Below are 60,948 nucleotides of genomic sequence, written 5' to 3' on the forward strand. Positions count from 1 at the left end.
AGGAAGTTGGAGAAAGTGTTGGCGCTAACTCTCTCTATTGCAGTTTGTTACTGTGGCTACAGCTGAAGCAATGCATCGGGGGAAATAGTGAAGCGTGGCAATAAAGTTACCTCAAGTTAAAGAGTAACTTCACATGAGCTGAACATCTTTTCACTGCAGTGATGTGGAAGTGTGCTTACAGGTGTGTTAGCAGCTTAATACGTTGGTCTATTCTGTACACACAACATCTGTTACAAGTGTTTCAGTCCAGGGAGAGGGATCCCTGCTCTGGGCTCTTCCTGAGGTTACTTCCATGTTTTTTCTACATTAAAGGGAGAGGGAGTGTGCGGTACAGACTCTAAATGTTATTTGTGATATTAGACTATATAAATATAATTGATTTGACTTCCAGACAGAGCAGTGCTTTTAAAGCTGTATTAAGAGGAGGACTCAACCTTGCCTAATCTAATCTATCCCAAGCTGAAAAACACAGTGTTTTATGTAAAATTCAACTGTTAACAGTGTCAGTGAACAACAACAAATACATTTTATGTGCAACCCCAAATCCTGTGTAAAACACAAGGTGATAATTTGCTAATCCTTTCTGGCACATACTCAACAGAAAACAGCACAAAGACAATACATTTAATATCTCTAATCGACTTCATTCATTTTTGCAAATATCTGCTGATTCTGAATTTGATGCATTAACACGTTTCAAACTAGTTGGGACAACGAAAGACTGGGAAAGATGTGGAACACTCCAAAAACACCTGTTTGGATCATTCCACAGGTAAACAGGTTGATTGGTAGCAGGTGATAGTATCATGATTGGGTATGAAAGGAGCAACCTGGAAAGGCTCAGTGGTTCACAAGCAAAGATGGAGCGAGGTTCACCACTTTGTGAACAAGTGATTGTAAAAAGGATGTTAATACATGGACTCTTAAATATTAAATGTACTATGAAACTGTTGTTGTAAACACAGTTCACTTTTTGGAATTGGGGTTGTGCATCAGTAATCATTTTCTGATCATTTAATATGTCATGACATTATACAGTACTGAACATATGATGGTTTAGTGCTAATAAGCCACAAACATTTAAAATCCCTTTGGTTCCACAGTTAATTGTTGAGCCATAACGTGTTTAAACTCTGAAGACATAAAAAACAAAGGAGCGATATGATGCCTTATGAGGACTCACGACTGCAGACTACACACAGAAACGTACGCATCACTGTGAGGTTGGCGGAGGCCGTGGGCGGGGTCAGCAGGCCGTTGGTCGGCATGCAGGTGTAGCTCCCAGAATCCTCTGGGATGACGCTGGGGATGAGCAGAGTTCCATCCACCATGATCTTCACTCGCGACTTCAGAGACCTTGAGAAACAACACACGGCAGAACTTCAGTATCTTAAGAAGGAAGCAGTCACTTCAGAATAACAGTGAGAGGTAATTCAGCTCTTCCAGTCAAACAGGCTCATGGAGCATCAACAGTGTAGGAGGGACTTTTTTTTCTCTCTCTGAGTTCTTCACCACTGTGTGCAGATGGAGGTTAAGGAAATTTCATTTCATTTCAGCTAGAGTGGGAAGAGGAGTGCCCACTCATTTTATACATTCATCCATTTACAGAGACACCAGAGAGAAAACCGGAGGACTCTACAAGGCCGCAACACCCTGCAGTCCGCTCACATACGCACGCTGACGATATGTGCTCGTGGGACGGCTCTCAGTCACACATTTATGCTAATGACAGTACGGGCCAGATGACTCACGTACTGTAACCGACCTGGGCATTGCTCACCACTACTGTTTTTCTCTTTGTAATGATATCAACGTCGACCTGCTTTACTGAATGCCGCTTTTATTTAAGCTCCACTTGTCAATATTTTTAGATTGACAATGACTCAAATGGCGAATGTGAAGGGGGTCTCTTCCAGTGGCAAACCCACAAAGAAGCATGCAGCTCGACAGAGCTTTTTATTTGGCATTACGACACACCCACTGTCGTTCAGTCTGAGCGTTTCCAGCAGCTTTATTCTTTGCACGACCTGCCCAGCGCAAGTAGAACATGTAGCGTCAAGAGAGTTAAACATTTCAACACTTGCTAGCTCACAGTATGAGCAAATAGCTGCAAAACCGATGACGTTCACTTGAGCCTCAGCTGTAGTCTGTGTTTACCGCTAATTAGCACATGTTAGCATGCTAACTGACTGGCGATCATGATGCATCAGCATGCTGTTGTTAGCATTTAGCTCAAAGCACTAAAGTAACTAAGTGCAGCCTCACAGCGCTGCTCACCTTTTCTGGTTTTATAACCGCATTTGCACGTTTCGTGTCAAAATAAAAGCCCGGCACAGCAGCTTTTCAAACCATTTCCTGTTTTACATGATAAATATTCACCCTCTTCCAGCAGCTAGCATGGGAGTGGGCTCTTAGTTTTGATACTTATTAAATGACTTAAATGCAAATGAAGAAAAACTACACCGAAAGTTTTGACATTCTCAAAGAGGCCCTCACTATTTTTTAACAAAGCAATTACGAAAGAGCTTATTTCCCAGAATTAGTAACAGATAATCAGAATAATCCTCGTGCGCTCTACTCAGCTGTTAACAGCATTATATATCAGGTCCAAAAAGCCTCTCTGAAACTTTTTTCCTCATCAAAATCAGGTTGAGTATTAACCTGAGTGTAACTGCACTGAACAATGATACGTGCAATAGAGAAATGCTCAGGAGAAGTAATGCAAATTAAACCCTCCACCTGCTCCGCTGACCCCGTCCCAGCCACCGTTTTTTGAGAGAGCGTTCAATTCTCTGCTGGATGATGTGCTGGCAATCATGAACCATTCCCCGCTCACTCGGATCTCCTCCCTGCCACTGAACGCTGCTATTGTCAAACCTCTCCCACAGAAAAGCTCATTAAGTGCTTCACAGTTTCAGGCCAATGTCTTTTTTTTTTTTTTTCTTTTAAAGTAACATGCCTGAAGCTTTTTTTTCCCCTCTCTTTCTTTCTGTGTGTTTGTTGTATTGTATGTCTGTTTTTGGCAGAGACTAGCCTATTACATATTGTTTTCATTAAGTCTGCTTTAATTTATTTTTTGGCTGTTTAGGGGAATAAGAAGTCACAAGCAAGCTGACAGACACGCCTGGCATATTATTACCATGAAGTTATTCTGCCTAATGTGTCGGGCAACAATTGCCTCACACACCCAGAGCGACATTAGCATTCCTTTAGAGTCGTGTGTCTGTCCACCTGATGAATGTGCGGCCCGCATTTATTCTCCTTCTAGCTCTGCCATCGTCTGCGCTAACTCCTGAGAAAAACGTCTGGCTCGTCCGCTGTTCAACCTCCCTCATCGGCCAGTCGCTAGCTGAGAGCGCTGAGATTGAACTGTACCGTAATATACCACAAAAACCAAAACCAAGGGCTATAACAGGCTAAAAAGCTCTACATAGCAGCAGAGGGCCTTGTGTAACCCACCTCCAGTACAAACAGTCATTTGATTAACTGCTATCAAAAAAATTAATAAATGGACCACTCTGGTCTGGTTACTTTTTCCATAAATAGTAGACTTTACAGCAACTTTACAACTGTACTATATTTATTACTGTATATCGATATATCTCAATATACAGTGTGAAATGACATATAGCATTTTGCTGCATCTGCGCCATTCAGCCTTCGCATGTTGCCACTGGGACAACGATGCACAACATCAGCTTGTGGTCGTTACCGATTTCCTGCGACTGAACAGACGCAACACTGAAATGCAAAACATTGCAGCAAAGATCCAAAAAGAGAAGCTGTGCTCTGACTTAAAAGCCCTGGCACAAAATGTCAAGCCCTGAGCTAGTAACCTTGGTGTGTTTTTTTTTTTTTTTTGCCGATTAGAATTTCACATCAGAGGAAGCAAAAAAAAAAAAGAAAAATCCACCTTTTATCATCTCAGGAATATTGCCGACGTACAGCTCTCTCCTGGGCAGATACTGGAGGAATAAAGCATTCTTTCATCACTAGCAGGCTTGATTACAGCAAAGCTCTATTTTTCCTGGGCTGCCAAAGAAGCCTCTCAGTTCTGAGTTCTCCGACGTGTCCCTTAGATGTATGTTGGCATGTAAAGGCGTTTTCTGCAGCCAAACTTAACTCCAAATGAAAAGAAGACGTTGTATTATCAGTCACTTATTGTTCATTTCGATTAACGCTGCGCTTCTGTGCCTTTAAATCTTGACTGGCACTGACAGATATGGAGTGGTGTTCACTTCTACAGCCAGCCATCTTTGGCATGGCTATAGCATTATCACGATCTTACAGTTGCTAGCTAAGAGTTTCCTCAGTTTCCTGAGCTGACTTTTTCATAGCTGACTGGACTCTGGCTGTGCAATTAATAATTTAGTAACAATAGCATATCAATTTGGTGGTTTTTGACTGAAATTTCGGTAAATTTCATCAGTGCTTTTTGTGTTTTAATGTGGTCCTCCGTTTACTGTAGCGCAGGCTCTCCACATTGGCCCTCAGTCGCCACAACTTTGAAAAGCTTTATTCAGAATACAGCAACACATGTGCAAGACCTGAAGCAAAGCAGGTATTACACATCCACTTTCTGCGTCCCCGGCTTCGGAGAAAATTCTACATTTGTCATCAAACCATTCAGTGGACCGGCATGTGAGTGCATGTCAGACAGGCTTTTAAGAAATGTCACTTCTAGATTTGTCTGGTCCACCGGGACTGGCTTTCATGTACTGTAGATTCAGGGGTCAGAACAAGCCCCCGTGAGGAGGCAGACTGGAGCATATGTGGACATAGAGACGTCCATTTTGGTCTCTCTGGATCTCACCTCTGGTCCAGCCTGCCAGAGGACGTTAGCGGAGAGTGATTCAGGTCTATTTGATCTCTCTGATTGTCCTTTGTTTATATCACATTTCCACTTGTTGTGTTCCACCATCTCTTTTTGTTGATTTTTCTTGTCTTTTCCCTGTGAGACACTTTGTTTCACAATCTTCCATGAAAAGCGCAGTTTGAATTAGATGTAATGACCATACCTGTGCACCAAGACCACTGAGAATCAAAAAGGTCCACAAAGGTAAAATTTCACTCTTCCGGCTCGAACGCACTGCATAAAACATCAAAGGGTAGAAGGAGGTAGAAACGGGCTGCTCAGGAACAAAGAGCAATGATTTCACTCACTCGACGTGATAGACATTTTCTCCACCTTTCTGCCACACGTAGGTCATGTTGGGTGGGTCGGCCACCGCCTGGCACCGGAGAAGTGCATTCTGGGACATGTTGAGAGAGGTGCTCTTGGGAGGGACGACTATGACAGGTGGACCTAGTGGGAAGTAGGTTACAAAAGACACCATATTTATTCACAACAAGGGCTATAAGTAGTGATCATTTACAGAGTTATGGAAAATAGCTTCAAAGTATCCATCACAGCTCCATCATGGCTGAGTGCAGTGTATAATATTACAGTTTTTCCAAACTGCTTAAGCCCATTTTCTGAAACACTGTCACTGTCCCCAAAAGACGATATTTTTGCTGCAAAAGGCAGTCGCTCGCTCAAGGCATTTAACTCGTACCAAAAGTAAATGACTTCATCTTTGAGTGCATCGCTGCCTTCAAAATGACATGCGCCTTTGTCTTCGCTCAAGTCAAGACAATCAAATGTTTGAGGAACTGTGTCAGTACAGCAACACAGTTACCCAACAATAGATTCAAATATATTCAACACCCAACCACATAAACTTACACATATAAAGACTTAATGTCTTACAGTGTGCTCCCATTTTAAACTGCATCAACTCGACCATTCAGTATTTTCTACATGTCCGATGATGCACTAAAGATCATGCGTGTTCTTGATTGATGCAAACCCTAACATTTTGTCAGGGCATTTGATTTATTAATTACTGTCAGGATGTAAAGACAACTTCAATGCACACAACAAAAAGCGCTTCTAAAAATACACTGCCTACCCACGATGGATGCTCCATCCATCGTGGGTAGGGTGCATGAGAGTGCATGAGGGTGGCTTATGCAGGTTACAGGGAATGAAAATTAATAAACTGGCCAAAAAAGAATCAAACATCAACAGAATAAATGAATGCAGCTATTTAAATGAAATGGTTCCTAACACTCCTGTCTATCGAGTCACATCGCTTTTTTAAACGGTAAAATAGAGAAAAAACCTTTCGGCGTGATGCAGGTGTCCCTCACAACTCTACTGGACCACACACATCAAGCACTCTCTATTTTTTATATATGAGATTGAGGCCAGCTGTCCCTCTCTGATGTCTGTCTGGTCCACATTCAGTGACTGTGGCACCTACAGAAATCTCCATTTTGCCTTCCGTGGCCTAAATGTGATAAGCTGCACTGAAGATTGAGGATGAGCATGTCGCTACCTGAATCTGAAGACTCACGTGTTATCAGTTCTTGTGGCATTTAAAAAAATGTGAGATTGTTGATAATATATGGCTGGGTGCAAAATTTTGCATGTGAGGATTTATATTTTGAGCATGATGATGAATGGGCTTTAGAGTTATCCAAACCCAGGGAAAAGTCAATGCATGACTGGGTTAAGCATCAAGGAACATACATAGTGCTGTGAGAAAATGGGCTGTGGATTTGGGTGTTACCCACAGTCTGTTGAGAATCATGATTTTCATTTCATTAAGCCAAAGCAAATGAGGAAAGCTGTCAATATGCCCGAAACCCTGTGCTGTCAAACATACATAATAATCCCATTCAGTTACTGCAGCATGTTGCTATAATGTCACATTTATCTCCTCCTCAGCCGTGCCAGCTTTCAACACGTGTGCCATTTGCAAAGAGCTAACAGAGGAGGCTTGACGTGACGCATGTCCCATGTATAAATAACCACATGATCTCTACAGCATTCATTACTGATCAGGTGGATATATGCATGAGTGACAGTTTAGAGGTTACTTTGGGCTTTCAGACTGACTTCATCCAGATCAGCCATTAGTCAACTGTAATCCATCCATGTGGCAGCCCTGACGAAAAACACAGCCAAAGCTCAGATAATGTGGCTTAGACCGAACAGTATTAGGCTCATGATGATTATTATTCAAAATGTGGCCACTGCGACTGTGAGACTCCAAAATGAAGAGAAACCTCAGCGAGACATCATGCCAAAACAAAATATTCCCCCATGCAGCACGCTTCAGACGGGTCCCGGTTCTCCGGAGAAAATCAGCTGTAGGAGTAGGAGTAGGAGTACAGGAAGAAGTCAGAAATAAATTCCACAATGTATTATGCAGTGCTGTGTCGGTGTAATCCAATGATACACAGTGGCATATCTGCATATTCTACATGTGTTTGTCCTTAAAGTGGACTGTAAAAATCTGCAACCAGAAAACATCCATGAATCATGTGTAACATGACCTGGAAATATTGAAAACACAATCTCACCGCATAGCTTAAAAGATGATTTTTTTCACTCAACCAGGAACATTTTCGGAAAAAAATAGATATTAACAATGTGGAGTCGATGGCCAAATAGAGATATTCTCATTTGACTCAGCTACAGCAGCCTAACAAGTTCAGAAAAGAGTCACATCTCCTTTAAAATGAGCAAAAACATAAGTTTTATCACGATAAAGCAACGCCCCCAAAATCCCAGATGATATCTTGTCTCATATCATGATATCAACGTTATCTTCACAGGGACAGAATAGGAGTTGAATTCAGTTTGACTTTCTGTTACCACTCTGTCATATGATGCAAGAGGGAGAAACAGAAATGTAAATCACGGTGGCTCCCAGCCAGTCAGGCACACAGACTTCACAGAGACTGAAGGAACTGGCAGGCAGATAGACCGACAGACAGACGGACAGGCCGTCAGGAATCAACTGACCCTTGATCTTCACTTTCGTCACGCGAGTCACGTTTCCCTCAGAGTTGGAGGCGTGGCAGGTGTACTGTCCTGCTGACTGCATGCTCACTGCTCGCAGAGATAAGGCTCCCTCCTGGTAAATATGGTATGGCAGATAAACTGAGATATGGATGGATGCACGTAGAATACAGAGGTACATACAATAGATAGACAGACAGAACGACAAACAGACTTTAAGTGGATAGACAGATACAGTAGATGCAGACAGACACATACAAATGATATATGATCAATGGATAAATAGATGTGGACTGTAACTAAGAATATTTACTCATGAACTGTACTTAAGTACAGTTTTGAAGTATTGAGTACTTGGGTAAAGTATGCATTTAACTTTACTCCACTAAATTTATTTGACCTCTGCAGATGAAGGTTTTAAATGTTTAATGTTGTAGATTAAACCAGTGTTTCTCGATGCTTCTGGCTCGATTTCTCTAAGATGTTACTGTAGCACTTCACAGTTATTTCCAGGCTAAACTTTTCAAATGGCTTCATTTAAATAGCTGTTAAATTATTAGTTAATTAGAATTATTTAATTCTAAAAGGAAGATTCAAGCAAAAAATAAAACAAATAAATACAGATTCCTCCGACAGAATTTTGTTTCTTCCTTCTTTTCCACCCCATTAATCATCCCAAGACCCCTCCGCGGCCCTTTTGAGGTGGTCTGACCCTGAGGTTGGGAATCACTGGACTGCACTACTTATGTGCATACAAAATAGTTCAACTTAGCTCCACCTCGACCCGCTGCAACAGTAAAATGCTGCTTATGCACTGACTCCGTACATTAGTATTAACCATCTAATAATGTACTATATGATAATCATGCATAACAAGCATTAGGCCTTTTGAAACCTCAGTTTTTTTTTCTGCAAACTGCCTTTTGAAGTGCAGTTTGCAGCAAATAGTAAAAGTACCTGTACTACACACTAAAAAGCAGCTAGCTAGATAAATATTCTATTTCAGGCTTAATGAATTTTAATACATTAAACAGACTAGATAGATAGATAGATAGATAGATAGATAGATAGATAGATAGATAGATAGATAGATAGATAGATAGATAGATAGATAGATAGATGTACATTATACACTGTGTATATTGGATAAACATACCTGATCATTTATTCCTTGGATCACATTGCCATCTTTTAGCCAGGTGATGGTTGGAGTAGGGTTGCCATTAGCAACACACACCAGAGAGAGATGACCTCCAACCAGAGCCTCCACCACAGGAGGCGGGGCTTCTGTAAAGGTGGGTGGGGCTAGGGAACAAAACATTAGGGTGAACATTTAACTAAATGTATCAATTTATCTACATACACGGAAATGACCCACTGTTTAAGCTACACAATATTTCCTATAAAAATACACCTATAGTAGGAAATTAGGTAATTAGGGGCTCTATGGACACCTCGCTGTCTACAGCAAAAGAGGAATCTAAAGCAAGTTTCACACTGTCTTCCAAGCAGCAGCAACCAGGAAGAAAAAAACTGCAAAGAGAAAAGCTGGACCAGCAGACAGTAAATCTTTGGTCTCCCTTGTCCCTTTTTTATCAATTTATATACAGCATGACAGCAGCTCGGCCTTGTTTCTTAAACAGCGGCAGCCTGCATGCAGTTTACTGACATCAAGTTGCATTATTATTTCACAAACTGAAGTAAAAACGTCAGTTATGCTGCCTTTTAAATCTGCGACGTGAACGTTTTGCTGCCACTTTAACTCTCAGATCTCATCAGAGAACACAGGACAGAGCCTTTGCTTTTCTGCAAACAGTCTGCAAACATAAACAAACCACTTGCAACTTCAAGAGTTTATTACAATGCCTCAGCACTCATACTTATTGTACCTTTGTATAATAAATAAACAAACTTTATTTTATTGAGTTTGAAAGTGCCTTCAGTATTTTTCTTTTTATAAGAATATGAGAGATTTTTCTTTTCTTATCTGAGCTACAGGTTGAGATGTTTGTTTCAGTGTCTCTGCACAATAGAGACCTGGTGAAACTCTGATCTATAATACAAAAACCTGCTGCCAAATACTTACTCCTGGTCCCTAAGAAAAAAAGCTTTTAAATGTGAAGAGATTTAGCCACACACACAAACACCATGTTCTTTCTTTTGTGTATTTCCTGCCTGCAAAGGCCACTGACAATCTCAAACGTTGAGGCAGAGTGCAAACAATAAAATGTGAAGAACGTATCTGCAGGGCATGTCAGTGAAGTTACATCCACGGCCTCCAGTGCACAGTCGTAATCTATTATAATTCTCATCTTTAACCTGACGCTCACACCGACCAACTCGGTGAAACCGTCTCACCTCGCTTTGATCTGCAGCGCGCGCTGATGCTTTGTTCTGTATGTTTGTGTGTAGAGTCATAGCAAAGGTTTTCTCAAATACAGATAAACTTCAAAGCACAAAAATAATGATGCATATTTCATATTTAGATTTATTATTTAAACCCATCAATAAGTGTGATGACAACTCTAGTCAGAGAGGATTCCTTCCAAATCCTGCATGCGGAGAGTCAAAAGTTATCCAGATTACCTGAACTCTCTAGAAAGGTTTTAAAAGGAAGTCTTTTGAAAAAGTTGTTTTAAATGGAATATAAAACACGATGTGCATAAAATGGTATGGAAGATTTTTAGTTCAAAGTACATGTTCAAGGGAAGGAGTCTCTGTCTGTCTGTATGTCTGTCCTTCGATTTTCTCGACAACTGTTCGTCCGATGGACTTCACACTGGGCTGGTGTATTGCTGGAAGTGCAGTGCCGACTGCGAGCTCTTCAGATCACCATCACTGTATATGACGTGACAAACTGAAATATGCAAAATGTTCTTTCATGGAGGAGAGAGTGGCTCCTCCAGAGAAAGTTGGTCTCAAAAAAGAGAAAAATGACCTACTGGCAAGACAGTGGTCTCTTCCCTACAGTCAGACAAAATAAAGGACTAAGGATATAATGTGCGTTGCATCTGGATAAAGAAGACTTTTAAGGTCAACTATTGACCGGACACAAGTGCAAAAGTGCAAACCTGTAGCTTTAATATTAAACTGAAATTAAAATTTATTTTGCTAAAAAATAAGATATCAGAAAATACATTGAAGTTTTATTTATATTTCTGCAATAAAAATATAATAACAATAATAATAACCAGCAGTGGTGGTTGATGAAGCCTGTATAACGTCACATCCCAGCATCACATTCTCTCCACTGGAAGGGGAAGTGTTGAAATAACATCTTATTATCTTGTTTCTAACATGGGGGCTGCAATGAATATTTCATTTACATGTCATGCTTAGTGACAATAAAGAATCTTGAATCTTGAACATTGTAAGTGGAAATCTATGCTAATGCTAGCCGGCTAGGCTAATTAGGTGCCACTAGTGATATACAAACAAGCATAGCTGGTCCTCCCAAATGTTGAATGTTGTAAATATCCAAATGTCTTAAATCACTTTGTAGGCAGGGGCACAATGATGGAATTCAGTCAGTAGAGCATCATGGGAGCTGACAGGGCATCTCCTAGCAACATAAAATGTCATATACTGCCATGGGAAACACGCACCCAGAAGCTTGACACTGTGTCCACAATATGTACTGAAAAGATTATTATCCTCTTTTGAAAAATTGAAAATGAATAAAAATTAATAGCTGCAGCATCATTATCATTTATATTTGCTTCATTCAAAAGAGAAGAGAATTAATTTCCAATTTCATTTGGACTTTAAAGGGCCAGATTTTGTACCCTAAAATAACAAAACGTAGTGTATTTAATTGAAACTTGTGACTTTTTGAAAAATGAGCATTATTTTTCTTCTCTTTTTTAACAAAAGAGGCAAAATTCCCATTAAATGTTGTCGAAGCACAAGCAGCCAAACAAGAACTTTGTTGAAATAGAGCCCAATCATCATGATTTCAGTGAAAATGATCCATTCTGACCTCATGTGTTTTGACTGGCACACCAGGCGGAGACAATCTTATATACTGGGAACAAATGTTATTTGTTTACATTTTGCATTTGGATCGCTGATTTTGCCTTGTGAAGCTAAATATAACCCACTGTCAGCCATACAAGCATGTAACCAAAAAATAAAAAATAAAACACACACACAAAAGCATCCTTCCATAAACCTCACCGGTAACAGAAAGCAGAGTCCAGGTGCCGTTTTGCAGCTCATCTGTGGGCTCATCCAGTAAGAGGATTCGACACTCATATGAGCCCTGGTCATCCAGCTGCAAGCCATCCAGCCTCAGGGCAGTGATTCGTACCAGAGACACACGACCTGCAGAAACAGAGTGCAGTTAAAAAAGGTGAGAGGGCAGGCGTGAGGGGCATGAGAGAGGCCAAGTGCCCGTGATGCTGATTTTACCTGTCATTTCTCAGGTCTGAGCTGTGTGCAACTGTTGTAGTGTGAAGCTTTGGAGCGTGAAAAAGAACACTGTCCTCAAACGCAGCCCGAAACGCACACATGAACAAACACACACAAACAACAGCTACCACACGCGCAAGCCAACATGGAAATGTGATCTCCTGGTTGCCAGGTGACGGCTCCCTTGAGTCAGAGTCCATCTAGTTTTCACAATTTATCAGACACATAATTGTCCAGTGGCCCAACAGTAAGTAACAGCATGTCTGAAAAGAAACTGTCAGTGAAAGCGTTATAAGAACGCACTACTCTCTCCACCATCTCAGAAATAAAAACATGTTAACACCAAACACACTGCAGCATTAAAAAGCCTCAGTGCCACTGGGATGACTGTGTTGTGACGGTAATTATTAACAGAGGCTCTGATTTCTGGGGACTGTGGTAGGGAGGGACAGCCCTGACAGTCAGAAAGATTCAGGAAGTTGGAGTTAGGTATGTTGGCAGCGATAACACGCCTTATTTACTTTTCCAAGCTGCCAAAGGGGACTAAATCCACAGGGGAAAAGAGAGGAGGGAGGGTTAAAGTAGAGCAAAATACACATCAGCATGCACTCGGGGGATTAGTGCATTTCAAAATCCTACCCTTTGACCCCTGGCAGTTTTTTTTTTTTTTTCTCCCTCTCTCATGTTTACTGGCTCGGCGTGATATAGGTCACCATAGAACCTTAGAGGAAAGGATGTGCTGAGGCGGGGATGTGTCGGCTACGTGACTGGGAGCCATCAGATAAAAGGGGAGGGGAAGGGTGGAGGTGAAGTGAAAGCATGGCCTAACGCCGCTCCCGCTGCCAATTCAACAACGCATGATTGCAAGAGATTTGCAGTCAAAGTAAATTGAGTGTGAGGCCGGGTGAGAGGGAGAGCGGAGAGAGAAAGAAAGGAACAGGAGGGAAGTGAAGAGTCCTGGTCTCTTAACAACAAATCAAGAGTTTTCTTCTTTCAGTCCAAACTCGATCCTTCCCACCGAGGAAAACAGCCAAAGAAAGCAGCTATGTGTGAGGTGATCATCCACTGAAATAATTAGAATTCTTTATCATAGAAGCCACATAAAAATGACTTTTAACACTTTAAAAAGTAAGAAGTGCATTGTTGTATGTTGTTTCTGTAAGCAATTATTGATTGTAATGTTTCTGGCAGAATATGCTGCAGCACTGCTAACTGTATTACTAACTAACACTGTACTTTAATTATTCATGCAGCTATTCAATTTACCAATATATTATTTATTTTCAAATACAATGTGCACTGTGGTAAAGATTTGTTGAAGATTATACGACTAAATTGCTTTTGGCTGTTATCAGAAATCTTAATGCTACAGCATGCAATGTTTTAGACAGTGGTGCTTTTCCAACTTTGTGGCAGCTGTTTTGGAGGAGACACTGTCCTGCTGCAACATGACAATAATCCTGTGCACACAGCTAGGTGCATAAAAGGAATGATTTTCCCTGATTAATTGTGGTGGAGCCTAACTGTCAGGACGACCTTATCACCCAACATCATCACTAATTCTCTTGTCACTGAATAGGAGCAAATTTCTGCAACCCCTGGGATGACGTGTCCAACAATCACATATAGGAGAAAAAGTTCAGTGTCCACAAACTTTTGGCCATGCAGTGTACTTAATAAAAGTGTTTTGGGGACCCTGTTGAGACTCGTTGTTATTGCTGTGGGAGTTTAAGGGGATCCAAATAAATAAAAAAATAAACTGTCCCCGAGATAAGGGCATCTTTCCAGACGCGCTGGAAGCAGTTTGCTTCAAAATAATGTGAATGAGAAGTAATAAGTGCTGACACGGAGACTAAACAGATCATGATGCAGGTAACCAAATAAGAGCTACAGCAGAGAGAGAAAATGATACTCCCAACAGGTAGGCGCCCCTCCCCCACCGACAACACTCACTCACTCCTCATGTTCCCTGCTCAGCCCCCTCCCTGCTCGCTGCAGCCATTAAATGAGCCAAGGAGCAGCTTTTTGACTGGCCTGAGCTAAACTCGATCCTCTATCAGTTCATTTCATGCACACACACACACCGACACACCCACATCGATGCGCCACACTCACACACACCATTGCCTGACGCATTTATTTACCCGCTCTTCGCCAAACTGTTTCCAACTGAAGTCCCTGGAAAGGCTTCGTCCTTCGACACGCTCTCAGGTGACAGAGAAACACTAAACCATTCAGGGGCGTCGCGAAATGCAGCCCTTTACAAACGAAAAGGGAGAAGACTCTGCAGACTCTGCTGGTTTTAATGTAGAACAGATCATTGAATGTGACTGTCATTATCTTTCTTGGGACAACTGACGATCTGCATTCACCTTAAATACAAATTTAAAAGCTGAGGCGGATCAGGAAGTATTTTGAAGTGGCATCCTTTGCACCTTAAAACTCATTTTTAAACAAATGGCTTTAAAATAATTTCTGCAAAAATGTTATATGTGTTCCTTACTTTTGCTTTATAGTCTGTACAGCTTGGATTTTTATGTTACAACTGTTTTACCAGCGTTGTTTAGTTGCTTTAAGTTGTTTTTTTATTGTCCATTTTTATAAAGCACTGAGAATCGTGAGGCGGATGGTGCTTTGAACTACAGCAATAGTTAACTTCACAATGACACATTTCAAACTAAATCCTTGTGAAATGAGAATAAGCTTGAGGCTTTTATTAGGCTCACGACAAAACAGCCCCAGGAAAACTTTAAAGGCCACCGACTGTGTTTTTTTGTCTCTCTCTCTCCCTCTGTTTTATTCCGAGTGAAGGATGACACAGAGATATTGATTTTCTTTCTTCAAAATGGATATGTAACATTTTAGAAATGAAGTTTTTAAATGATAAAAAGAAAAGTCTTTTGGGGAATCATCTGGAAACCGTCTTGTTTGGTTGGACAGGGCTCTGTATGAAAAATTATTTAAATTCAATACCATTTTGCGCGACACGGACGTTTATGTCCCCGAGAATGTGATGTCCGCGGGCAGGAAGCCCACATCGTCTCCGAGAGATGTCGTCAGCTTTTGGCAGGCGGCACGGAGCCGTTCAGGTTTCGGTTGGAGAAAGAGGCAGATAAGGTTTCACTCCACGCTGGTCGTTGATCTATTAAGCTCCGCCGTGTGATCGTTTGAAATTTGAATTGAGAGCTTTCTCGCTATCAGGAGCAGAGCTACACGCTGCTGTAACGAACATGAGTAATCCCTGTGCAAACATGTCTTGTCCATGCAGGAAAAGGAGGCTTATTAGCTATGTTAGCTGTGTGCAAAGTGTCAGTCTGCTCCCTCTGATTGTGATGGGATTTAACATGGGAAGAGCTTGCGAATGGTGTATTTATACAGCTGTATTTTTATAGTCAGCAGCTGCATGGGTACTGAGGGACTTTCTGTCCTCTTCGCAGAGCAGCCGCTAATACTTTGATCTTTATTGCTCTATTATAACAAATACATTTAAACCCTTTTAGCTCTTAACGCTCTCGAGGGAGCAATCAGAAGGAAATCTAATGTATCTCACACTTTGTGAAGCCGCACACGGTCGAACACAAAGAATATTGCTGAACGAGGTGACCTGCAATCAGGAAAGTTCAAATTTGATCACTGGAAGGAGGTGAAGGGAGGAATGGTGTAAGAAATTGAGGGTCTGTACAGTGCATCGCTTGGGTTAACCAGAAGAATCACAACAGCTGAACAGCAGTTGGATTCCAGCTCCTGAAGCCAAACACTTGCGACACCGGAGAACATTCACGGCCTGAGGAGGTGAAATCCACACCGGTCTTCCACCTCTAAAGCGTTTCCCATGCAGCACCTGTTATTCCCACAACAGCCAGTACCTGTGAGAAAGCCTGAACTCAGCATCAGATTGGACAAAGCACCTTTTTCAAAGCTTTTGTATCCGTTAAGAACAGCAGCTTTTTGTTCGTCACTGGAGAGCCATGTGATTAGCATACCTGCCCTTTTAAAGCAGGTGCTTTTCAGTGCAGGATGCTTTATGGTAGAGTGTGCAAGACGTGCAATTCATGGGCCAAAGGGACGGCAAACTTAAGGGTTTTTACTATCAGTACATTGCCCTGCCTCTTCTGAAACTAGCATCCAGTGTAATGAAGTGTGACATCACTGTGCATTGAAGGATCATCCTCAGAGTCAGCGACAAAAGGCTACTGTCTTTTATGAGCCCGGGCCCGAATTAAAGTCTGCCCCGCTCCCACTTACGATAATTCATCAGCCAAGGTTCACCCTGACTTTATTGCTATGTAAATGTCTGTATCGTATTTCCTGCTTGGGTTGTGTGAGGGAGTGCCATTCAAGTCAAATGAGAAAGCCCTTGGCTCAGCTGAATGCAAGCTCTGATCCTTTGACAAACACGCACCTAAATGAAATGATTACTCTTTACTGTGTCAGTAAAACCGATGACTCTGTGATACCAAAGACTTTTCTTCATTGTACTAGCCTAGTGGCCTAAAGGATAAGGGTGGCAATAGTCAATACTTTTGTTATTGTCAACAACTCCCACACCAACAATAAATTGATTCTACGAACAAGTGCTTTCTGATACCCACTGTGCAAATACTCTTTGTTTCTTAAAAAGACAATTAAACATCAGTCAGTCCCACAAACATCATTCTGGTGCTGTAAATACTCAGTACAGCACCAAATGTGTATCAATCCACAGCTGAAAAGAATCCCCAACGAATGGACAGCTGACTTCTGTTTAAGTAACGTTTGCTAAAACCACACTGCCCAGATGCAGATTCAGGAAATGAAACTGCATGTTTGTGAGACGTTTTTCAAGATGTACATCTTCGGTCGGACCTGGAGGTCGAGTGCCACAATCAGGAGAGTAGAGAGAGAGAGAGAGAGAAGAAAGTGCTGTGATTTCTTTCCATACTTTAGGGGAAGCAGATGGGGCTTCCCCATTGCTAATAAAGACCATGCGATATGAAACTCTCCAGAAAAAGCTTCTACGTGGTAATTGTGATTGGACTGTTTCAGGATTATTTTCCATAGAACTTGCAGTCCTACAGTTCTACATACTCCTAGTGTCCCGTGGGCAGTGGAACAGTGGCTGGTGAGGCGATCAGTTCAGAATAATACGAGATTAAGAAAGGTTACAAACATCCACACTGGAGAGGCTCTCTGTAGAAATGTGCAGTATTTTTATTTCACAAGTTACCTAAAATTATTATCTAGTTATTTCAAATGTAGATTAATTTGTGTTTTTAGGTTAATTCCATTTCCCCCTTTATTTACCCTTATATATCCTTATTGGGGAAATCCACCCATTCCACATAAGATGAGAGTATCACATATTGTGTCACCTCGTTCCAGCCCTTTATTGCAGCTATATGATGTTTCCACTAAGTATCTGACACTCTATCCAACAGACTTTCTCCAGAATTCATCCTGACATATTTGGTATCTCTGGAACGATGTTCAGCTGCGCAGGATGAGTTTGTAACGACTGGTGCATTAGAGTAGCAGGGTTTAAGAGGTTGAATCTGTAATGGTCGACTATCTTCAGAATTCAAGTTGCTGAATATAAATGACCAGTGGTAGCTAGCAGTCTGCTGTCCGCGCCCACCTGAATGTGAAACAGTAAGAATTGGTCTCACTCTTTGAAGTGGTATCATCGGCTTTTCTCTCTAAAACTGCATTTTAGTGAAAACTGCACATGGTGCTTTGACAAAAATTTAAAATAGTCTTTGGAAAGGTCAGTAGGTTGAATTTCTCTTCAGGCAGCTCTCTGGAAAAGAAAATGACTCAAAAGGACAAAAGGAAGATCCGAGCCACCCAGACATGCTTTCCTTTTGTCCACACTAGTCCCATTGTTTGTGACTTTAAAGGATAACAGAGATACATGCAGGTATTCCTGGTCCATTGAGGATCTTTTTTCCCCACAGACTCTCTTTGTTCTCGGAGCTGTGGGCAGAAAGTGAACAATAGATGATGATGCAATGTGAGAGTTTCAGCGCCTTTAAAAGCAGCTCCCACTGAGGCTGGTTTGAAAGGCCATCAAGGTGACTGATACCGGGGGCCAGATACTGGTTACATTCGCCCAGAGGAAGAAACGGACTGAAGCACCTTATACCATCATCATTCTAATTCATTTCAACCTACGCCATGAGTTCCTCTTTTCTGTTAGAGACATGTATGCAGATACAAATATACTGTATCTATGATGGCCATGCTGATGTATCAGGTACAATTTACAAGTAAGTCTTTCACCATCACATGGACACTAACAGCAAGCTAAATAAATACGTTATCATCATTATCGACACATACAAAACAAAGCCCAGGTCAGAAACAACCAGATCTGCTTTACATGCAGAGCAGGCATATACAAAACCACAATTACGGTCATTTCACCAGATGCTCACCCTCGTATTGTGGATGGACGCGAGGTGCATAGGATCCAAATTTGATCAGCACTGGGATGTCGAGTCCTTGTCGCACCCACTCCACCACATGCAGGGACGCTGAGGACACAGCAGCCGGGTCTGACGCAGGAAAGCTACACTCCAGCTCCACCACACCTCCGACCTTCCCACGCACCTCCGGCCTCAGGCCCTCAGTGGTGCCTGTTGGGTGCAAAATGACAAATTACTGTAAGTTACTTTACTGTCATATGTTATGAATGAAATGAATGATTAATATGGATAATGGTGTGCATATGTCATGAAAGGATTAGCTGAAAGAGCAGGGGGATGCAGAAATATCTTTCTCATCAAATGGTGGAGATACTTACAAAATCCGCACAAAATGGCCACCACAGTGAAAGTCTGCAAATGTGATCTCGCTGACCCCATATCTGTCACTCATACAACCTGCAGCATGTTCAATCTGTTGGCAAAAGAGACACAATTGTCACAATCACATTACTTCCTTGGCCGCACGCAAGAAGACAGCCATCTGTGACAGATTTCCAACCTAAAAAGGCTACAGCAGAGCTGTCGCTTCTGTCATAATTTTACAGACAGCGAGAGAGAAGCGCTCAGATTTTTTACAGCTTTCCAATAACTGGAATTCATCCCATATCATTACACAAATGGGCAGAGCTGCCTCTGCTGCCAGAAAACTCCCTGGCCCTATATCCCTTTCTGAAAGTAAATGTCATAAATGTCACATAAATCTTTTGAGAGTCACGTGCGGAGCGACATCTAAGTGTTTTATTTAGAACACATCAATGAAGACGTTTGGCTGGAGCAGCCAGGAGACTCAGCACTCAAGGACGGAGATAAGCTGAGCCGATGGGAGCGTAGGTGCAGCAAGGCGTCAGTGAGTGCAAGTTAATGTCAAGACGCAGCGACTGATTCAATCTGCTCAAAACGACCCCGGCTTCCATTTGATCTGATGTGTAAACCAGAGTGAGGAAACCAACGTGATAGGTCAGATTTCAGAAACACACACTCCATAAGGCATGTATCATCTTTACCGTCACCTCCGATGGTAGAAGTTAGCAGGGGTTGTATGAAACGGCTCCCTAAATAAGTAAACGGCATACTGACGTGAGGTCATCTCCTCTGCATCTTCGTCCTGGTATCACACAGTGAGGTCAGATTTGACAGGAACTGGGCTGACATCAGCTCCGCATTCACACGCCAGCCCAGCCTCGCTCGCTTTAGCTCACATCTATAACAACAACTAATTAGGCTAAGTTAACACAGCGCAGAGCAACGGCTAATTTTTGGTGGCAACACCACGACCAAATGCGCTCGAGCGAACGTGTCCGCACACTCGCAAAGGCAAACATCAAGAAGTGTGCCAGAGCTGGAAACTGGCTCTCTGTGCCATGCACGCACAACACTGTAGCTGTGTTTTGAGTGTGCGGATCATGCACAGCGCCGCAGTGACAAAACAAGTATCCAGGAGAGATTTGGCTTGCGGACAATAATCAATAGCACATACAACAATTACAAAACTGAAGTCCATACAATACAACATACCTGCAAAAATATTAAACAGTAGCACAATGGAAAGTCATGAAGTCAGCAAACGGTCTCAGTAATGTCTGTTACACACCTATATTTACCTGAAGTTTACTGATATTAGCCACCATACGCTGCAGTCAAATACCAGACCGGGCGAGGCTGGAGCAGCGGCGTATTTCATTGTGTTTTATTGCTGATGAATTCTTTTTTTTTTTCCAGTGGAGCTCTCGCTTCTCTCAAAACTTACATCGTCTCACTTTAAGTGAAAACAGCAAAGTACAAATACACATTTACAACTTGATCATTTTAGAGCCGATCACAGCATTTCCCTCTGAAATGTGGCGGACAGGAAGTGTGAAGAACAGCGCTGAAGTGAATATACTATTACTGTCAGCGTAGCGCTGGAAAATAACTCATACCGACAGAGTCAGGTATACTGATTGCCATTTGTTTAAGTCTTCATTGTGGTGTCGAAGGACGCTTTTGTTCCGGGCACAACACAAGTAAGGAGCAGCTCAGCAGGAGAGACGTGAGAAATTGTCGGCAGAGGTGCACCAGCTCCAGTGACAGCACATAAAACGAGAACCAACTAAAGAAAAGGCACAAATTTCTGTGGTAAAAAATACCTCGCTATTGGCAAACAGTTCTCTTATTGAGATTGGAAGTCCCAGCTTGACTGACAGCATGTGGCTTGTATCATTTCTGGCTGTTGCAGCGGCTCTGGTAATGATCATTTATTTCTTGATTGCTACCTGCTTTAAAAGTGCGATGTCAACAAAGAGTCCAACATAACTTTATTGTCCACCATCACAGGAATCTGTCCTTGACATTGCAGTAACATTAAAACATCTACACATACAGCCAAACAAGTGCCTCACACTATCTACCTACAGCTCTGTATAGTGTTTTGAATTTGGGACACAGCGAGGGCTCTAGTTTCTGTCTATCTGTGGTTACATGTATGTAACCTTCCATATACTGCATACACATGATAAAAGGTCCATTATAAACTACATGGTTGACCTAAATAGATTTATGGTCAAATAAATGTTGTCATTGTCATCTTCTGTGTTGTCTGTACTTCCTGAGTATGAGCGATGAACACACCCTCATCCCAACAGCAGCACAGGCCATATCCATAAGGCTTTTATGGGCTTTTTCATTTCATGGCAGGGCCAAAGTCTGAACCGGTGAAAAACAATTACGCAGGCTGTCAACAGCTGCTGCGCTTGTTCCAACACACTCCCATGCTCCAGCAAACAGCACAGCATACACAGATTTTCCACGAAATCAAAGCGAAAGTCGAAAAGAAATCGTCAATCCGCGGCGCGTCTGGTGATCGCTGTCTACTGGAACGCCAGCGGACGCCTGTCCCCTGCCCTTCACTCACGAGGCTTCATGCAAAGCAGCGCAATGGAGAGTTTTAACTTATTACACTTGAATTAGGCACTGAGTGTTTACTGAGACTGAGCCAGACAGGCCAAGGTGAGCCTTCATCTTCACACAGTGGGCGCGCATGCAAGAGTAGCACACAGGCTCACACACATGCACAAATTAAGACTGCCTGTTGCCATGACTGAGCAGCAGCGGCACTTCACTGCTCGCCACATAATGAACAGATGCTCAGCTCTCCTCTTCATTCGGCAGCGACTGCCTCTTGTTAACGCACGAGAACAGAGATGATAAGGATTGAATTCTCCATAATGACGTTCATCATGTCAGTGATTAAAGAAACACAGGCAGACACTTCCGCCCTGCATTTGCTGTCCCAATACAGACAGCTACAGATGAATAAAAATGTTGGTTATAGTTTTATTGCTCTAACAAGGTAAGACTTATTTGTGTGTCTGGCAAAAACAGCGAGGCATTAAAGTGGAACAACACTGATGAAAAAAAACTGCTATGAGAGAAAAAGAGAAGGGAAAGTGTGGCAAACACAGCAAGAAGTAAGATATGAGGCAAAACAAAAAAAAATAAAATCTTGTTAAGCTGCAGGACATTTTCTGTCATTAAATCTGAACCAAAAACTCAGAGCTGCCAAACAAAGCGGCCTGCACAGGTGAAACGCTCAGCCATGGCAACACAGATGGTCTCTAGACATTTGCCTCAGACACATTCTGCCTTCCTCTGACATTGAGGACATGCATAAACATAAGCACAGTGACAGCGCGGCACTCTGGAAAATGTTTGAAGCGGTAATAAATGAGCCAGTAGCGCACAAAAGAAAGTGCCGTGTCTCACGCAGATTTATCAGCTGACAGAAATAGAAATGTCAGTGACAAGCATGCTGTTGAAATTCTGTGTTGTTGCCGTTTTAATCTACACATGGAGAGGAACGGGGACCAGCTGATTAATTGTGACCGAGCCACAGTAGCAGATTTATCAGCAGTTCTGCCTCCTCTTAATCCACCACTTGAAACTGGAAGATAAAGGGGCTCCTGTGCATTTGTTTTCCAATCAAATTCCATTTCTTTCACATAAGTACCCGCCGTGGTCCAGGCTTGTTTGTGTCTGTGTTCAAAGCATGTCCTTTATAATGTCACAGCTGCAGCGACTGTGCCCTGCACAGAATGTGAAACGCAGCGTGTTTGTTCGGTGTGCTGCGGTGGTTTCAAGGCTGTTTGTATCTGCCAGCGAGCTTAATTGGACATTAACCCCTGACCAGAGTTAAAGGGAAAAAAAGTCAAATTCTTAATGTGCTGTGACCTAAAGAGGATAGAGGAGATAATGTGAAAGAGAAAAATGGTGCTTTTAAGTTGAAACTAGCAAACTCGTGCTCTACGGATTAGCAATAACGTCGTCACAGTGGACAGTTTTGAAAAACAACAAAGGGATCACAATCAATGCATCAGAACCAGACGTGTCATCCCTTTTCTCCCTCGTATTTCTTTTCCTTGTCAAAACCTGTCGCCACATTACCCACAGTGCAACTCAACTGACGACAGGCCTGTCAGAGATCTGTGTCATGCTGGTAGCGGTTAATGCAGCCTCGAGCTGCTCGCCTCAGGCAGAGATGAGGAGCGGGCTACAGAGGTCTGGTGAACTCTCTTCTGTCTGACTCCAAACTCTAGATTTTTTCTTTCGTTTTCAAATGTGTAGTCTCCAGTTCCAACTGACGCTGACTCGAGTGACATCACTTAAGGCAAATAATCAGATCCTTGGACTCGCAAAGACCTGTAAACACTATGACATGTAATGTAACCAATGGAGTTCCCCTTTAGCTTCTTATGGAACTGCAGAGCTGTTAAGGAGTGATTGCGCTGTCCAAAGCGATGGTCCCAGATCGCACCATGAGATTTGCCCACCAGAGGTACGAATCAACCAATCAGAATATGGCATGAAATGACGCAGAATACACTGGCCAACACTACATCGTGAGTACACAAATACATGGACACATACATATCATGGTGGCATGAGTATGATATGAAGAGAGTTGATGACTTGTCTCTTCTTGCACATATTTTTCTCTATTTCCATCATAGCGCTATGGGTCACCAGGTGTACATTGTATAAAATGTCACACCTCAAAACACATTTTTTGCTGGATCAAACGAATCATTTGGTCCATAGAATATCAGAAAAATGTGAAAAATGTCCATCGTGTTTTTCTGCAGCCCAGGGGGAAGTCTTCAGATTGCTGGTTTTGCCCGACCAGCACTCCTGTACACAAAGATATTCAGTTTAGGTAAGGGATAATGCACTTTGAGGTGTCCATAATCAGGCAGCCACCCCATCGTCCATTAATTCCCGATATAGACACCTCAAGGGGCTTTATCCTGCTTATACCACGATCACTTGCCAAAGAAAAAAAAAATAAGACCTTTACTTCATATTTTTTCTGCGTTTTGCAATCGGCTCCTGTGGTGTTCAGAGGATGAGGCACTGAAGGACTACACCCAGTGTGGAAAATGAGATTTAATCCTCCCACTGTTAACTACTTGTGTCGCTTTTCTCTTCAAGTCTCTTCTCTTTCAGCACCCAGTCATAAAAGTTGTCATGTTCTCCAAATAGGTTGAAAGAAAAGTTGACGTCACTCATTGAGCTTCAGCATGTTTATGTGCTGCAATTTGTTATAACCGGAGGCTTTGACTGCGACTCTGTTGATTCAGTGACTCATCTATATACAGGTTGATAATGTGCAGCCGACGCATTAATCTAGAATGGTAGTAGAATAGTTTCACTAGAACTGCTTAGCAGGTGTCCACTATCAAGAATTAATGGACACCCTGCAGCCAATCAGAATCAACTATTCACCCAGACCACAAAGAAAGGAAGCAAATCTTCCCTATTGCACATTTGAGGGCATTCGTCTGATAGTTTCAGCTCTACTGTACAGTCTGACTTTTGGCATTAAGTGACAAAACTGAGGGTTTGAGACTGACTGTGAGACAAGATTTACATTGGACTTAGCTTCTTACAGGCTTGACTTGAGACTTGAAATCAAAAATATTAAGGCAAAAGGTTTGACCCTAAAACAATAAAGACCTGTAACACACACACACAGTTCCTCTACGTGAGCGGTGGGAAATGTCTTGCTTCTGAGCCACATGCAGCCTGCGAGACAGTTTGAACTGGCCCACGAAAAATAAAAATATGTAAAAAGTGACTGTCAGCAACTATCTTTTTCTGTGATAAAAGAAAATAACGGAAAATTGGAACGGAAACTTTCCAAGAGAAATGGACAAACGATTATTTTGTTGTTTAACTAAAAGAGGAGTCAGTGTGTCTCAGTTAGTTTGCGTGGACGAGCTCACAGTGATGGAGAAGGCTAATATCGAGTGTCATTCCAGCTACAAACATGCTAAACTGGATGAGCTACAAGGACAAATGCGCTCGGATAAAGCAGCTTTCACAATCCCCATTCTGACAGAGACGCTGTTCAGCAGGCAGGCTTTGTAGTCAGTGAGCTAATAGCTGAGAAGCTGAAACCTTGTGAGGGAGAGCCATGTTGCTGCTGTACAATTGTTATACAGTGTCTGTTCGTCTGGAGTAATTCATAGAGATAAAGGAAAACCTGATGTTTGTGCTTTGGCCTTCATGGTGGACGTGACCAAGCCCCTCTCAGAGCTGAAGCTCCAGCAGCTTCTCAGCTCTCTGCTTCAAATAAGAAATCATTTCAAGAGAAATTGGCAAGTGCAGCTGGAAAGAGGAAACACTGCATTTTCCTGCTCTGCAAGAACAAAAGCTGCTATGACATCTGAATATGCTGCAGAGTGTGAAAACTCCTTCAGGCGTTTGGTGAGAAGATTCAGGAAAAATAAACAAAAAAACTGAACATATTTGCTGTGTCATTTAATGTGGAGCCAGCTGATGTGCCTGAACAACCTACAACACGAAGTCATTGAGCTGCAAAACAATGACAAGCTCAAAGCTCGGCACAACAGCCTCCCTCTGCTCGACTTCTATAAGCTGTGTGTACGTCCTGAGGATTTTCGCATTCGGAGGAGACGTGCACTGAAGTTTGCATCTCTGTTTGGGGCAACCTACTGCTGAGAGCAGTTCCTTTCAAAACAGAGTCCCGCAAACAGTCGGTTCTACTCAAGACAGACTGATTCACCTGGAAAACCAGCTGCAAGCATAATCATCATCTTCATGACTACCACCTGACATCACACGCCTCACCAAATGAGAAGCCGTTCTGGCCATCACTGAGGTCAATGTGATATATGTGCTCAATAATTAAGGACAGCCCCCAAAGGATGTTTCAAAAATTGAAATGGCCTTTGGTTGGAAAAAGGTTCCCCACGCAAATCTTATTTCATCTGACTGTTCTTCTTGACGCAGCAAACACGTTTCTGTGTTTTTTTCCAGCAGCTCTGGGGAGCTCTGTTAGCTGACGTGCTTTGAAAACTCACATCAGAGTGCTGATTGCCAGTCCCCTCTTGCAGCTGAAAAATGCTGCTCATTGGCATTCAACCTGCTCTCCAGCAGTAATTGTTATTGTGATTTAGTTACTTCAGAGCTTAAGCTCTTCTCCACAAGGTGCTTACATTATTCTGTCTGCCCTCTGTAAGTGTACATTTTATTTTTCGGAGCTTGCACGTGGCATAGAGAAGCCCATTTTCAAATTCTAACACAAGCTTCCCATCACAATAGGAACCCTCTGCGTGGCACGGTTTGATGTGCACTTAAGAGAAAAATAGGACAGGTTGAAATGGGGAGAGAGGAAAGGGAAAATAAAGAGGTATCTTTTCTATGAATCACAGAGCAGGCAGGTAAAACCAGATGAAATCCACTACCTTGTTGTTGATTTAATCCATAAAATACACTTCAATCACATACAAAAAAGAGCAGATGTCAGGGGTTAAAAGCATGGATGGGGCAAAGACTGTCTCAAGTCTTGCCTATAGAATCATGTCTAAGCTCCCAATTTTGTTGACTAACATTATGCTACATTGCATTTATTCAGCTTTTATCCAGTGAGCATAATAAAAAAAAAATGACCAGAAAAATTATTATTTTTAATATTTTTATTCATTCCTCTCCTTAAAGCTATTTCGATGAATTCTTCGTCAGTCCTGAGCTGAATGTTTTGCATGTAGCCATCTGTTTTTTGTTGACAGCAGCAGAGTCTTTACATGTCAGCCTGATAGTCTAAGGTATCATCTGTTGTCTGTCTGCTGGTCTTCACTGCCAACACGGACCTTTTCCTAAAGCCCCTGCAATGTGATTGGCTGCTGTCAGATTGATTCACAGTATATCTGCAGTCAGGGGAGACAGGCGCTTTCGCTGCACGAGTTCACATTTCTGTGTTGTTTTTGGAACGGATGTCAAACCTTTCCGACTCAAAAGTTCAAGCGATGTTGATTTTCTCGCATCAAGTCTATGATTTGCGTCCACGCCCCGAGTTAGAAGTTACTTAGTTATTTCCCAGACAAGAGACCAACTCGACTGTCTAAAAACAGCTGAAACTCAATATTAGGAAGGCATCGGACAAGCGGAGAGCAGTCTTTTGGCCTGCTACCTTTAATTCTTTGCCTTGAAAGGCCTGAAAATATGTTTTCACTATCAGCCTCTTCCTGTGAGTGAACACACTCTTTTCTGTCAAAGCTACAAAACTTGTTGCTTATTTCACATGAGAGATTTCTATTTTCTGTCCTTTTTTCCGCCCCTAGGCTCTTCTCATTGGTTTGAAGTGGGCGGAGCTCACTTGGAAAAGGCTGATGTCACGCACCTGTGCACCAATCAGCACGGAGCAACATTTGAATCAGAACCCAATGACTGCTGCTCAAACCACACCCACACACTCCTGATGAAGCAGAGTTTTTGAGTGTTCAACTCTTACTGAAGAAAACCGAAAGATGTTTTTTTACTTTTCTGCTTACTTGCTCATGACTCTCAGTGTTATGATGAACTTTTTAGGTTTCCAGGGGCTTTAAAGGACATTACAAGTGTGTTCGGTTGTTCCCATTCATGCCATTATAGTATTGTAGAGACTTTAGGGGCATGGATAATTCATCACGGTGATCACAGTGTCTCCTTTAATGCCTGTCAAAGTTGCATTCTCGTCAAGTGGTGACTCAGTGAGTAATTTCCGAATGAATCTCCTCTCAAACCATATTCTAAATCAACATTACAGCAGGCTTCAGACGCATGAGGAGTGCACTGGGCTAAAGCATGCAAAAACACTGGCATGGGCTCACTCGTGTTTTGCATCTACTTCAGTCTGCTTGAAGTATCAGATTTGAAGTGTTCACTGCTTCCATGTATTTCAGCTGTCGGACGAGTTCTTGTCCTTCACAAAAAAAGTAAAATGAATTTCAATTCACCTCCCTCTGATGATGTAAACTTATGGGAAGCTGCGCCCATCTGGCACCTTAACACGCTCAATCGAACCAGAAATAGAATGTGAAATGATTCCACGAGCCTGGTGTGGGGAAGTTATGAGAAAATCTCTCCCATAATCTGCGAACTAAAGATAGACACCGGCCTTAATACAAAATCAACAGCACAAAAAGAGGAGATTTCGTATTCTGTCTCTGGCTCTATTCAGATCCTGTACGTGAGTAAATGTGAAAATACTCCACTACAAGGGAGAAGAGGTCTGCATTCTAACCTTAATGAAGTATTCATTGTGCAGTAAATGGTGCTTGTCAGTGATGTATTATTATATCGGCAATATTACTGCTGCATTCATGTGTATGTTGCATTTTTCTGCTGTAGATGGTAAAGATTGAGCTCATCTGAACTCCTTCACCCACTGTCTATAAGACCAGCATCTGTTCGTAGCATGACTGTCCTGTGAGAACCACGTATCACTAACGAGTCAACTCCTCACGAGCTCAGAAATGGGCTGTCACACTGTTTTCTACTTTGCGACGGCACATTTTCTATCCAATCCAACAGGGTTTTTAAAATAGCTGCTGTTGGCTTGAAAAGGAGGAGAATTTTCTCAAGCCGTAATGAAACACCTCAAAAATCCAATTCACAAAATTTGGAGAAACGCTTCGCTGAGCAGGAAGTGAAGAATTGTTATCTGAAAAGTAACTGGTAAATAAAGCTGCCTGACAAATGTAGTGGAGCAAAAAAAAAAAAAAAGCACAGTATTTGCATCTGAAATGTCATGAAATACACGTAACTTAGAGGAATTACTACTAAGTAAAGTTCAAGTAACTTTTAAATTGTACTATAGTATAGTAAATTTACTATTAAATCCATCCCATCAGTATACATATATGATAAAGAGTGAAATATGCTCAAACCTAAGTGAGATATTCTTTCAAACAATACTTGTAGGATTTAATAAGCTGCCATTGTTTGCGGCAGCTTTTTGAAGCAAAATTTGCACTTTTCCAAACATCCACTATCTCTTCCCTGTATACCCACAGCTGTAAACTCTGCCAAAGGTTGCCACACCAATTAAAAGAACAAATGCCAGAGGAAAACACAGCAGAGAGCCGCCGCGTCAATGATTAACGCGGCCCTTCTGACTGAGAAGTGGCTGCTGCTGAGTCCAAGCTCCACAGACCCCCTGTTCACTTTCACAGTTCCCATTATAATGAAAAGCCCCCATAGAAACTTCATTACTGACGTTTAAATGCATGACACAGTTCAGAGGATTGAGAGGAAATTTCGCACTCCCCAGCACGAGCTCAGAGTATTAATTTCTCATCCTTTCAAAGCTGCTGGTCGTCAGAAACACTTTCAGAATCATTAAGCGCTGTTTTTCCCACTCATCCTACCTGTAGCTCGGTTCCTGGCAGCCGCCGCGGTGCTTCCTTCTAATAACGCATCCTCTCGGTCCAACCCGTGCGTCAGTGCGCGCCGTGTGGAGACCGGGCCGCTGTCCGGCCAACTGAGCGCAGGCCCTGCTGCTCTGCGCCGCTGCAAACCACCTGAAATATGAGCGTTTTCCTTATTAAAACCCGCCGGCAACAGGTGTTCGTTTCACGTACAGGTGACAGTGAGGCATGGACGCACCTTGCTGCTCCCTCGCTGCGCTCCTGAGTCCACCCCCACCTCCCAGCACTCCTCCTCTGGCTGCTGTTCTCTCGTTATTGTCAAAAGACTGAAACCACATTAAACATACGTTATTACCACAGCCCTTTAAGCCCTTTAACGTTTGAGCTAATGCAGATTTAATAGGAGGTTGTTTGCGCTGTCAGAGGATGAAAGGGCAATATTCTTTAGCCCTTAATCCCCTGATGGCATCCAGTTTGGTGATAACCACAAGAGGGTGTCCTTTACCTGATGCTGCTGGCCAAACCGGGACAAAGTCACACTTGTTGGACCTTAGAGTCAATTTGTTTGCTTTGCTTTTTATTTGAACACAGACAAAATTACAAGGGAGTAAGTCCTTCATCATTTTATTTCTATGTACTTTTGCATGTTTCTATTCATCAACTTTTGGTTTTGTTTTTTTGTTGTGTAAATGTTTAATTCACCATTTATCTCCACCGCCTAACATCACATTCTCATCTCAAAAAGGACTCACCATCAGGATCACAATTATGACACTTCAGTTTCCAGATTTCTACTTTTATTTCATAAATCAAGCAAATGTATGTACAAAAAACATCTTTCTTTGATATTCAAAGCTAAATGAATATGCACAAACAGCAGTACTTCAGACAGAAAGTAATACATTCCCATTCAAAAATATACTTTTCTTCAACAAAGTATTCATCTATCTTTGGATAAAATATAATACTTCAGGAGAAATATAGCCCCCCTGAGCTTTTCATGATATCATACAGGCTATAGTCACAAAGAAATATTGGTTTAAGATACACAGCAGTGCAGCTGTGTGAAGAACACTAAGATCCCCAGTCATCCCGGTCACGGACCTTCAAGCAGTAGTTAAGTTAAAGGCATCTGTGTACTCTAAAAAATGCTGTGTTATCACGGCTTGAATGAGTGCTGAGTATTGTACATCAGCAACACGTTGTTGTCCTGTTGCACGCAAGCAGCTGGTCTGGCGAGTGTTCGTGTTCTTGAATATATACTGTAAAAAAGCCTCGAAGCTTTGTCAAGCTTTTGTGTGGAGAATAATACATCAGAGAGCAGCCAATAAACACAGAATTATAGAAAAACATGTGCAAAACAGTTCAAATCCTGCACCTGTGAACAAACACGAGTCTCCATGGCAGGACAGGGATAAAAGTTTTGCCGTATTTCTTACATATGTTCAGAAACTCAAAGTAAACAGCAGGCGACAGTCTCAGGATACAGTGTGGCAAAAGGAGGGGATTCTCCGCCAATCAGCAGCTGTCATATGGCTCAGTCGCCAAAATCTGGGATGTCGTCGTAGGAGTAGCCCCGGTAACCCTTGGCGGCGTAGTAGGCGATTCTCAAATGATAAAATCCAGGAAGGAAAACAAGTAGCCCTATGATGATGACAGGAATGGTGCGGCCTGGATGCTGAAAACAACAAGGACCTGTGATGAAAGTTAAGTAGAAATTTCTATGTACTAGGGTATACAAGCCAAAAAGCTTGGGAACATCAGATTTACTTTTGGTGCGTGTCAGACTTGATATTCAATCACAAACATTATATACTAAAGTACCGCAGCTGGCAATGAGATGCTGGAGGAAGCATCAGTGTGTTTAATGTGCTCAGTGGGCTTTAACATACTTATCTACACATCGTCTGCCAGCATGATGTAAACACCCTCTGAATGAAAAGGGGGTGCGGGAGGCTCGCAGACGTGATGACTTCATCTGTCTGAGGTCTGGTTTCATGCAAATCATCATGTCATTCAATATACAGAGTGGCTTACCACCAGGAGGCACAGGCAGTTGCATCAACACCAAGTGAAGTGTTTTATTTCACCACCAGATGGCAGTCTTGTGCACTGAGTGCCTGTAGCACTCTCACTGTTTTTTTTTTGTTTTGTTTTGTTTTTTTTTAAGGTGCACTGCTGCATTGGCCATTGGGTCTCATCTTATTTTAACTGCAAGCATCTTAAACATGTTTGTCTGAGTCCTGTACAGCATCCATTCAGATGTATGTGATGTGGTTTGTAAAGGGTCAATTTTACCTAAAAGACAAAAAAGATATAAAACAATCTACATATACATTAAAATATATCTTTCAGTAGTTAGACAAAAAAATCTTCACTTGCTGTTTTTTTTTTTTATTTACAAGCTTCAACCACATCTCAGAGTCTTCATCAGATGTAGTCACTTGTCATCACTTGAATGCAGCTCCAAGTGATGACATAATAGCCATCTACACAGGAACTGCGCAAACTCCATCCAGTAATGAAGACCATGTGATGCAGATGAAAGCTTCGGAAAAAGCTAGTAAGCTGACCTTTGTTAGGATTTTCTTTTCTTTTTTAACAACCTGTTTTTTTATTCTTTAGATTAAAATGTGACTTTTGAAAAGGTGAATTGTTATTAGCACTATTAATATGAAGTTAAACTGAAGAGTTCACTTCATTTTCCTTTTACTTGCCACTGCAGTGGTTGACTGTGCTCAAAATTTATTTTCAGTGTTTAAGGCCTTGATATAATTCGAGTTCACCAGAAACGCTGTTGTCTAATGCACACACGTACAGCTGCAACCACAAAACTACTCAACCATATTCTTTGAACCCAAAACTCATTACAACTTCTTGCAACATCACCTGCCTGCCAGCATCCCTTTCCATTATCTATCGCTTGAACCTTGTGTAATTTGCAGTATTAGATATGCTACTCTAACTCGTGTGGGCTAATTGGCAAGCAGACGTCTTAAATACTCTGATGCTGCCTTCATGTCAGATCAAATTTTCTGCAAACACAATCTGTACACTCGAAAAACATCAACATTAACCTCCTACTGACAATTACACATATAATATGTGCAGACTCTGTCATCTCCCACATGGAGTCATGAATTAAGGAAGCAGAAACCACAGCAGGGGATCCACCAAAAATTGGCACTCAATAAGGTATAAGACATCAAAACCATTAGTTATATTCAAACACACACAAACCCATCACGGCCAGGAAAAGCACGCAGCGGCAGAAAGAAAAACTGGCAGCGAGGCAATAAAATGTCAAGACAACTGTTCAATACAACTGTTTGAAGGTAAGATTAACAGCAGCCTGAGTGTTTTAATTACTGCTTGAGTTGAAATTTTGGCGGCTGTGTTGGCTCTCTGGGTGTCACAACACAATACTTTTTTGAAACTGACTGAAATGTTTACGTGCTGTAGCACAGAGTGTCGAAAACTGTCAAGTGCTGAAAGCTGTTGGAGGATGTCTCATCAGATTAACTGTCTTGTTTACTTATTCTATTTACTTACTCGCTCTATTCTTTGATCAAATAGTTCCTGATTTAAATCAAAATGCTGAATGTTGAGTGTGGCTGCGTATGTTTAGACAGCAATGCATTTTTAATCATTTAACAATGAAAAAACCTTTTGCAGAAAAACACATTTACTGTCCTCAAATTTAGGCATCTAACAGTATTAGGACTGAAACTCAGGAACTGTGCAGGATCCGATAACTGGAGGAAGGAAACCTTAACCATAATCTTTTCTATACAATATTAGTACCCACACAATCATCATGAGAGCTAAAAATAAATAATTTAAGTGCTGTATATATAAGTTTGGACTGCAATGATAGTTCTAAGAAATACACTTATTTACTTTCTTGCCTCAAGTTAGATGAGAATACTGATGCCACTCTCATGCCTGTTTGGCAGCCAGTTAGCTTAGCTTAGCACAAAGACTGGAGACAGAGGGAAACTAAGTCTGCCTCCTTACTCTTAATTAGTGAGCTTCGGAGGGGCTGGAAAATGGATTTTGTTACCACCGGCCAGGCTAGCTGTTTCTAGCATTTACATATGCTTAGCTAAACTAACCAGCTGCAGGCCATAGCTTAAAGTCGGCAGTTTGAAATGCGAAGGTTGTTTTCACATTTGCCAGCTAAAACTAGATAGTTTGTGCTCATTAAAGGTCCAATTTCAAGGGCTGGGCTTACAAGCATGATATGTGACATCACAACAAGTTTAGAAGCCAATTCTGGTCCAATATTCAATTTAACCAGGTGTGATGAAGAAACCTGAAGCCTCCTGTGCACAAACACTGTGAATGGACTTTTCAGTGAAGTAGAAGACATGTTGTGTCCAACAGTTAAGCTTTGGAAACGGAAAATAATTACATATTCATAGATTCTGGAATTATACATAAGGCAGAAAGAGCAGATGTCATTTTAAGGATTTTAACAAGATAACTGCAATGTTTTGTGGAAAAACCAAATCAGACATTAATTATTATTCAAAGTAGAGTATTTCATATACATTTTAAAACATGTCTGGAGGGGATCTCTATCATGAGAGATGTATCAATTTTCTCAACCATCTCTCAGCACAAAGCGAAGCAGCAAAATTCCCAAAATTATTCCCAAATCTATTCTTTTAACATCGAGGTGCATCCAAGATGATCTGAAGACTCGATTAATCAAACTGCCTTCACAGAGACACATTTTAGACACATAAAAACAAAAATGTCAAAACAAAGCTTCTCGTGTTCATATCCAGTCTTTTGTTGCTCCCGCCCCAGCTTGTTTGAAACATGTTGCTGTGTCACATTTAGCATAAGAATATATTTTCAAAAATCAATGAGGCTGATGAGGTCAAACATTAAATATACTATTTTTAATACATATCACAGTACGTGTCAAAAAGGATTAGCTAACTACCTCATTCTGTTTTATCGAAGTTTTACACAGCGGCCCAACTTTTTTGAGAGTCAGGGTTGTAGCAACGTGAACAGAGTAACACTGTATCTTCCAACAGGAATTAGACTGAGTACAGACAGGAGGGAGGCAGCTCAGACAGAAACATTTTAGTCACAAATGGATTTTCAGGAGACTTGTATTGTGGGAACAAGCCTCACAGGGTATTTACTGTCAGCTTTAAGGAACACAAACATTATGTGAGAATGTGACACGCTCGACAACACGCTTTTCGCCAATAGAACAAGAAATTGTTTTTCAATTTATATACTGGGAAAACACTGAGACCCGTCAATGTTTTTTATCATTTGAACAGACTTTATTTTATTAACTGACCAAACTCACCTCGACCTTTATGGTTCCTGACAGAAGAAGAGCCCCGAAGATTATCAGGAGGGAGCCAATCAAAAACAGGAATATTGCCAGTGCAATTGCCTTGTATGGGACCTTTGGCGGGCTTCTCTTGAACTGTGAAGAGTTCAATTGTTGGTCAATAAACACAAGAGACTAAACAGACACAAACACACACACAGACGTTCTTTTGCAGGCAGCTACGAGTATCTCCTTTGGTAGAATCGCATAAAGCGCCTGCACATTTCCAGGAAATCAATCATTGGGATTTAGCTCAAATCAATTACCTCTGGTACTAAAAGGCTTACTGATTGCTGGGCTCCTGAACGATCCACAGAGCAGTGTGAAACATCAGAGACAATGTCAGGTATGTACAGTTACCAAAGAGGAAGATCAAGCCTCTCACCTGTAAGTCTATGTAACCATCGTCATCAGCTGCCAGCCGTGAATACTTGACCTTGTTGTTGGATATTCCAGCACCCAACATGTTGCTTCTAGCTGCCTTCATTGTGGTACACGAGCTGTTTGGAAGGAAAGACACACAGAGGTAATCATCCACAATATCTCCACAGTAATCTTTCCTTTCTGGCCCAGTATAACAATGTACTGCTTGCTGCTCGTTGATTTAGAACCAGAAATCTTTGGTAACTTAGATTTCTTGGTGGTTATATCTACCACAGTGTTAACAGTAAGTCGAAATCTCTCACAGTAGCCAAAATTATATTGTTTAAGGACATATACTGCCATACAACCCTGCTTTAAGCCGTTTTAAAAAGGCTACGGTACACCTTCTATAAGGTGACTCAAATGAAAATCTCAGACAGACTAAGTGGTTCGTGAAGAGAAGATCCTCACTTTTCATTTCCACAATGTCACTTTTCCATGAGAATGTAAGACATTTTTAGTCAGCGTCTGACACAACTTGCCAGTGAACATTCATTTTTCACTGTTTAATGAAGGGTGAGGTCATTGAGTGTCTCTGCAGCACACTGTGAGTGTTTTGGGGACCTTCTGATCCTTCTGATTTTCTCCTAAACCTGCTCAGAAAAGGGACATCTGGTTCTTAAGATGCTTTTTCCCACCTTTCATGTATCCTATAAGCACACAGCAGGGAAATAATCATTTGTCAAATATTTTTCTGATGAGAAAAAAATTTTATTAATCTAGCACTTTTTCAGCCATGATGGGTACTGCTGTTTATACTACTGTTTCTTGTATTTCTTCCACACAAACCAGTCAACATTAATGAAAACAGCTTACTCATACATTAACAGATTATCACTGGTGTCCACACACAGAGTGTGACTCCACATGTGATGTGATCCTGCTCAAGGCCAAAGTTTTCGAAGATTTTGGCTCTGTGCATCCGTGCACTTGAAACCCCCACAGGAGACTAAATCCATGGATAAAAACTGCTGTTCCTGCTTCAACAAGAGTATGGAGGAGCTTTCTGTTATTGTGCTAGCAGCTGTCACATCAACTCGCCACAGAGCTTCTGTGGTGAAGAAAGCTCCAGGTTATAGTTGTTGTGAAGTTCCAGCACTTACTGCAACAAGGGAATACTGTGGATTGAGCAAAAATGGAGAAGAGCGTTTACGAGGTCCCTATAATATCTGAGAAAAACAAAACTACAGATATGTGGGAGTATTCATTAATATTCATCTGGACTGCTTTCAGAGGGGGAGGCAGAACCTTTTGTGCAAACACTTTTGCACTAGAATGTTCAGATGATGTTGATTTTGTTGCATCTGTTCTTTCGTATTCAGTTTTCAACATATTCAACAAAAGCTACAGTGAGGAGATGGATGACAAAGAACCATCATCATAGTAAGGTGTTGATCCACCAAGACCCTGCAGAGCAGCATCACTGCTGCTTATGATAGATCCGTTTCTGGACCTCCACAGTGATGATGAACAGCATTCTTCCAAAAAGATATTCCCTGTTTTTTTTTTTTTTATGTTGATGATGGTGGTGGAGAGCACTGATAACTCGCTGCCCATAGGTGCTCCATTGGATTGAGATGTAGTGACATGGTTTTCATACTCATCTAACCATTCAATGAGCCCTGGTGCCCTGTGTGGAATCATCTGCGTTCAATATGTTTCACTCATTTATGCAGGATTTTCCTTTAACTTTTCACCTGTCTGTACTTTGCAAAATTATACTATGCATGTGAACATGTTAAGGTTCTCAAAAGTATTGATAATTGAAAAACTTCCAATACCGCATGATTAAAACGATACCTTCGCCACTAATTATGCGTTCACTACCATCAAAAGCACCAAAGCTACAAACCAAACAGATCTACAATTACATTTTCAGCCTTGGGCTGCACGGATGAAATAACGGGGAAGAGAATCAGCCCCTCTATCCTGACACCACTAACAGACTTTTTGTTTTTTTTGCCATGGTATTGCAGCATTGTAGCGAGTACAATGCTGCTGCAAAGTTTAAAATTCTGGCAGTGTGACAACATCAGAACATGTATTAAATATTTAGTTACATTTCACTGTGTGTCCCTTCAGGGCTGCAGCTGCCACTGTCATGTGCTCGGTGCAGTTTCAGGGAATTTGAGGGTTTTTACAACCTGAGGAGGTACAGTTGCAATTTTTAAACAATCCATATACAATACAGGGATCTAGCATTTTTATACCAGAGCTACAGTTAAGGGGAGGTATTTGAAAATTAAGAGATACACAACAAACAATCAAAGAGGTTTGGAAACTTCCTAGGATGGTGGGCTTGTACTCGGGGAATTTGTACTTACGACGCAGTATCTAAAATCCTGGCTCCCATTAAAATATGCACATACTTTTTGAACTTTCTTACCACTGCGCCATGTTTACCGTCGTGTCGTTTAATGAAAGCGTATACAATAAAACACTAGAAAGAACCGAAAGTTAATGAACAGAGTTCTGCAGCATCCCCAGAAGTCCTCCACATATTGATCTAAATCACTACTACATGTGGCTAATTACCGACAACAACAACAACAACAACAACAACTGAACGTTAGTAGCTTCCGTGCATTAATAACATCATGTAGCTGAGGTCTTTGTCCGGAAAACAAGCAAAAATGAAGATATTCACTGCTGAGTGAGCTGCCAAGTTATGTGGGTTAACTGTGCTGTGCTTAGCTGTGGTTAACTAACACTCTTAATTACCTAATGAGCTTCAGCATTAACGTTAGCTTCTTAAAGCTAGCTAACGTGGCATGACACGCACGAATACGACTTACAACAATGTAAAACTCCTTTCTCCTCGTTCCTCTTTTACCTTTACTTGAGGTATAACGAACGCTGTAAAATGTTGTTATGGAGAGCAGACTGCTCCTCCGCGGCGCCACATCTACACCGCTTTCATGATCGAAATCTACTTCCTTGTTTTCTAGCATTGCGCATGCGCACAAAAGTCCCGTTTGCATCCTGCTTAAGTCCACCGTCTTCATGTCCAAGTTGTCCACTGTCCAGCCACATCTTGTCTGATTAGAGCTAGCTAATAATCCAGGTCTTGCACTTTAGTGATAATAGCTTAGTTAATAGATAGATAGATAATAATTTTACAACAGAATAGCCTCTGTCACTATTATATTATCCTTGTGTCATTGGTATATTATTATTGGATTATTTTGATTCTTAACGATGCACTACTTTATAAGCAGTAATTTAATGTTGTAGCAGGTTGAGGTGGGGCTAATTTTAATGAATTTATAAATTTGTTAGTACAATCTATAACAGATCTTATTCTTTAAATAAGCCCTTAATCTGCAAAGTGCATTGTAACAATCGCCCGATACCCTGGTTTATATATCGCTTTTTATACACCAAACAAGAATCAAACAAACAGTAAAAGCAATAGAGCAAACAGCAAAATCAATAAAAAACAAATTTAAGATTTGAGTTTTTGAAAGTGACTTGAAAGAAGACAGTGTGTTAGCTTCCATGATCTCCTTCAGCAGCTGAGGGACCCAAACAGAAAAGGCCTGGTAATGGCATGGTATTTTGGCAAGTAACAAATATTCATATTCACAGTCCCCTTAGCTGGTGAGACAAAAAGTTAATTGTGGCAACTATTTGCTGATTGGCTCTGCAGCTGTTTGGAAAGTGAACAGCACTGTAATTTCAGAAAAAGAATCTTCAGTTTGAGCTTTCTACAAAGATGATTGCCTGTCATAACAGTTAGTCACATAATTAGTGTTAAACTGATCTGGATGTTTGGTGGCTGATACTATTGCTGTTGCTAAGCTGTAATTCTCCAAATAAATAAATACATTTGTTCAGTATTTCCAGCAGACTTATAGTCTGGTGACACTTCAATTTGTGCAGTGAAAGGATGACTCGCTCTTCAAACCCACACAAACTCTTCTGTATTTTTAAGCTCTGTCATGGAAAGTAGTTGTACTGCAGCTTCAAAAGAACTGTTTAAACTTTGGTACTAGCTACTTTCAGTCCTGATTTGTGAATGCACTGTGCACCAGCATACAGGCAGTTTATTACTTTGTGACGTTTACCATGTTATCTGGTGTTCTGTGCTGTAAGGCCCCACAGTCACCTGTAGATATCCAGAAAAGCTCCACTGAAAACTGGTTTGTTGTTAGTCAACCACTTAAACCAGCTGAGAGTCAATCAGCTTTGTTAGACATTTAGATTTGAAGGTGTTCTAAACATTTATCAGTCTGATTTGGAGGAATGCAGCATGTTGCAATCAAATCACATCAACTGAGGAAAAATATTACTAATGACTGTTTCAGTGCTAAACTAATCTTAACAGCCTTGGCAGACTATCAACAGCATTAGTCACCCGCCTCCAGGCAGCATTTCCTCTATCAGTGGGAGTCAGAATCAGATAGGAAGAGGAAGAGAGTTCACACAATTGGGGAAATACTGATACAATTATAAATAATTTATCTTTCGAAGACAAGCCATGAAGCTGCACAACTCCGAGAAATAAGAGCTCCGGGTACAGCTCAAGTAGGTTATTGTGTGCTTATGTTCAGGTGTAATATTTAGGCAGTAATTTCCAAAGTTTAAATAAAATAACAAGAGGAAAGAGTCTACACACATGCTAGCGCCTGTAGTCTATGAACCATACTATGAGCTCAACACTGACATCAGCATGCTAAAATGCTAACAATGAAAATGCTAACATGCTGATCTTTAGCAGGTAGTGTTTATTGTTTACCATTAGCATGCAAGCACAAAACACGAAGTGGCTGACACGAAATCTTATTCATTTATACATACATCCAATAGCTGTTGAAACATATCAGTCTAAACCACTAATATCAACCTAATGGTGGCGCTAGAGGAAAAGTGAAGGGATCACCAAAGTCATTGAGATTAATCACCTGGTAACTATGAATGTATGTACAAAATTTAATTGCAATCCATCCAACAGCTGTTGAGACATTAAGGTCTGGATCAAAGTGGTGGATCGACCGTCTGACAGACAAATACTGCCAACCATAGAGCCATATTACTAGCAGACTATAAAAAAAGGTAACCCAGGCATCTTTATCTGTAGTTGTATGTGCTTTTGAAATAATAAGATTTTGGATGTCACAATCTGCTGTATGAAAATCCAATTTGTGGAAATTTTTGGAGGTGTTCGGTGTTCATAAGAGTTTTAGAGTTTTTCTACTATGGCGGGAAACCAGGGACGCCGCTGAGAACTTGTTGTGTTCAAATATGAACTTTAGACAGCCATGACAAAGGCAACACTGTTTTTTCATCGCAAGACAAAAGACAAAGCACTAACCGAACAACAAGAGGAACACAGGAACATTGAATGCAGGCCAGTGAACAACATTTCGTCAGGGAACAACAGAACAGGGTGATCTCAGCCGTCATGTTTTCACATACGCGGTTGTGTTTGAGTGTGTGTGTGCATGAGTACTAAGAGCAGGCAAAGGAAGGGAGATAAATAAATAAATAAATAAAGGGGGAAAATTTTTAAGTTAAAAAAAGATTACTATTTAAATTAAAGTGCACAAATGCTAATACTAATGCTGCCACCACTGCTTCCTCCAGTAGCAATAATAACATTCCTATTGGTGATATTCATGGACAAGATCACAAGGTGCAGTCGTGGTGAGGAGAGTCTCTGCTTTGGCAACCTCAGAACTGCATCTCTGCTTTTTGCAGATAATGTGGTTCTGTTGGCATCATCAGATGATGACCTTCATCATGCACCAGGGCAGTTTTCAGCCAAGTGTAAAGCAGCAGAGAAGAGAGTCAGCATCTCCCAGTCTGAGGCCTGGTTCACTGCTGACAAACACTCGATTGCCCCATGAGGGTTGGGAGTGAGCAGCAGCCCCAAGTAAGGGAGTTTGAGTATCTTGGGAACTTGTTCGCGAGTGACGGGAAAATGGGCAGTGAGGTGGACAGGCAGATTGGTGCGGTGTCAGCAGTAATGCAGGCGTTGTACCAGACCATGATGAAGAGGGAGCCGAGCAAGAAAGCAAAGCTTTACCAGCCGACCTTTGTTTCAACCCTCACCTAGCTGTGAGTAGTGACCAAAGGATTGAGATTGCAGTTACAGGCAGAAAAAAGTAGGTCCTCCATAGGCTGGCTGGACTCTGCCTTAGAGATGAGAATCTTTAACTTCTGGAAAGAGCCCAGAGTAGAGCTCATTCACCTCGAAAGGTTTTGGCACCTTAGTTTGGAGTTTTTCCAGGCACTCCCAATTGGAAGGAGGCCCCAGGGTAGACCCAGAACTCGCTGGAGGGATTACATATCGCATCTGATCTGGGAAGACCTTGGGATTCTTGGGATTCCTCGGGAGAAGCTGGAAAAAAAGTGAGAGGGATGTCTGGAATACCCTGCTTAGCCTGCTGCCACCACAGCACAGCCCCGAATAAGCAGAAGACAATGCATGACTGGTTGGATGGATGGATATTCAAGTCACATCACACTGCAAATAAATACATCATAATCATTACTATCATTATTGATTTTTCTACAAGATATTTTCTGTTTTCTCCCCTCTTTATGTTTGTTTGTACTGCATGTACGTATGGACAGGTATGTGAGTTTTAATGGAGGTGTGGATATAGATGTGAGCGTGTTCAAATTATGATTGGTGGACAGGCGAAAAATATGTAAATACAAATAAAAAGACAGATGGAAGCATATTTGTAAAAAATGAATGAGAACCAGATGGAGTTGGACTCTGCTGCAGTGTGTTTAACAGAGGCGGAGACGTTTTCCATAGAGATGTAATCCATAATTATTTTTTCCACTGTGCAATATGAGTGAAGTTGCTCCTTGATTTCCATTTCACGAGGATAGTTTTAAGACAACACAGCTACGACTACACTACTTTGATCATTGTGAGAAATTCAGACAGAACTGGGCAAGTCAAAGTGCTACTATAACCATCATCCAAGCCGTTAAACAGACCAGACTGCACCAGACCGCTCCACAACGGAGACGTTTGTGAACATCATTAAACTCAGGGAGCAAACTTACATTCAGGCAAATTCAGGAAAACACTTTTTTGAGAACTTGTGAATTCCCAGAATTTTACAAACATCTGTGGTCACCTACTGTATCGCCAGGTTTAAAAAAAAACTCTGACACTCCCAGACTTTCTTCATTGTTTCATAGCCAGTCAGTTACATTTAATGAAAGAGATAGGATCAAATGAACAGAAAGTACAAGTACATAGTGCACATGCGGCGAACCATCCATCAAACACCTCGTGGCACTTTAATAACGCCAAAAACTGGTTCACTTGGTGGCCATCAGAAAGTTCTGAGAATGAATGCCAGACTTCATGCGAGGGTATCTATCACGGAAAATATTACATGACTTTATATTCACAAGATGTTCACTCCTGCTTCTGCTCCAGCACTCATAAAGAAAAACTCCTGAGATGCACACGGCGCCTCGCCTGCTGCAGCAGAGCTGGCAGGACATCCTGTTTACCTCGACAGGCCCATAATGTGCCTACTGTTGGGCTGTTTGTTTTCTTCTGCTCTGCTTTACTTAAACTGTAAAGGTGTCTTGTCTTGTTACCAAACAGATAAAGAAAATTAATAAAGTAGGAATAATATAGGAACTGTTTTATGTTTTACATTTCTTATGACCATCTCCTTGCTTTGCCTAGCCTATAACTGAGTCTATTTCTTGGTACTGCGGATTTATTATCTCAATTATGGTCTATAGAGTACTTGCACATGACATGTACGCATACTGCATGTGTGTGTGCAAGCAGAGGGGTTTATTTATGGATGGAGTTCTGCAGACACATGTATGAAAGTATGTGTACAAATTTAGATTCCAGTTGGTACATTCATGCATGCATATCCGTGCATGTTGGTCCTCACATGCACAATTACTGTATATGTTTGTATCTATATTACTAGTTCACTATTTTCATGTCTTTTCGTTTTGATTGGTGTTGGATTCAAATTCGATTTGTGTGTTTAGTATGAAGCAGTTCTACAATACGCATTAAGTAACCTGAATCTACACAATCTACAATCTGAATCGTGTGAATATACTCATGGAGTAATGACTTGCAGATAAAGAAAGAATAATCCACTATTTTCTGTCAAAAATTCAAAACCAGTAAGTGTTAAGGAACTTACAGTAGGATCCTTAAAAATGCTAGAATCAATAGATTATCTTAACCATTATCACATCTCAGAGCTAAACTTCTAAAAAAAATCCTTTAATGTGAACACATGAAAGTGAATAATATTTAATCAGAGCAAACCGCCCTGTTTGATGATTCATAGCAGACGTGCAGATTGAAAGAAGCAGTTACCCGTTCTCCTATTCAAATAAATGTAGCAACCGCAGTATTGGCAGCAATTAATGGAATATTCCCCATCTTGACTTAGCCAAGTCCCGGCCATTAACTGCACACCATGGGCTGTCTTTCTATTTCATTTCCATTTGAGTTTGTTCCTCTTCTTGTCCTGACTGTTGATGTGTCCATCCTGGTTTTCTGCAAAACCCCTGAGGTTTTATAAGCTAATGAAACAAAAGTGCTCATTTGCAATTCCATTTGCCAATCTCTAAGTGCATTCCATGATTAGCTGAACTCACCATTTTTTTTTTTCCTTGGTGTCACAGGCATCCACCAACATCTCTGCAGAGCCCTGCACAGCACAGGAAATCAAATTAGGATTGACATAATTTCTTTGAAACCTCTACCTTGCTGTGTCTACACAGGGAGCGAAAACAGCGTGTCATACGTTTGATGGATGTAAGTGCACCATCCGTCTCGTATTAAAAATGAGCTGTGCTATCAGAAGGCTCAGGGCTCTGTGCCTGTGTGACAGCAAGTTGGGATACTAAGCAGGTTGCTGGGCATGCTGGGAGATGATAATGTGTGCTTGTTAGACCCATAGTAACAGGTGGGGGACGTTTCAATCAGAGCTTTTTCAAAACTGCAGATCATCATACGAAGCCTTATTTTCTGCTGTCCAATACCCAGTAAAGATAAAAAGATATTATACCTGTGACAGCCCTGACATAGAATCATCTTGTTGTTATAGCTTACATGTTAGCAAGCATTCACCTGTCTACACATCCAGGATATCAGTTTTATGTTCATGAGATGAACCTTCACACCAAAAGTAATAATAGTTTATGTGGGGACCACATGAACACAGCTGTGATAGTTTTGGAATATTTCAAACCATGCAGATATTGATGGAGGGTGGCATGCTCAAGGATTAAACCACCATATTAGACAGCAATATAAGGTGTTAAAATGTGCTGAGAAGGCAACAAATCTGCATGTGGTGGGGGAGTTATAATAGAATCATCGTGTATCTGCCGGAGCTTGAAAACACAACAATCAAGAGTTGGACCACTTGTTTGAGACATTAAGGTTTTCGAAAGGTGCATCAGCTACTGATTGAACATGCAGGAGATCTTCATTAGAATGAGAGATACAATGGCTATAAAATCGCTTTCAAAGCCTTTTTGGGCTCTTTTACATGGGAAATAAGATAATAGTTATTTTCTTAAATGTCAATAAAATGTTACGAGGGTGAACACACACCTTCTCCTAGATCCTGCATGGGTTTCATAGTAAAACATCAGCCACCTTCTCCCAACTCGATGTCTAATTTCCCTTTAATTTTCCCAACCAGCAAAGGTGGCGGTGGCCGTTATTGCTTAGCTAAGTATATTAAAAGTTTAAGGAGTTCTGTAAATAGTTTCTGAATGTCATGTCTCTTTTTCTCATTAGAGAAATCATCCAGGATGCTGGTGTTCAGCCAGGCTCGCTCCTGCATTCAAGCAGCAAACTGGATGAACAATTAGGCGCACTAATCTCATGAGGGCAAGTCTTTACCTCCCTATGAATAATTTAGCATTTAACCAAGTGAGGCTGATAACAACAAAATGTATTCCCCGCTGCCAAGCGTAGGCTGAAGTCATGCGTGTTTGCATTTCCCTGGCAGTGAAAGGAGAGAGTGGGATTTTCCCAAAATGTAATCAGTTTAATGTCTGAGGCCTGCGAATGTGAGAGAACATCAGTTATGCGAGGATGTCCTGAGCGCGACAGCGCAGTAACAGCGCTCTGAGAGTCCTGTCTCCTCGAGGCGAGGAACATGACCTTTGAAGCAAAGAGCTTTTTTTTTGTTTGTTTGGTTTGTGGGTTTTTTTGTTTTTTTTTTTTGAGAAAGGTAAAACAGGTTAAACAAACGAAACTGTGGGCCCGTAAAAACATTTCCTGCCCGTGGGATGAAATGACCGACCAGGAAGTCAGAACGTTTCAGGGCAACAAAGTCACATCCTTTTTTTACCACATGAGCACCAGCGTGAGCTTCGTTTTCACAGGTTAGAAAGCTGTCTCACCTTCAATAATGGCAAAGATCAAGGACAGACGGAGTCGGAAGAAGAAGAAACCTCTCTTATTGAAGTCTAAAGTGCAGTTTGAGTGCTTGAGTCATTCTCTAAACTTTGAACAAAGCTGTCAAGCTGTCATTTCAACACAACTCCTCATCGTCTGCATCTGATAGAACTTGGCATGACCTATGCAAATGAGCTGACAGCTTCAGAAAGAGGATTTAAGACGAACGCTTCCTCCCATAAAAAAAACTGCCTTAGTCCTCTCAGTGTTTAAACCTCTTAGATCCTCACACAACTTGACACACACATTATAAGGTGTGTGTCTTGAGACCAGGTTGTTTTCATGTTTAGTGGCACTTGTCATCAGTCGACATTTCTCAAACAGATACAGCAGATATTCAACACCTAATTTTTTTTTTCAATCTAAAGCTTTCATAAAGTGTCTGGGAGATGAGAGCGGGGCCTGTGTGCTTATTGGCTCGTTTGATCTGTCAGTTACTATTTTTGAGATTGCACAACCAGCCATGTGCAGATCAGCGGCATCAAAATTCAACAAGCCGCACAACTCTTCTCTAATATACCCTGATTTTCTCCTCAGACGATTTCAGCTCTCCCGCCGTAAGCAGGGTTTATGGGAGATCACATTTCTTTAGACATATATCATGAAGTGGTCATGCGGAGCAGCGGTGGATCAGGACGTAGAGTGTTCATCCACTTATCAGAAGGTCGGCCGTTCGATCCCTGGCCTTGGCAGTCAACGTGTCGAGGTATCCTTGGATACTGAATGAGCCAGCAAGCCACCATAGCAGATGTGTGTGTGTGTGTGTGTGTGCGAATGGGTGAACGCAGACTGCTGTAAAAAGCACTTCGAGTGGTTGTCAGACTAGAAAAGCGCTAGAAAATACAGTCCATTGAACACAGCACAAAAGCAGATAAACTTATAATACAACATATTAAGAGAGGTGCTGATTCAACTGCATGTTCATTTTGGAGGTGACTGTTTTGTTTTGTATTATACTGACTGGTAATAATATTGTGTCCATCCTTAACTAATGAGGGTATATTTTTCAAATTTCCAAAATATATGTAAACTATATTTATCCTGTTGCCATTTATTTTGAATTTCAAAGAACCAGTATGCTTATATTTGATCATCTGAGAACATGAATGTCTGTAATCATGTTTGCCAGTCCATCCAATAGATGTTGAGCTATTTCACTGAAAAAGTGAACACTCTGATCTGCTTATCTGCTGGATGAAAAGTCAGAGGATCACTTGAGTCTTTAGGACTGTTTCGCTGAACACCTGTCATCAACACACCCCTCCATTTGAAACACTGAAGTAATGTAATACAATTTTTAAGCCTCCGCAGAGCCCTGCTTCAGCAAAATGCAGTTACCATGCAGTGAGGTGGAAGTCACAAAAGCATTAACCAGCTCTGTGCCCATGCAAAGCATCTTAAAATACCAGGTGCATCACCAAATATTCATAACTTATGTTCCTCATGACGCTCTGGGGTGGTGGGACTTAGTGTGACTCAGTGCTCTGAAAGACAGAAAAAAACATGAGTTTGCACACTGAACACAAAATTCAGCAATGATCCAGGCACTGATGAGCTCAACATTGGGCGCTACACCTGGCAAACCCCTCTGTTGTTGATTTAATCAGAGGTGAAAGAACAAATCAAAGAGAATACAGTCACTTTTAGGCATACACTATTTCCTCTTTTTATAATGTAAATTCCACAGATTCTAACAAAGAAAGACTTTTTCATAACCAGATGAGGACAAGAATGGGGCTGGTCTAAGGACAATATAAGGACAGCCCCAAATTAACACTCAAAGTTGGAATATAAACTCATAGACTAGAAGGATCCATACGTGAGATCAATACGCCCGGAGGACGGCAGACTTATGAGACAGCTCTGCAGTGTGAAGATGAATGCATCACCCTGTTACTCGAGACAGATGTGGGGGGGGGGGGGATCTCAAAGTGAACGCTGCTGCCAGGGCCCTCCGCGGCATCTGAGACACCTGTGGTCAGGTCACAGAGCCGCCGCAGAAGCCATAAATAACTCAACCTGAAACAATAACCTGAGAGAAGAAATAGCCTATTTGTCATCCTTGAGGTATTTGTGATGTGCCGGCACCCCCCCCACGCAACCCTGTCCAGGGTCTGCCTCCGTATATCTGGTGTTCCTTTACAAAGTGAAGCAAGGCACAACTGAGACCGAGCCTTTCCCTTCGGCCCCTGGAGCAGCTGATATTGCTCATCCTCTGACTAAAAGTCCTCCCAACAGTGCGCTTCCAACTTTGTAGAAACAGTTTGTGTTTTGGAAGTTCCCTGTTTCAACATGACGGTGAAACAGACACGTCCAAAAAACACCTTTGGGATGAACTGGAACACCAGCTGTGAGCCAAACCTCATCAGCCAACATCAGTGTCGGTTCTCGCTTTTGTTCTAATGGGAGTAGATCACTGCGGAGAGGTTCCTAAATCTGTTGGAGAGCCTTAAACAAAGAGCATAGGCTGTAGCAGCAGATTGATGCCCATGGCTTTGGCCTGACATGTTCAGCAATCACATATGCGTGTAAGGTTCAGGCTCCCACATACTATTAGTTTACTGAATATAGGAAAAGGGTCCATCCTCTGGGGAGCATGAATCTGAAATGAATCTGAAAGAAGAAGAAACGCTGTAGTTTTCCTGGTGAGGTAAGTCTCGTCTTGTCGTGGAGCGCATTGTTGCTCATGAGGAAATTGTCAAGCACAAACAGTGTAATTTAAATGACTATAAGTGAATAATTTTATGAAACAGCTGGGCCCTGTACTTCAGCAAACCAACAGAAGAAAATAATCTAAATTGTTTTTGGACTATTTTAGGATGTGGATTAATACACTAGTTGCTCTAGTGAGAATTCACAACAGGACGTGTATGTTTCATTAACTAGTGCCTCCCAGCTATCCACCAACACTGTCAGGCTTTGATATTCGGTTGAATGTAGGTTGTGATGCTGGTAACCAAAACTCAATATCAGTACTAAGTCTGAAGCCAACGTCAATTTGACATACAGGACTGAGGATAGCTGACATTGATATCTTGTCAGCTTTAAGGGGCCACACCAATGTCAGACCTGTCTGGATGCCATCATGGACAGTCCTTGCTGGTGCAGACAGTTAAGTTGATACTGGGGCACATGCCAGCAGCCCGCCTGGTAGTGAACGTGCAGCTGTTGCATATGAAACGGATACGGGGTAGCTTTGGCAGCCTGCGCCTAGAACCGAAACAACACAGTTAATGCCAGCTATAACTTTTCCCTGGCTGCTCTGAGAGATGTTGGTTGCCGGTGATCTGCCTTCTGCCTCTGAGAGGGATGTGCTAACATTGGCAGCGTGGTTGACGTAGCCACCAAAGCAGTTAGACCAGAAAGGGCGAGATCCTCCACCTGGCAGCCTGCAACTTAAGCCTGCTCGTCTGATTTTATTTCCTCACCTGCAAGTTTAAGGTAAAGCAGTTGTCGATCATTTTTCTGCCTTTCAGATCTCTGTCTTAAGGGCCACTTGGCTGTTGAGAGACACCTCTGAGGTAGCATGCTAAACCATTATGCTGATTGTCTATCGGCTGAAGTCTAGTGATGATCATTATTGCGTTTTATTTAGTAACATTAAGTAATATTTCATGTGGGGATTTTAGCACTGTAATCCTTTAAGGGACCACTCTTCTTTGCTTAGAAACCACACAATAAAGTTCAATTAAAGTGTGTGTTGTGTATTCAGTGTCCCTGGCCACCACTTTCGTATACAGCATCCAGAACTTAACATGACGTCCCGTTATCACCAATAATTATATAATATTTTTCGTGACCAATAGCTCCACAGCTCCTGATGTCTACCTGTGAGTAGTTTAGTGAGTAGTTTAGTCATTATCTTGGTAAAGAGGAAACATGTCAAAACATATATATATATATATATATATATATATATATATATATATATATATATATATATATATATACTAGAGCTCAGATGAATATGATAAATCAGCTGTTGGTTACACAGACAATGTTACAGCATCATTTTTTAGCAGGTTTTGGTTCCTTTCATTGCATTTGTTGACAATACCAAAAATATCACAATCCAATGGTTTAAAATCTTGAACAGCGATGTGTGCCAACTATACATTCCAAGTGTGTTTTTGTACCTCAAAATCACTTCCCTTTTATATACTGGTAATAAACGTGTAGTTATTAGTGATCATTGTGCGATGATTCTAAGCTATCACTCAGAATCAGCTTCGTCAGCTCTTAAGGGGTCACACGCAGGACCCGAACGAGCCGGGCACGTGAGCACCCGTTAATTGAGAGGTGCGAGCGGCTCGTGCAGGGGGTGGGGCCTGGCAGGATCAGGTCGGCTGGTCCACTGTGACTTTCTTTCTCACCGGAGGAGGCAGGAGGACGGCGGGCGGGAGGGAAGCTCTCCGTGCCGCCCGCGGTGGACAGGAGACCGCATGGCTGCCATGTCAGCAGCACTGCCGCTTTTTCCTTCTTCCAACTCTGCGCAGGGAGGAAGGTAAGACTCTTCTTCTTTTTCTCATCATCCCACACAGTGACTTCCAGTTTCCATAATGGATCATCATGCTTGTTTTTAATTATTTTTAATCATCTGAAGGATGTGGCGATTTTTTTAATAGGCCGCTAATGAGCACATTGTGAAAACTGCTTTATTTTCACCAGCAGCTGGTAACGCTCACACATGCAGCCTAATGTTCAGTGTTTGCTTATTCCTGGCATATTTAAGTGTTCAAACATGATAAAAGTAAAGAGCAATGCCTCATAATGTATAATGAACAAAACAGAGGCTGTAACAGGTGGGCCACCTTCATCTGAAAACAGGCTTGGAATGGAAATATAAATATTTTATGAATATAAAGAAGATGATGAATGAGTGCAGTTTGAAGCAAAGGCTGCAAAGGCTCATGGTTTGAAGGATAGGAAAATTAAACATTATCATCTTCTGGCATACAGCTGCCTCTGGGGAATAAACACTAACAACACAACCTCTTCAGGTGGATCAAAGTCAGTTCAGTTTTATTGCATAAGCCATAAGTCACAAATTTGCCTCAGGGGGCTTTACGATCAGAGCAGAGAACACCTTCTTTCCATAGACGCTTGAAGAAGGTAAGAAAGCTCAAGACAAAACACTTGACTGTCCTCTCACGAGAGCAGTTTGTGTATAGTCTTCAAGGTTGATAGGACACAATGATTAATGTCATAAGGTTTTGAATTATGAACTTCAGGGAATGACTTCCCCCTCCGGAGAATGCCGCTTTTTAGAAAATGGACCTCAAATGCACAGTAATTCATCAGGATAGTGCCCTGCTCCAGAGAGCTGACAGAAACTGTTCAATTACACTGTTTGTGGGAACAAATGGTACATGAACTCCACGGTGGCCTGCACTGGCAGCAGAATACATTAGCATGTTGAGGAGATTCGCATGTGCACTTGAGAAGGATGCTGGATTTCATTTGTGCGATGTGACGTCGTGACCTGAAGGAAGCTTATTCCAGTCATCGCTCAAAATCCAGGAATTGGTCTCAGGGGTGGCATTGTGGAGAAATATTTTGACTATTTGAACATAAACATATCGTTGAACTGCTGATCAGGCAAAACAAATGATCGTGTTCTAGGAAGTGGTGCCATTTCTTCATTTTTCAATATTTTCTAGAATGTCAACCCCTGATTAACTCATAAATTACACAAGTACTCGAAGATAAATCAAGAACGAGAATAAATGTTAGATGCAGCACAAGAGACTAATAAATCAGATGTGTTAGAGGTGAGCAGGTTAGTAAGTGGGTAAGGTAAGTGCTCAAGCTTACTTTTTTTGGATTGGATTGGATTTGTGTAACACAATGCAGAGAGGTTTCCATGCTGCATGTTACAGAGTGGTTTCAAACACGCATGCTTTAAAAAGAACATGACCTCCTGATCTGCTGCATAGACCAAACATTGTCACGAGGACTTATGCTAATGTTGTGCACCCTTGTGATAATAATGGTGTCCTATGCCTATAAACTGCTGTTCTGATTGAATGTGCGGTCAGGCTACATTAAGCCATTTAATATGCTCGCTAAATATTCCCTCTCCTAAAACAAAATCCTAATTATGAGTCCAATCATAGATTTAATTGGCTGCCTTGTTTCAGTTCTGTAATGGCCACTCAGACTGATAAGGTTGATGGGGAAGTTTCTTCAAGGGCAACGCGCCATCTTTCCACTAGATCCACTGATGCAATAAGATGAGCTGTGCACCTTTGCAATTCAGATGTAAATTGGAATGTAATGATGTTCGCTGATAGCTTTTAATCAAATATTATCTTGCATAGACTGAGAGATGTGTGCCATCTCCCTGTTGGGACGAGCTGCTGGTCAGCTGAAAGAAAATGCATTGAGGGTAGTGAAGCTAGTGATTATTATCATTTTGTGTTCGCCACGACATTATTTTCTTTTCAAATGAATTAACATGAATTTTAAGCTCATCACAAATTCTCAGAGGCCGAGGTACTGCAACATCTACCCCCGAGCATAGAGGTATTCAGTCTACAATGATATAAAACAGAGAAAAGCAGCAAAGCGACACATTTTAGATGCTTGAAAAAGCAAACATGTGACATTTTTGCATGATAAATTGCTTCAATAATCAATCAAACATGAATGCTCCAAAAATGGCGATTGATCAAACACCTTGACGTATTAATGCTGTTATTCCTAAAGGACACAGGTTAGTGTGTAGGATCATTTTGTTTATTCTTGACATTTTTTTTTTGTTGAGTCACCTTACAAGTATTGTACGTGTCACATTTTTCTCACTTCAGCTTCACATCTGCAGAAATGCGCAGGCATGACAGGCCTTCCATTGTTTGAACGTAGGAACATGTGTCTGTTTTTGCATTTGTTTTGGTATCTCAAGTTTTCCCACACCCCTTCTGTCAAAACACAAGCAGCCCAACAACACTTCCAGTTTGCCTGACAATCCTTGCTTCCCGGAGGAAGAAAATTATGACTAAAATACGGCAAAAACGCGCAGGGTGGATGGAGCAAACGGAAAAGGTCATTTAACACATCTTGCAGCGCTTTATCATGTTGTCACCGCGCTGCTATCACCCTGCCGCTCCCATACTAATACATGCATGAATGAAACATAAAGCAGAAAGCATATAGGGGAGTTTATACGTTTGAGAGTAAGCTATGTTATCAGCCTCAGACAGGCGCCAACACATGCAAATGTAATGTAATGTGTCAGACAAGCAGCTTCAGGACATAAATGTGTCACCTGTCCCAGACTTGCTGCTCTTGTTTTCAACTTCAGGAAAGACTGATTTGTCTTTGAATACAGATTGCACTGCCTTGAGACATACAGCACAGTGCTGCAGCACTTAGGAATGCTGCATGACATCTTGCATTTCCCTGTTTAATGTTGTTTGATCTTTGCTGAATTGTTTCCGCTGTTTCGCCTCAGGTCAATGTAAATCTATTTCCTGCCTGACACTCCTCACAGTAACAGCTGTCCTCAAACACAGGTGGGCTGAGGAAATCAACTTTTTAGATGCGGCTTAATCTCTTTGCGCAGACACTTCACCGCACTGAGAAATCTCATTACAACCGAAAATGCATCCCAAATATCACTGCGCTTAGCTCTTCTGCAGAAACAATCCGCGATATCCATTGACTGCCTATTTCATTTAGATTCCCCTCTGGCTACTGATCCCAGCATCAAGTGTTTATTTGGTTGAATTTCGTTCCACCTCGCGGTGGGATGTGCAGCGAGCAAAAGCCCTTGATCCTGCATGAACATGTGACAAGCGTGACTGCTCTGCGAAGGCTTTATCTCGGACGCTTTTTCATTCTTTTTTTCCTCGCCGACGTTTATCTCGCTCCCTGACATCCCAGATCTCCGACACGTACACTGAGAGTGGTACTGAGTGGGACTATCGGCAGCCAAAGCCTCCGCCACGGTAATATAGTGCCCTCCTCAAGGTTCAATTCCTGGCCTGTCATCCGGTGGTTGAGTTAGAGTCCAGCTTGCAGACACGAGACATTCAAGGAAGCCATCACAGGCTGAAAAAAAATTATCTCTGCTTTCATTTATCTTTGTATTCTCTGCATGGCTGGCTGGTGTTCTCATAATGCCACAGATGATTTTCTTTTTGCCCCAAGGATTGTTATTGCCGCTGCGGTGTCCTTGTCTTTACCCCTGTTGTTTTTGATTATATCTTGTTATTTTTTTTCTCTCTCTTCCATTACAATCCCCACCACCCCTACTGCTCAAGAGCTCTATTGCATCCTCACCGTGTCTGTAAATACAGTAGATCATTTCCTTAAATAAATCTGCCAGGTTAAATAAAGGTTAAGGAAAAATCAGATATTAATAGTGGGATGATTTATAGTTTGTTTCATCTGCAGGGAGAAAAAGAAAAAGACAAGTAGGCTTTTATGGTTTCTGGATGAAAAAGAAATTGTGAATGCCACTTAGTTCACTCAAACCTCCCTTTTTTTGAATGCAGCTGTAATGGAAGGTGAATAGTCTGCAAATAGAGAGACTGTGTTCTCTGAAAAGAGGCTATTAAGTGATATTTTTGCCTGGTAATCATGACTTGGTGCTGTGTGATGATTCTTCTTTTAGCAATTTACCTTCAATGTGTTCCATTTTATGTGTGACGTTTTGATTTGTTCCTACGCTGCCAAAGACAGAACAGCAAGAGGTAATGAGTCTGTTTTGGGCTTCTATAAAAGCCATGGATTATGAAGGTGTTGTTAAATATACTTTATCTCTTTTCTTGTTTTAACAGGTTTCCCGCAGTAAAGCCTTTCAGCATGGCTGAACCTGACATCCCAAATCCATCAGTGACTGCCGATTAAAACATGAATATTTCTCATTTCTATTAAGCTACTCTGGACAAAATACAACAAACTGTGTGGCAGCGTGTCTCTTTGTAAATGCGACATTCTGCCAAGGAACCCTGGCCAAGGCCACGTGATTGGTGGAGCGTTGGCAAGAGCCTCTGCATCAACAAATTAACTTTAAAGGCAGTTCATGCAGCCGGAAAGGCTTTTAGCTTCTGCATTAGGAGGAACAGAAAAAGGAGTTATTGAAGCTGTAGTAATTGAGACAGATGTCGCAGGAGTCAGTCTGTATAATCAATGACTTTATATATAACCTACTATACACAACAGATTACAATGGTTCCTGCTGAGAACATGAGTGCTTTCTCTGCAGTGGATCGCTGTCCCAACTGCAGCTCCTCTGCCTACCCAGAGGTGGATGTAGGCAAGGCAGTGGTTTTGGGGATAGTGCTGGTGGTGTTTGTAGTGTTCGGGGTCCTTGGCAACATCCTGGTCATCCTGTCAGTGTTGTTCCACCACCATTGGCGCTCTGTGACACACTACTTCATTGCCAACCTGGCAGCGGCAGACCTGCTGCTCAGCTCCGCCGTCCTGCCCTTCTCCGCCACTGCGGAGGCTCTCGGTAGATGGGTGTTCGGCCGGTCGTTCTGCAGCGTCTGGGCCGCCCTGGATGTCCTCTGCTGCACCGCCTCCATCCTCAGCCTGTGTGTGATCTCTATCGACCGCTATCTGGCTGTCAGCTACCCTCTGCGCTACCCTGCCATAGCTACAGGGAGGCGAGGCCTGACTGCAGTGGCCGCTCTCTGGGGACTCTCGGCGGCTATATCTGTGGGCCCACTGTTTGGATGGAAGGAGCCCGACCCAGAAGATGAGACGGTGTGCCGAATTACGGAGGAGCCCGGCTATGCTTTGTTCTCGGCACTAGGATCTTTCTATATACCTCTGGCTATCATCCTGGCCATGTACTGCCGCGTGTACACTGTGGCAAAGAGAGAGACAAAAACCCTCAGGAAGGGCAGTAAGGGAGATGGGGTTGAGACAGAGGGGGTGATGCTGCGGATACACAGAGGAAATGCTGACCAGACGGGGAAGCAGGAGGATGACGACATTTCTGCGGGGCATAAACGCACCACCTTTTCCCTGCCGAAGTTACTAAAGTTGTCAAGAGAAGAGAAGGCAGCCAAAACTCTTGGCATTGTTGTCGGGTGCTTCGTTCTGTGCTGGCTTCCTTTTTTCCTGGTTTTACCCATCGGTAGGTACCTGCTGACCTCTACTGTTTTTAACTCACATAAGCCCAGTTTGTGCCTTTTCATGTGTTTTTATTAGTATGTCGAAGTTACAAAGCAAGGGGTTTTGTTTATCTGAAAGATAAATCCCTGGCAATCTGTCAAAAACCAAAAAGGTTAACACCCCTCACTGCTGCTCCAGAATCCTCAAGGACTCTTCTGTCCATCTGGATACCAAAAATAGTCTGTTCTGTTTTTACCTTGCTTTCTGAATTGAGACTCTTTTATTAAATCTGCTGTGCTGCTGCTTTTTGGACACTTGGGGGCAGCGCAAACAAGTAGTGAAAGCTGAACGTCATCACTTTTAATGTTGATAAGCTAACAGTTGAATATTTACACATACAGCAGATACTGAGTCCATCCAATAATGACCCTCTCTTAGCTCTGCTTTTGGTCTCCACCAAATCTGAGAGAAATATCTTTTGAACCACTATGCTCACCAGCTAGTTGCCAACTGTGTCTGTCTGCCATTTGGTACTGAGCAGGTAGACTACAGCTAATCAATGAGCTGAAATTTGCTATGAAGCTCTGTGAAGCTTTTGTTTTAAGTTTTTATGTACAATAAAAACGTATAGCTAGTGGAAAAGCTCCAGCAGTTTAACTTCTGTGCTGTAGAGAGAGTACTCCAGGGCGTGTCAGTACACTGTTACATCACTAGTGGGTGTGGCTACAGGTGCAACAGACTCCAAACTTTAAACCAGAGATTTTGTTGATGTTTCCTACAAATCGATCAAGAAGTTTTGTCACTTCCAGCCTCGATCCTTGTGTGGTAAGGGTTACAGGGGCTGTAATTTTTTCAGCTGGAAATCAACAGAAGAGTCTGAGTCTTTGAAGACAGCAGTAAGTGTTCTTCTTCTGGACGTTTGAAATGTTTCCACTGATTTTTCTTTTTGAAAAACAACAGTTTACAGTTGCTCTGTGACTTGAATACAATGATACTGAGACAATGAAACTTGAGGGAAGATTTCGAAGAGAGCCTTACAGTGAATGATCTGCTGTACATTTTCAGGCAAAAATGTATTCTTGGAGTCTAAGAAGGGGTTTAAATTATTTAGAAATTAATTTATGTCGTAATGTGAACATTAATGATTGCTTTGATTCTTATTGAAGCCTGCCTTGTTCTGAAAAATATAGAAAATGTTGATTGATTGTTTTTTGCAGAAGCAGAACTGAATAGAAATGAACTAATTAAGGTTTATTCTGCTGCTGGAGTCAAACATCACTGCAGATACGAGCTTCTGTCAACAGTATGAGGAGCTCAGGAAAAGGTCCAGCAAGCAAGATATTCCCAAATTTCTCTTTAATGAATTATATCCACTTTTTCTCTGTCAGAGGAGGTGATAACAGTTATGTTATCGTGGATGAGATGGCAGAAGCCACCCATTGTGAGGCTTTATCTAAAATCTTAATTGCCTCTGAAATAACTCTTATGGCTTGACTGTGATAAGCAAATGCCAGTGCAGGCGTGTGTGTGTGTTTAAGTGTAGTCGCCTGTCAGCAGTTACCTCCCAGGTCACAGATGGTGAGATTATTGCTGAAACATGTATTTGGTTACACGAACTGTAATCTTATTGAAGGAGGGAACAATCTGTTATCCAGGCTGGAGGAGACATGGATGAGACACATCATCTGGACAGATTAATTTCATTCATAACTAGCTGTATTAAAGGGCCAGTGTGTAATCCAAATGTAAACAAAAGGCTAGCTCTATCAAAAAGTGGGAGCTGTTGTCTATCTTAAAGTGGTTCAGGTCTTTTAATAGGTAACATAACGCAATAAATAAATCAGTTAGACAAAATACCAACTCAATGTTCACTTGCTACTTTCTCTGGAGCTTTCAGCTGTATCACACCAACCCGATCGCCAAAATAAATGTTGGCTTCTGCAAACCTCTACATTTCTTTACAGACAGACTTTATGGTTCAATTTTCAATTTTATGTTGTGATAATGCCGTGGTTAAGATCTGGTCAGGTTTAGGCACAAAAACCGGCAGGTGAGAGTTAAGAGAAGATCATGTTTCGACTTCTAATATCTGGTTTTGTAGCCAGAAACACGGCTCAATCAGTAGCTCAGTTGGAGACACTGGCATCATTATGCCAACATTTTATTCTGGCAGCTGGGCTGTAACATACAGTCTTGATCAGCATACGGAGCTTGCTTAGATGTCATGGAGAAGGATCTGTGTCCATGCAAGCTTGATTTCATCCATAGCAATTGTAGGACATTTTCTTGTGTGTCATTAGTGCTGAAATATTTAGCCAATAGGCCTTTTTCACTGAAGACACTTTGACATTTCACAGTTTGAAAACGAAGTGTGAAAATAATAAAACTAATGACGGTAGGAGCTGCTTCAGATTCAGGGTCCTGGTACTGTTCATGCTGGCTCATTGTCACACTGTCATGACTTAACTGGGACACTTGAGTAGAACAAAGCCATTGTTAATGTTGTTAACCAGCCGCACGTGCTTTTCCTACTATGACAAGTCAAAAAGTCTGCTGTGGAAAAGGTCTATTAATCAATTATTCATTTGGCAGAAAGCCTCTCAAATGTGCCAATTTTGTGCTTTGGACTGCTGCACTGTTATGTGTCATTGTAAATTGTGGATGGAGGTGTAACACTGTAGCTACAACCATTGTGATATGAAAGCTGCTGAGGCCCGGACCATTTGTATAATGTTGCTTGACGATATGTTTTGCTATATGAACACACCAGGAAGGACCTTCCTCCTCCGCTCCCTCGACTGTACTGTTGGAGTTCCTCAGAGGGGACATCAAAAAATTCAATTACAAGCAACCAAATAGACCAAATAAAACACCACATTGGAGCAGAATGGGCTTCTACTGTGAGATGAAATGGAATGAAGTAAACTATTGCTCCCTCCTATGAAAGCTATTACAGATAACAAGCGTGAGGCTTAATGGGCTGTAACGCTCGGAGGCATCCTCAGTCACCCTGTAGCCTCCTAAGGCAGCCAGTCATTGGAGAATAGTTCTGCATTTCAATTGAGACAGACCTTCACGGCTCACAGCGCAGCGCTCATTCGGGCTTTGAGGCAATGATAGTCTGAGATCCTCAGACTGAGGGTTTGAAAAATCACAGATTTTTCTCTCTCTTTTTTTTGTATTTTTTTTTCTGAGCACTTCAGATGGAAAGAGTTTTTTTTTTTTTTTTGGTGCCAAAACACTTTGAGGCTTTCTTCACTGCAGCACAGTACAATATGCTCACAGAAGGAAGTGACTGCTGCTCATCAGTGGTACCACGCAGGATATAAAGCTGCTGTGAAGCATTGCTTTGAGAAACATCGGTTCTTGCACATGAAAATCAGACCTGTGACTGGAATTTAACAGCTTTAATTTTTCTCCACCAAGGAGGCAGATGCTTTAGGTCTTGCATGCTTTGTTGTTAGTTAGCATCTCGAAAACTGCTCCACAGATGTGAATGAAGTTTGGTAAATTAGGTCATGTGCCAAGGAGCAATGCATTGGATTCGATTTTGGACGATAGCCCCATTAAGAGGCCATTTATAAACCACCTACTCTTCTCACTCATAATAATATTATATAATTGCATGTCATTGTTGTACATGCTGTCTTATTTCCATAGCTTTGGTCTCACTTTATTCTCAATTTTGGTTCAGGACAAATCAGCCAGTTTTCAATCATTAAAAGCGATTCAAAATCATCTTTAAAAATTTGTAAGACATTAAATTTGTTTTTGTTTTTTTTTTTTGATATGATTAATTCAGTAATGTACTATAAATTTAGAGGATTGTTTAGCTTTGATTGGGAATACGCTTGCTAAGTGCTTTCTAGCCCTAACTGGGTTTTGAAGTATTAGTGGTGTGTTAGTGTCTGTTTCCATTCGTATCTTGATTTGTTCCTGTTTGTGTGTGTGTTCTCTAGGATCCATCTTCCCATCCTGTAAGCCTTCTGAAACCATCTTTAAGATAACCTTCTGGCTGGGTTACCTCAACAGCTGCATCAATCCCATTATCTACCCATGCTTCAGTCAGGAGTTCAAGAAAGCCTTCCACAATGTGCTCCGTGGTCGCTGCTTGAGAACTGGACACATAAGCACCCATTCCTCCAGTCCAGGCCCCACGTCCAACACCACCGTTCTTTCAGCCCCAGGCTGCGGCACTGTTTCCTCGTGGTGTTGCTGCAGGACAATTTCGACCTCCTCCTCGTCTATCGGTGCTCCAGATCAGGCTCAAAGTGCACAAATCCAGAGTAAGAGTATGCTGAAGGCGTGGTGTTTCTCAGCGAGTCAAACGCCGATACCACAGAACCCCTCCAGTCATGGATCAGCCAGGGTCTTACGCCTTTCTCTTGGTGTTACAGGAGAGCCTGTTTGATTGACATGTTGAGGCAATGGAGGAATTCTGAGTATCAGATCTTGTACTTTGGTTTTGCCTTGGGGGGAAATGCGCAACTTTTCACGTGTCCTATTTATCGTCCTCAGAGGCATCAGAGTGCAGGGCCAGCTGATAGCGAGTTGCCTCCATAGCAGGCAGAGGATAACTCTGTTGCCTTAAGGCTTTATGCCAATGTAAATTCCCTGAGTGGCAAATCATTTAGGAAAGTGAATGAATCATATTTTGTGCTCAAAAGCCACTACTGAGCTGTTCTTGAACTGAGAACTATATGTGCAAGTAGAAGACTGTGGAGTGTGAACACACAGCAAGAGAGTTTTGGAGAAAACACAAACCTCTGGTTCAGAAATACGAGGCAAAAACCACGTTTGCATGGACACTAGGTTAGTAGAGATAAACATCGCAGCTTGGAGAGGAATGAAAGAGAATCTTATTGAAATGACATCATAAAAGAACTCCTGAGGCATAATTTCTTTAAACAGTGGTATTTCTGCAGATTGCACAGAAGCCCTTAAGGGCAAGATACTCATAAATCCCGGCACAATTAGCATTCACTGACAGCTCTGAGAAAGTAGAAGCTGGAAGGAAGTAGAAGGAGTGCATGAATTATACGTGCAACCCCTGTCTTAAAGGGACTAGACACTCGCAGGCTTTGATTCTGAAATATCTGTCATTGAGAGAAAAAAGTTAGAAATTGTTGTGGAAGGAAAATAACGGTCGGTATCTGGGTGTGGGATAGACGGAGCTCCGCGTCAAACAAAAAGCCCTCCATTCCATGTGTCTAAAGCCTTTAAAGTTCAGTTTTTGTTTTCGTTGAGGCTGT

At 41.7% G+C, this 60,948-nt stretch overlaps 2 protein-coding genes across 4 annotated transcripts; one reads left to right on the plus strand and one right to left on the minus strand.

Annotated features, from left to right (window-relative positions):
- Positions 1-30,034: 30,034 nt before the first annotated feature.
- LOC121622917 (transmembrane protein 230-like) lies at positions 30,035-38,128 on the minus strand. 3 transcript variants are annotated; one of them, XM_041959989.1, is made up of 4 exons: positions 37,257-37,275; positions 35,159-35,273; positions 34,747-34,869; positions 30,035-31,089 (listed from the first exon to the last, which is right to left on the minus strand). In XM_041959989.1, the coding sequence occupies exons 2-4, from the start codon at positions 35,258-35,260 to the stop codon at positions 30,949-30,951; spliced, it is 366 nt and encodes a 121-aa protein (XP_041815923.1). In that variant the 5' UTR covers positions 35,261-35,273; positions 37,257-37,275; the 3' UTR covers positions 30,035-30,948. The 3 variants fall into 3 exon arrangements, with proteins under 3 accessions (XP_041815923.1, XP_041815921.1, XP_041815922.1); XM_041959987.1 differs by lacking the exon at positions 37,257-37,275 and adding an exon at positions 37,992-38,128 and having other exon boundaries at positions 30,036-31,089; XM_041959988.1 differs by lacking the exon at positions 37,257-37,275 and adding an exon at positions 38,030-38,124 and having other exon boundaries at positions 30,036-31,089.
- A 16,674-nt stretch (positions 38,129-54,802) lies between these two features.
- adra1ab (adrenoceptor alpha 1Ab) lies at positions 54,803-60,107 on the plus strand. The gene is made up of 2 exons (XM_041960605.1): positions 54,803-55,718; positions 59,656-60,107. Exons 1-2 carry the CDS (start codon positions 54,803-54,805, stop codon positions 60,105-60,107), a joined length of 1,368 nt encoding a protein of 455 aa, XP_041816539.1.
- Positions 60,108-60,948: the final 841 nt, after the last annotated feature.

Source organism: Chelmon rostratus, chromosome 19, assembly GCF_017976325.1.
Source record: "Chelmon rostratus isolate fCheRos1 chromosome 19, fCheRos1.pri, whole genome shotgun sequence".
In the NCBI taxonomy this organism is placed as follows: domain Eukaryota; kingdom Metazoa; phylum Chordata; class Actinopteri; order Chaetodontiformes; family Chaetodontidae; genus Chelmon; species Chelmon rostratus.

Excerpts from the sequence above, each read along its gene's own strand:
- LOC121622917 (XM_041959989.1), bottom strand. The coding sequence starts at position 35,260 with ATGAAGGCAGCTAGAAGCAACATGTTGGGTGCTGGAATATCCAACAAC. Across the intron at positions 34,870-35,158 it reads ATGGTTACATAGACTTACAG|TTCAAGAGAAGCCCGCCAAA; the intron begins GTGAGAGGCTTG and ends AACTCTTCACAG. Across the intron at positions 31,090-34,746 it reads CAGGAACCATAAAGGTCGAG|CATCCAGGCCGCACCATTCC; the intron begins GTGAGTTTGGTC and ends TGTTGTTTTCAG.
- adra1ab (XM_041960605.1), top strand. The coding sequence starts at position 54,803 with ATGGTTCCTGCTGAGAACATGAGTGCTTTCTCTGCAGTGGATCGCTGT. Across the intron at positions 55,719-59,655 it reads TTTCCTGGTTTTACCCATCG|GATCCATCTTCCCATCCTGT; the intron begins GTAGGTACCTGC and ends TGTGTTCTCTAG.